The sequence below is a fragment of the Diadema antillarum genome, unplaced genomic scaffold, assembly GCF_040938485.1.
Source record: "Diadema antillarum isolate AM-2024a unplaced genomic scaffold, OU_Dant_1.0 scf00000180, whole genome shotgun sequence".
NCBI lineage: Eukaryota > Metazoa > Echinodermata > Echinoidea > Diadematoida > Diadematidae > Diadema > Diadema antillarum.
In genome coordinates, this window is record NW_027271069.1 from 3,387,721 (window position 1) to 3,459,809 (window position 72,089).

Consider the following 72,089-nt stretch of genomic DNA (forward strand, 5'->3'; position numbering starts at 1 on the left):
CAATAGATTGATTCTAGATAATTTGATAAAATTAGATAATTTTCAAACCTACTCATTGCATTTTAAGGACAAATCATCACCTAATACCTTCTAAGAATTTTATCAGATACTTCCACAGTTGAGTTAGAAAAGGAAACTGCAGAGAGGAAGAAATATGAAACAGTGAGTACATGTAGAAGAAATGTGGGGAGTGTTAATTTTGGAAAGAATTTTTTGCTGGACAATATTGACGTTTGGATTTCTGCAAACGACAACCCACGTGCCTTGTTCTCAGAGGTTTTTTTTTGTTTTTTGATGATGGCCATCTGTTGTACTTTCAGCCAACTATTTATGTTTGCACATACTGTACCTTTATAGGTTGGGGCTGGGACTCGATTTTAAGCGGTCATGCCCAAGATTTGAATTTTGTGTGTACAGACAGGTTTGAAAATGCATTACAATCTAAATTCATACCAGTTTAAACATGCTTTGTTCCTGGTGAACAAGAAGGCACAGCTTGGGCTTGCCTGCCATAGCAGCAACCGGTGCATGCAAACTGGAATCCACTTTATCAAAGTTACATTAGGAACAGGTTAGAGAAATAGCTCATTAACAAGGACCTCCTCAGAAAAATGTCCATAAATTTGAATACAAAATAGTTTTCACCAGCCCATTTACAAACCCTCCCACAGGACACGGCAGGAGAGGAGAGATTCTCCGGCCTGAGTTCCTTCTACTGCCGCGACGCCTCGGCCGCCATCATTGCGTACGACATCACGACGAGGAACTCCTTTGAGCTCCTGCAGGAGCGCTACATCCCCCTCCTGGAAGCAGCCAAGGAAGACTGCCTGCTGTGTATGACGGGGATGAAGAAAGATCTCTTGTCAGAACGTTCCAGGTACCGGTTGTCTTGTGCAGCTAGTACTCTCTTCTAATGGCATGTTTGTAGTTTGCGTGACATATAGAATATTAACAAATATATTTTAAAAACCTTATTTTTTATTTTGATTTGTTGGTATCTGCATACTCTACTGTAAAACCAGAATATTTTTGTCATGAAACTTTCACAAATTGGGTCCATCAGCCTTTTTTCATGGAATGAAACATTTGCGAATTGCCATCGGCATTCAATGCATTGTGCAGACAAAAGCCTTTCACATACATTTTGATGTCAGGAATCTTGGCCCCTCACAAAATTTGTGTAACTTTCATGCATGTAAGAATTTCCTGTTGTACAGTTAATTATTGTACACACATGAGGGCAAAGTATGAATTTCATATGATGATGGCAAACATTACAATTCTTGTGTGTGTGTTTGTGTATGGCAATGTATATGGTTACATGCATTCACAGGAAGAAGGAAAAATTGAACGGGAAGAGTCTACCACATTACAGTATAAACCGAGGCATCCTATGTTTGCCATTACCATTCATACTAACACCTTTACAAAATAGGCCATGGTCAGACTGCATGTGGATTTGCAAACAGCAAAATTTGTGCATACAGAAGCATCGACTCCCACATGGGAAGATTATGATTATTTGTTTCATAGATGTAGTCATCAACTAGTGATTGCATTTAAAAGTTCTTCCAGTAAATGAAATGAGATGGTATTTTTTTTTTTTCTGATACCTCTTTCATTCTCAATGCTTTGTAAAGCCTTAGCACTCTTCTCTCTCCATCTCTGCTTCACTCTGTTCCAGAGAGGTGACACAAGAGGAGGCCAAGGAGTTCGCCTTTCGACTCAACGCCAGCCGCTTCCAGGCCATCAAGCGACGGGATCCCCAAAAGAAGATCAAGGAGCCCTTCTTCGAGACCAGCTCCAAGAGCGGGGAGAATGTGGACAAAGTTTTCCAGTACATCTTCACAAGCCTGCTGCCCAGCGACGGGACGTTGGAGGCCAAGCGGCCGGACACGCTGCAGTTGGACCGAGACAAACAGCCGTCGATAGAGACGACAAAGAGCAGAGGGTGCTGTAACTGACCCCAGCTCCAACGGGGCAGAGTCTGTGTCCCTTGAATCATGCCTTTACTGACTGTCATGTATGTAAATAATATATAATATTACAGAATATTTTCTATATTTCGCCAATTATCTTTATGTCGCTGTCACAATGAAGACAGTGCTTTCATATTTGTTTGCATTGAATCAGATTACCACACAATTTTGATATTTATGCCCATGTACCATGATTTTATCTTCTTGTTCATGATGCATGTGCTCACATTTGAATGTAATGGGTTATTAGTCCTGCATATATGCATGCAGGATACAAAACTATTGCTGAAATGTTTTATGATTTGTGTATGAACAGATCCAGCACAATCCCGTCGCGAACAGTCGATGTGACATATGACCCTCTATAGGACTATGAAAAGAAATTCCTGTTGATATTTCCTATTTGTTGAAAATTCTTTTTTCTCTGCGATATCAAAAGCACTATGCGAATGTCACCTTCAGGAGTACATTGTATGTTGAAATGTCAATGTTTCGTAAGTGTTGATAGTGTGGTATCGCATTGGATTTTTCGTCTTAATAGTTATTGCTGCACTATGTTTTTGTTGATAAATCTTCTTGCGTTGGATAAAGAATTTATACATGTTCCTGCAGCTAGGAGTCTCGAGTATAGATTAAACATTTTTTTTTTCCCCTCACTCTTGCTAAAATTGAATTGATATGTCATCATAAGCGAATGAAGTGAATGGTATTTTATGCTGATTGTTATATTGAAGTTTGCCAACAAGTCTGACGTCCATTTGTAACATAAGTCTTTCATATTAATCATGAAAATCATTCCTGTGACATTGTACAGCTGTACCTTTTATATACATGTAGTTGTTGGTAACAGTCTAAAATGCTAGGGACGTGAGGGTAATTTAGACTCTTATTTTGGACATCTCTCTTCATGTTTTTTATCTGTGACTGTTAATGTTCTGTGTGACCAATTATATAACCAATTATGTGACCAAATATTTGTTACCCGGCACAACAAAGGATCTGAAAGTCGCTGATGGCTGAGCTAAAAAAATCGATTGTGAAGTCAGATCATCAAAATCGGTCAAAAACATTGAATTTCTGTTTTTTGCATAATGTTGTATTCTAATATTTCGTCTCTCATTTGCCCAATTTCAAAGCAAAAAGAGCAAAGGAAAGGCAAGAAATCAACATTTTTCTGGGCCGTGATTTTCCAACTTTCAACGGAACATAATTGTGTCTGAAGATTTGGATTTAGCCTGGCAGATGGACTCCACCCCTAGCAACCAGGGAGTGAAATTATTGGTCAGTGCGTGGCAGCCTGGTTACTGATTGGTCGTGCGTAGACCGCTGGCTCTAAGCGTGAATGAACATCGCAGAGGTTGCTGTAAGTAGACCTTCTATTGTCAAGAGGTGAAAACTGTCATACCTCCCCTTGATCATGATTGCATTGAAAAGAAAAGGCGGTTTTCTTGAAGAGCGGAATTCCTAGACCACACGATATGGTCTCATAAAACCATTAATATCTCTACAACTGAGTAGTTCTATGAGTAGTGTTATGTATGAAATTAAAGCGGAAGAGGAAGGGAATGTCATGTCATTTTCAGAAGATCTTCCTCCCCGACTTTTGGATCCTTTTGTTGTGACGGGTTACACATACATTCATGTGAATTATGACAATGTTGAAGATACTATTCATGCCTGGTAGTGTTTAATGTACAGTGTAAAATGTCAAAGGAAACTGTCAAGCTTGGTGTTTTCAATTGTTGGGAGTGCTAGAGGAATGGCTATTTAACTGGCATACGTAGCTTTCACTGAAGTGAACTCTGTGTGCAGGTCTTAGTGTGTGGGAGCTGTTCCCTGTATGGTGCCAGTTTCTCTGTACCAGACAGCAGTTTTAATGATACACATCATGTTCCCGAGTACTCATTGTTGGTGTGCTAATCATGAGTGTGACAATGAATTGTGTTACAATAATGCAAGCCTGAAATTTTAAACCTACCCAAGGTAATGAAGTTGTCATATCGAGGATATACTTCCGGAACTGCTCCACATTTTTGTTTGTTTGGTAGTATTTTTTTCTTCATTTCCAATTGAATAGTGAAATAAAGTCAGAATGTGAAGATTTTTAGATTTGTGTCTTTAACATTTTTTTTTTTTTAAAGCCAGCATTCTGTCTTTTCCACAGATATAAAGTTGTTGTATCCCCTTTGCACCAAATGGAGCAAAAAGAAGCAGTTGTATAGAAATGCATGATGTCAAATTATGCAAAATGTGAGACAAAAGAAATTGATCTCAGTGAGAGATACTAACCATGGTCACATGGCCAAAACTTCAAGAGGTTAAACTTTTGAGAAACACTTTGCGAAGTCCGTTTATCCATTCACACTGGTGGCCAAGCTTCCCAAGGTTTTACTCATTTCTGAATTTAAGGTTTGTATGTGGTGCGCATGGGCAAGATAAAGGTGCTTGGGAAACTTTTCTAGTTTTAGTGGGAAGTCTCAAGACAAAGTTCAGGAGAAGTTTTTGGGAAGTTCCCGTTCAGACTGGCCAAACTTTGAGAAGTTGAACTGCAAGAATTTTTGCCTGTATGATGGCAGCTGCAATTGTATAGATACATTTTAAGTTTCCTTTTTCCTTGTTTATCAACAGGCATAATATTACTTTCATCTTGTTTACATAGACACCAGTGCACTGTGCACCTATGCACAAGTCCTTTATGAACGGATGCAAGACATCTGTGATTAGGCACAACATGACTGAGATGAAGTGGGATAGAGTGAAGTATGTTTATGGATATCAATGATGAAATGATTTGTAGATTGTTTTTTCCACTTGAGCATGTAGGTGAAATTTTCCAAGAGCTGATATTATTTTTTTATGTATGTCATTGAACCACTCCTACTCTAGTACAATATGTACAAGTATGTGAACACTTTGAAAGTAGTCTGTGTTCAGATCATGTCCTTGCAATAATTTGATATTGAAAGTGAATAAAGAAGTATGATGCTTTTTAAAACAAATCATGTTTGATATGCAAGTTCAACTCAGGTAAATGGATGTATGCATAAATCTTGCTAGTAGCATTACTTACCATTACGGTAGTAGAAGACGTTTCCTCAAAATCACTGATTGATTCTATGCATGTCAAGGTTTCTGATGAATTCAGATTTTTTTAATGATTAGTGGCAAAGTTTATCATATTCTAGTTCAATAGGAGTATACACGTAATTAAGTTCTTGTGATCACATTATCTCAGTCATCCCCTGTCCATTGTGCATCATCTCAAAATGTATTACAATGCCATTGGTCAGTTTTTAACCTCACTTGGCAGGATCTCATTTTAGAGGCAGGTTGATACAAATTTGTTCAAACAATGATTTTGTGATATCTGACCTTATAATAGCAAGGTCCCACTACATTGTGTATATTTAGTTGATGACATCATCAAGAAGCGCCATATGGACATTTGCATCAATTAACAGTGTGTCACTGCCTGTAGACTAAAGCAACTTGTACATTATGTATGCTTGTGATGAGGGTGATAATTTGGGTGGTGTTATCGTGTTTCTAGCACTCCATGAATTGTCGCGACATTCTGGGCAGGGAATTGTTGCCTCATGACAAATCTACTATGAAGATCAGATGGGCTTTAAGACCTTTCCAGCATTGGTCTTTTTTGTTGTAGTTGTTGTTGTTTTTCCTCTGGGAGAGGAAATTTGTGATTGAGCATGGATTAAAAACAACAAAACCAAAGTGGCGTGCTGAATCATCATGGTCCATAAGCAACATTTCATCCATTCATCCCTAGCGAGGAGCATTATCCCGTTCCTCAATTCTCCGAGAGCTATCAATGCCCCCAAACGAGATTCTTTTCGCAAGTCGACAGGGAATGGACAGGTTGAAAGCAGTCAAGCAGTACATGTATCCCCTTTACACGGTCAATTACATGTGCCACAAAACAATGGAAACGTTGATTGGGCGCAAGGCATGATTAGAGCGTACACTGCTCGGCTCACAAACTCTTATGTTACAGTGCACTCCCATTGTATCAAACATGGTTATCACAAAATTCCGGTTACACCTTACAAACAGTCATCTTGTGTTAGATGAATTATTACGGTATTGTACTTACAGCAAGATTTTGCTGTCTCTGCATTTGCCAGTAGGCCAGTATTGTGTTTAGTACTTCTGTATGATGGGACCTAAAAAAAATATGGGAAGTGCTAACAAATTGATGGATGCAGAAATGAATGACGTACAGGGGCCTTAATGTTGTACCATGTACTGATTTGATATGAAGTACATTGTATTCTACGTCCGACAGAGGAATGCAGAAATATTAAAAGTGACTCTAGATTGAGAAGTGTGCGTTCCTACAGGATTGTTTTTATTGTTGCTCTGTATGTGCATGCACTTCCTCTGCTGATGAGCTTTCTGTGCAATATGCCCTACGTACATTGGCTCGAGTAGAGTTTACAAATATGTATGTTTCTCTCAATTTGGTAAATTTCTTGCCCTTTTTTCTGAGTCAGTACAGATACAGTATAATGAATTTTAGATGAATGTAATTTATGCTGAGAATATCTTACTAAGTGCCCACTCCATGACAGGTTAATAATTTCTCCCTTGAGACTGTACTTTAATACTATGAGAGAGACTGTTCAGACACTAATTCTGTACTGACATACTACAGCAGCAGGACCATAAAGTATAAATAAAGAAATACATAAATAAATGAATAAATGAATGAATGAATGAATGAATGAACAAATAAATAACTTAACAAACAAACAAATAAATACATAAATGAATAAATAAATGAACTAGAGAAGCACTCTTAGAGCGCAGACCTCCGCCAAGCATGCAGCTCATTTCCACCACTGATCTTGTTCTTCCATAGAGAAATCAGTGATTTCCACCTATACGTACGTGTGCTGAAAGCCGCCTGATTTCCCAATATAGAAGCCTTTGTTACGTCATAAACCCTCAGCTGCACGGCGCGCAGAAACTAGAGCACGCACTTTAGTGCGCGCATGCAAACCTCAAATACGCGCAGCCTGAACTCCCAAGTTCATTGACCCTACCTGCCAAAATATCAAAAATCCTTCATAAATTCCCCCAAAATTCTCGGATCATTACCAAAAGTTAATCGTTTGTTACTTGTGTTATTCTCAACCTTTCCTGCAAGTTTCATCCCAATCTGTTAACTACTTTTTGAGTTATTTTGCACAAGGACAAACTAACTAACTAACGAATGAACGAACGAATGAACACACAAACCAACGGTAACGAACACATAACCTCCTCCCTTGGCGGAGCTGGGTAATAAATAAATAAATAAATCAGCAAACATTTGAATCATTATTCTCATCCAACATCAAACATAGCCATGCAATGTTGCACTCAATAATGGACTTATACAAACACACATAGCTTTTGATATTTTTTTTATTCATTATTCATGATAAGTTTTAAATGTATAATTTCTCTAGTTACCATTTTCTCCATTGCAACTAATGGAACATTATCAGCAATAGATGGTGAGTGTATTGTATGTATAGAATATTGTACATCACATTGGGGGAAGGAAAAACAAATCAACATCTTTATTTACACACAAACCCTTGTGAGAGTTCAGAGAGATACGAAGGAAAAGATACTGGTAGCCACTTTCTCCTGAAGAGTAGACATTCAATGTGCAAACAAGAAAAGACAAATTGAGGTACCACTCTGCTTACCATCTTGACCAAAAATAAAAATGAAATAATGGAGTGAGATGATGACACAGATCGAAAGAGAAAGAAAGAATGGAGAGAGAAAGAATGGGGGAGAAAGCTGGGGGGGGGGGGGGAGGTTCATAGTAACAATGTGCATTTGCTTTTCATACAGCACATTATTTCATTTGAAATATTTGTCTTAAAAATAATTACAATCTGCTATGCTTTGAACCATAAATACAATTTGATTAATATACCCAGTTTGTGTGTTTGCTTGGTTTCTCTCCCAAAGTTCAAAATCGAAATCTCCAAGAGAAATTACAAAATATGGACAGATTACAGATGCTGGTTTTAAATACGAGAGCAAAGTACCGGTCAATCTTTACAAATGAAGACTTTTTTCCTTTTTCTGGGATTACTTTGACATAGACAACTGCATACAATACTCATTTGTATTCACATTAAGTGATCTCGCTGAAGGAAAATACTGTTTCTTCATTTTAAACAAGTACAAAAATTAGAACCCTCTACAGAGACTCCAACCCCAAGCACCTTCTGATCTGGAGATTCTCCCACCTGAAACCCCTAGCGAGCGGGAGACTCTAACTTGATGTGCGCAAAGCGCGAAGTTCTAGGATTCTAGATGCTCTCTCCGTGCTATAAGGCTTTATTTTTCAACATACCTTGACAGTAAGTTAGAAATAATTTCAAGCGGGAGACACAGAGCCAGGGCGGGTGAAATTAAATCTCAAGCGGGAGAACGGGAGATTTAGCAAAAATGGGCTTTCGGCGGGAGATTTCCCGTCGAAATCGGGAGAGTTGGAGTCTCTGCCTCTACCCAAACTGATAACAAAAATTTACCACATTTCAAAGGTAATCTATCCAAGATTTGGGGATACATCTTTCTTCGGTCTGTAAATTCCACATCTTTGTGCATCTATGGTACTACTCTTTAATACCTCCACATATAATCATTAGTTGAGACATGAAAGATGCATTCCACCCATCTGTTTAGGGACACTGTGTACATCAACAATATTCCTTCTTTTCACATGAAATGTTTTGCCCACTGCAGCTCTGAAGATAAAAACCATAATACAGAGTAGCAACGATCAGTAGGGAGCTTTAGATTTGCAACGCGGACGTTTAAAACGACAATTCCATTGGCCGCTCTCTTCTCTCCCTGCGTCATGTTGCAAAACAGTTTTAGATTTTGCAAGGATGCATCAACCTATAAAAAGTAAAATGGCGCCCCCGTATGATCAGTGCATCAACAAGTAGGTCTCTGCGTCGTGAAATGAGTGGACATAAATATAACCCAGCACGCACAATGAAAACTCAGATGACGTGAGATATAAATAGATTGATTTTGAAAGCAATTTTGAAGGCGATTTTGCGCATGTGCAAAGTAGGTTTTTTCCCCTGAACGTCTATGGTGCGAAAATCTGAAGCTCCCTACGATCACATTGATTGTCTTGTACGTTTCTACCCTTAAAAGTGTGTCCAATTCCATAGTGAACATCACACACGTAATGACAAGTAAAATTGACAACAGTGGTGCTGATTGCCTACAACGAGTCTTACTGTAAACATGAAACTATTTAATGGTGCCGAAATTTTAGCAACTTCTTGTTCTCACTGATCTGGTGCAAGAATAGGAACATATATCTTTTCTGAAGGTTCAGAAAAAGTGCAGAAATACTCTCTCATCCTCAAACTTATTTATGTGCAGAGTTTGCTGAACTTGGCCCAAAGCAAGATATGTCTCCCGCACCCTTGGTAGTGGAGGCATGAATCTCAATCATGCCACAGATTCTACGTTTACAGTTAACTACTAAACCATGGTACTAAAATTTTCCAACATCTGAAATCATTGTACAAAGTTCTTTGTAACCATAATTGTGTGCAGGTACATTTAATGAGTATAAGATTGTACCCTCCAAGATTTACCCATAATGACAATGCTTTGAAGACTTTACATCCTGCAGAGTGAATCTTTAAATACTCATTAATGTCACATCCCTCACTTTCCTAAAAAGAAGAAAAAAAAAATGAATAAACAGATAATCAAGAACAGAAAAATGAGAAGTAACAATAGTAATAATAGGTACAATTGCATGAATAAAACATATAGAGCAAAGCTCCTTTAATACTTACATAATCATTATGTACACATTACACATAGTACATATATGGCAACTAATTTGAGTTTTTGGCCCAAAACCATCTTTATAATTAAATAGATAATAATATTACCAGTTCAACAAAGCTCCCAGTTTATCAGTTTCTCACAGAATTCATTCATTTAGTGTCATAGTCATCTTTTTATTTTCATTGTTTGGTGCATCTTTTGATGGGTCTGCAGTTGCAAGGAATGAATTTAAAGAGCATTCTTAACTTTTTCTATGACAGGCCCCAAGGAATCGGAAATGCATGGTTGCATGTGTGTGTGAGTGATGGGGAGTGAAAACAAGAATCATGGTTGGGGAGCAGACAATATCATTCAGCTGCTGTGACACAACATAATCCCATTTGTGCCTTCAAAACAAAAATACGCTCACTTTTGAGTCCCTTGGTAGCGAGTGCTTCTGCCCCTACTCTTTAACTCATCACAAAATCAACGCTGACAACAGCAAAATAATACTGATAATGATAATGATAATAATAATAATAATAATAATAATAATAATAATAATAATAATAATAATAATAATAATAATAATAAAGATAATAATAATGATAATAATAATAATAATAATAATAATAATAATGATAATGATGATAATAATAATGATAATAATAATAATAATTATGATAATAATAATAATAATAATAATAATAATAATAATAATAATAATAATAGTTTTAAAAAATGTATCTTGACGAACCAAGTACTCCAATACAAAAACAACAACAACAATAAAAAAAGTCTCTGTGATTATCTTCTGTGTCATCAGTCCAAAACATGATAGTAAGTTATTAAGTTTAATGGGAAAGCATTTAGTTATGAAATCACCAGAGGGCTGGCTATCTGTAATGATACACACTGGTACAGATTGCTGTATCAAACAAACTTTCTTGGCTGGTTGACTGAAGCAATGTGTACAATTGGTCCTTGTTCCACCTGACTCTTTATAAAGTACAGCTTTCTGAAGGGTGGAAAGGTCCAAGACTAAACAAACCACAGCTGATTAATAATACATATTTTGGTGAAGTATAACCCCCCTCCCCCCCCCCCCCAAAAAAAAAAAAAAACATTCTTTGCAAACCACCAAATGTTTTAAGATCAGTTTCTTCAACACTATTAAAAAAAAGAACAGAATATGCAGAAAGATAGTTGTACATTCATATTCTCAACCACTGAATGCGGTAGACATTAGGATCACAAAGTAATCTTGAACACAACTTGTTTCACATTCCCTGAATTCCTTTGTGCATTCTTTGAAGTACGGCATATTTTTTTTCCCACCCTTCAACACGCTGTAAATTCAAACTTGCTTTAGAAAATTGGACAAGAAGTGACAAACATGAGACAAATAATGGAAGGTATGAATGTGAAACCATGTTTCACTTTGATACCATAACCAGAGAAGGAAGCTAACTTTTTGGAATTCCACTATAATCTTTCACCTGACTGGCCCAAAAAACAGGGGCAATTCCACATTAAGCGACTACTGCCAAAACATTCTCACAATGATTGGTGATTGGGAAAGTTGTAATGATACCTTTAATACAACCATGCATCTTTGCTGTAAAGAAAAGAAAAAAAAAACAACAACTGCATTTTTATCCTCTACAAAATAAAAGCAAGAAAAAAAAAGTTTACATAGTAAGTATGTGGCTTAAAGAAAACTACTTTTAGCTATGTTCAATACTCAGCACTGAAAAAAAGAAAAGACACTCTAAAGGTCTAGCACTTGGTTGCGCACACAGAAGAAGTTGTTGAGTGTGTGATGTACATGAGCATTGCTGGTCCAAGCCTTTGTGATGATCCTTCCTTGCTTTGCAAATGGGGCTACAAAACTTTGAGGTAAGGAGTAAGTATAGCGAGGAGGCTGGAACTGGTACTCCTCATCATTCGAGATACGCCCCAAAGTTGGTTTCTCTGTATTGGTCTGTTCAAATCCAGTGAGTACGGTGAAATGGAACTTGTTGCAATGTTAAGCAGCCTGGAGTTTTGAATGAAGAATTTTGAAAAAAACTTGTGCAGTCCATACAATGATCGGCTGAGCTGGACTCATGGATAGTCTCTGATACACCAGGAGTTTTCTTGATTTGGGATTTTATTATTTTTTATTTTTTTGACATGGACTTCTGCACACAAGAATGGAAAAAAAAAGACAGAAAAAAGAAAGAAGAATGATTGAGCTTCACTATAAAAGTCCCATCTGGAGATAAAGTCTCACGTCCCACTGGCTTGCTTGCTTCGGTAGAGCAAGGTCAGGTCGCCACCACTCTTCCAGATGAAGTGTTTGACAGTTCGGAGGTCCATGTTGGGATCTAGTACCTGCAGGACGTGTGAGATGTGGCATGCATGGTATTAGTGAAACATAGTACAAACCTAAAGGGGAGTTCTGAACTAGTTAAAAGTTAACCCGAAAACCAAAAAAGATTGAACATTTACATACACAACAGGGGAAAATTTGTAATATTTGGAGATTTTGATTGCAAAATGTGCTAAGTGCCATCTTCAAATATTTTAAAGTAGTCCGTCATCAGATAGAGCAAAATATCACATTTTCAGTGATGCCACATTTGTAACATAACACAGAATATTCTTGAAGTTATGATTAAAAATATCCCAAATTTTCTTCTCATTTTCTCTGTTGTTTTAGCAACTCTAATCACAAATAACTCAACTTAACAAGAATGGAATTAACTCCTTTTGCAATCAAGCACCTGTTTGGTACCCCAAACTCACTTGGTCTTGACAAAGCAGCTCCACCTTCTCCTCCGAGATGCTGCTCAGCTCAGAGTCCCTGTCGGCGCCGTCTCGCGACGTCCCGTAATCGTTGGTGGCGGCCCCGCCCGTCGACGAGGCCGTGTAGGCTCCCATCACCTTCTCGTAGACGTGCTCCAAGACTTTCCTCACCTGCAGCATGTCACTGGCTGATAATCTGTCTCTAAACAGAAGAAATTTCCCAACAAAATGCGACTCTTTAGATTTTTCAGAGAAAAGAAGTAAGAGAAAATATTCTAGACAAAAAGGATTCTGCAGTAGGTCACCCACTTGTTTTTCACTGCTGGTTCCCTCAAAAGATACTGTAAAAGTGGAAGTTTTCGTGCATTTTTTGCAACATGAAACCAGGGCAATAATGAAAACACATAAAATTTTGGCTTGTTATTTGTAATATCATACAAATTGAACATGCTCCATGATGCACTATACTGGATTGTAGAAAGACAACTACTAAATAAATTATCCCGAGTGCTATTTTGTTTCATTGAGGCCGCAGGCCAGGGTGAAGAGAACTGTATAAGGGAGTTCTATAGTCCAGTACTGGTGCATCAATGGAACATGCCCTAATTGTTATATTAAATGGCTCCTCGATCTACATACATTTTCCATAGCTCTCACCCTCAAAGTACTTGATCTAAAATTTGACTCACCGTACTGTTTTCTTGCATGCAGAGCGATAACCTAGTTTACGCACAGCTAGCTCAGCCGCGTATGTGCGTACTGCTGAGCAGACTTGCGTATAATCTGCTACTTGCTGCCTCCTGCGCTCTACGCGCGCATACGTTGAAAGGCTGGGCCTTGTCCTTCTACGTCCCTCGCTGCGCGTATTTCTGCGTAGACAAGGCGTATGCGCGCTGTAAGCGTTCGGTATAGTGGCACGACTGTGCACTATACTGAAGTTTTCCTGCAATCATGTGATGCAATCTAACCAATCACAATGCATATTCTACGTACCCTACCTATTCTCTACTACAAAATGTATCTTATATTTTGCTTCCATGGCATTAAAAACACAAAATAATTTTAATAATGGTGTGAAAATTTCCACTTTTACAGTATGAAAGAATGAGTGAATGTGCTCTTTTTCCATCTCAAGGACAACATCTTAGTTTAAAGGGGAATTTCTGACAATTTTCATAATTTTACATCGTGCAGTACATATACGGACAGCTCCATGTATAAATTTGTGGAATTTATTGCGGTCCTACAGCAGTGAAACCAATCCTCTAAAACCCCACAACAAATTACATGTACACTGAACAAAGATGATGACATAAAGGGCACACATATTTCAGAAATGTAGCAATGTAATTCCAATAAAGTACCACTTGCCTGACAAGTTCATGGTGCCTGTATAGAATTCCTGCATGCTTTAATCTTTTGTTTTGCTTCCATGAGCCCCGCTCATACATTCTTATGGTGAGGCTGCCATGTCATTATCCTTGTTCATTGTGATTTGTCATTTATCTTAAAAAAACATTCTTATTCATCATCCCAATCACTATAAATTCTTAAACTCTGTACCCAATATTACAAATTTATAGTTGTTCAAATTAAGTCTGAAAGTCACCCGCAGTTTTCCTTCAAACAAAAAATTACACCCCAACCCTGCATCGACATAAAAAACAAACAGTTTGAGTGATCTACATTCTATTGCACAGTTGCTAGTCTTCTCCCTGAAGTCTGGAAACTGGATACATCACATAGAATTTCCTCAACATAGAGGAGGGTTGTTTTTTTTTTCAATCGGAAAAGTAAAGTGAATGTGCTTTCATCTTTTGATATCTTGTCAAAGAGAGAAAGTTTGTATGCAACGAAGTTTGGAAATTTCAGAACCTCTATCAAATCGATAGGAATGAATAAATCTGCTAGTCCAGGATACATTCAACTGCACTCAATCGAGCTTACTTCTTCAAAGTCCTGTTGCCTGAGGGGTTTTGGGGTTGTAGGAAGAATGAAATCTTGTTGAATTTTGGTTGTGTATGCTGCAGAGAGAGAACGAGAGAGAGAGGTAAATGAAAAACCAACCAAATGAAATACAAATTAGTTACCATACCCTGACATTGTTTCCACCTGAATAGATCATGTATACAAACCTCTTTCATAGGTATCATAAATAGTCTTTAAAAGTGCAGCTATGAAAAAAAAAATCAATTGCCTAGAGTCATTTTGCACTGACGAAAGGTATTGTATTGACTGTAATATGACAAACTTTCTCATCCTAAGGATAAAGAAAAACCCAAAAAAGGAGAAAAATATGTCTTGTGACTTGCATGAAGGTAATGTATGTTATGTTATATTGAGCATGACAAACTTCAAGCTGCAGAAAAGTTATACGAGAAGGAAACACAAAGATGACAACTTTGAAGTTATTCAAAAATTCATTCGGAGTACAACTATTAGAATCATTTTCATAAATCTATAGTCTTCTTTCAGCAAAAGACAGCTGTCTGCAGAAACTTTGTTCATACATAACTAAACTGTAAACTAAATTCACAACGTATCCTTGGCAATTGCAAAACAAACAAACAAACAAACAAACAAACAAACTGCTTACTCTTAAGGATTTCTATAATGAAAAAAAAGGTGGTGACATCTTAACATCATTTCAATATCAAAATTATATCACATCTTCTGAAGAGTATGCTTTCCTGCGTCATATGACCAACATACCTCAACGGTGACAGAGACCACCCACTGCGGGACGTTCTCATTCAGCAGCATCCGCTCCGAGTCGCCGCTGGCGTCGCGGCACAGAAACCGGAAGAGCGTGCGACCCCCGACCTCGCTGAAGATGACGGGGGTGTGGGGCGGGACGCTGAAGTAGCTGTTGCCCTTGTTGATGACCGAGTGCGGCGGGTGAGCGGTGGTCGGCGACGACGAGTCCACCGTCAGGTTGATGTCGTCTGTACTGGTGTCTATCCCGTTGACCGCTGTGGAGCAAGGTTTGTAAGGAATGAAACATTTATCAGCACTGGCATGGCAATAGGCGCGATCATACCAAAAGGATTGATTTACGTTGTAGTCAACTTCACCTCTGTCAAATCCACAGGGACTGCAGAATATTCATTGATTAGTGTAAATTTTAACTTACACTATAGAATTAAGACATGTTTACATCCATCCCAGGTAGAATTTTTCTTTGACTTAGCCAATGTTTCGACTCATGCGAGGATAACTTGACTGTGTAATGAAGGGAGGTGTGAGACTTGCAGTTTAAACCATCTTTACACTTACCTAAACACTGCACACACAAATTCATAATATTACTACTTTTATATGCCATTGCTTTTAATAGTATATTGTATATCTCACACATTTTACATTTCTGTAGCAAGTTTTGCAAATTGACAGCCAATCATGAAATCAACAATTTTCTTTCTGTGACATGCTTTGTCGAGCTGAGAATTGTAATCATATAACGGCTACTCACAATAATGGCAAGCTCATAGTCTAGAACACAGTACTAGGCATGCCTTTCGATTTAGCAATGTACATGTTGCAGTGACATTGCAATCTTGACTCGTAAAGAGGCACAACAGCCACGTAGAAACACAAAATGTGTAATTCAATTTGATACAGAAATCCCTTACATGATGCAGTTTCGAAATGACAGGAAAGACATAGACCCTGCAACCACGATCTGAAAGTACTTACAAAACTGACAACTGAACAAAAGTAGAAAACTTTCAGCATAATTAATTGTGAATGAAAAAGCAGAGCTTAGTCATAGAGTTTATCATTCATGGCAAAAAGCAGTTGAGTCATATTTTGGTGCAGGCAAGCCATGTGAGAAAAAACTGGGACAGTTAAAGACTTTGTAGTTATGTAGTGTCATTGTACAAACATGTTATCAAAACTGAGTCCTCCAGCCAACAAAACAAATGCCTCTTACCATGCCCATTAATGCTGTCTGGATCGTAGGCATGCGTTCTTGGCCAGTGTTCTAGTAATGCCTGGAGAACAAGCCCTCCAAAGTTGACTGACAAAAAAGAGAGTAAGAAGAGAAAAGAAAACATAAGAATTGGCCCTACATAGCAGTAGAGAAACCAATACTTTGAAAGCCAAGATCACTCATTGATTCTTCTTCTTTTCTCCCCCCCCCTTCTTTTTGCAAATAATAATGCAGTCTAATGCATTACAGTGCAGGTATGGTCATACAAAGTTTCCTGTGAGAAATTTTCTTGGAAATACTGACGATTAGTTCATATATAATACTTTCCAACACATCACAAGCTGTCCATTCTAGACGAATTCTGAAATTGATACTCACAACCACGATAATGTCATATGTTTTATTCTGCTACAGCTGTACAACACTTCAACAGTTAGAATGAAAGGATTTTGGAGTCAATCCCACAATTCGACAATGCTTGTATCTTCCAACATTATCTACACAACTTTGTACTTGAAGATGACATAATGATAAGGACAACATCCACACAGTTGGATTGGATTGGATTTATTTATTCAATACTCCATAAAAACCATACAAACAAACAGAGAAAATACACTACATATAAGTACAAATACATTACATTCAAATTCATGTCGTCAAATTTGTATAAAATAACTGATATGACTGCAACGGATACAAAATATAAACATCAACATAAGAAATCATGAAGCATTAGGATCTTGACAGGAAGGCGGTACCTTATATGAAGCCAAGTCCTTTAACATGTACCAAATGAATATCATATAAATTACAAAGTTGCAAACAGCAGCACACAAAAACTAGATATATCGCTACGGCTACTGATATGCCTCCGCCATAATGCATGGTTCTCCTAATAGGTCTATAGTACAATGTCTTGACAATGTGTGATGACAGTTTCACACAATTGGCAAAATATTAAAATGACAGGTTTGACACAAATGTGCTGAATGTTCACTTTTTCTAGAACTAGGTTCAATTGGATGAATGATCAAAATGTCAGAGTGCAGGTATTTGGGGAACTGATGATTTTTACTTGACTTTTGACCCTTTTATAAGTCTATGCATTGAGCAATTTTCAAGGTATTGAGAAAAAGCATAATTTCAGTATCAAATGGGAAAATAGCATTATCTAAACCTGGCCTTTGACCTTTGATCTCACAGTTCCAAAGAGAATCACTGTTAGGTTGAACATGCATAAATATGTAAGTTTCATGACGATACCTTGAGTTACTTTCGAGATATGGAGGAAAAAGTGCAATTTAGCACTTTCACTTGACCTTTTACCTTTTGACCTTTGACATTTTGGCAAGAAACTTCCCCAAAAATATATATTGGGTAATACATGCCATACATCAAGTTTGAAAAAAAAAACCCTTCAGGCATATTGCATTTTAAGGAAAGTAGTGATATTTTGAGGAGTTGACCTTGACCTTTGACCCCCTGACCTTTGACCCATGACCCCAACTTCCCTAGATAATCACTGCCCATCGGTACAAGCATATATACTAAGTTCCATGAAGATACCTTGAACCATTTGCGAGATATGGAGAAAAACATGAAATTTCAATTTTTTTTTCACAAAATAACCTGTGACCTTTGACCTTTGACCCTGTGACCTTAAAATCCACACAAAGTATCATCCCCCAAGGATATACCCTCATACCAAGTTTGATGTAAAACCACCACACGGTTCTTGAGATATCGACAAAAACATAACGGGACGGACGGACGTACGGACGGACGTACAGACGTACGGACGTACGGACGTACGGACGTACGGACGGACGGACGGACGGACGGACGGACGGACGGACGACCCGAAAACATAATGCCTCCGGCCACTTCGTTGCGGAGGCATAAAAAACACAGAAAAAAACATAGACACACACACACATTAAACAAAAAGTATATATATAGTCTTATCAAAAATATTTTCTATGATACATTTATTCTAAAGATTGTCTGTCACTCAAGTACTGCTTAAGATGGGTTTTAAAAATCGTAAAAGTCTGCAACAAATGCAAAAAGAATAAAGAAATAATTAAATGTTCTTTTATTTACTCATATTGTTCCTGTGTACCTGAAAAGTTCTGGTTCATGCATCCAAACTCCCAGCTTTAATAGATATCAAAAAAGACATCCACTGCTGTGCTTAAAAGGGATAGTACAGTATTGGTGGAGATGAGAATTACGCTTTTAACTTTTTGTGAGATACCAAGAAAACACTTATGATGAAATAGTACAGAGTATACCATTTTAAGAGGAATTAAAAGTTTATTTGATGAAAATTGGGTTTTGGAATGAATGAAACATCCAAAAACAAAGTAAAACAAAGCGATTGTACAGTAATAAAAGGTGGGTCCCACACCTTATTAGAATTGCTCTGTTTTGGATATCACAGCCATTTCAAAACCAATTTTCATCAAATAAACGTTGCATTCCTCATGGAAATACATGCTGTTTCATATTTCATAAGAGGTTTGTCATTATGTCACCAAAAAATGTTAGAAACCTGAAATTAAGTCTCAGCCAAAACTATACGATCCCTTCAAATTGCTTCTTGCACCCCATACGACAGTGTATGCGAAGACCCCTCTCCCCCTACACACATACATACAAACACACAAACATTATTGAACAAATAAGAGGCTAAGGGTTACCCACTACAAATACAAGCTACCTACCCTTTGTGTCCGGTGCATCAGCCGGTCCTAGCTCACTGTCCTTTGAGGATACCCACGCTGCAAAGGCGTCTGATTCTTCGAGATGGATACACAGCATCTGACGACAAAACATTGTGGAAAGGCAACATTAGAGAATGAAGGGGGAGTCTTCATAAAGGCTATGTTTTATGGTGCATGAACAGAAAGGCCCGAATTCACGAATGTGGTACATATGAAACCTTGGTTTAAACCGTGGACAAAAACCATGGAGCGGCAAATGTCGCACAGAATATTCTGTTACGAAATTGGTCATTTCGTCAACAAAATGACAAAATTATAACAAAATTATCATTTCGCTGACGAAATGTTCATTTAGTTACAGAATGTTGTCATTTAGTTACAAAATAATCAGTTCATCGACGAAATGACTAATTTCGTAACGAAATATTCCATGCGACACTTGGCGCTCCATGGTTTTTGTCCATGGTTTAAAAAAAGGTTTCACTTGTACCACCTTCGTGAATTCGGGCCAAAGAGACTAGTGTAGAAGGGAATATACAGAATATTGTACCTGCAGGGCTTGAAATGCTAGTGAGAGATTCACAGCCTACTTCAAAGAGCATTATAAACACTGATGTTTTAGAACATCCTGTGCGCTATAAACAAACAGATAATGTTTTAAACATCAGTGTTTAAATACTATTCCTGACTGCACAGAGCACCATTTGTTATCTCATATGGGGTATACATACAGTGCTCTGAGAACTCATAACTTTCAGCTCATCACACAAATCCTGTTGAGCAAGAAGTTGAGCTCGTCCTCAAATTGCAATTTCAGAGACCTCTGATAAGATGGGAGAACATAACAATATGCTTTTCCCATGAGCAAACGTTCCACTGTCATGCCATCATTTTTTTTTTAAATCCATGAATGGTATCTGACTGACATACAGATACATGTATTGTACAGCATCTTGTGATGGTACAGTGTAGGACAAAGATGTAAATGTGACCAATGACACTAAGTTCACACCTGTCACTTTTATATTGAAAGATATGTGTACATTGTACATGTACTTGGTAGTAAATAATCAGCATCACGGTCTGAATTGGTCACAGTGGAACTTCTTTGATAGCTTTCATTCATTTGTCAAACCTCATAGCATTAAGTCAAACATTTTAAGAATGATCTTTAGACATGGCAAGGTTATTACTGTAAAACGAGGAATATTCGCATGCATTTCAATTTAGCGAATTTTGCGAGCGCCAACATTCGTGAAATTAGAATGCGCGCAAAAAGTTCTTGCCCACATAATATGCATTGGCTGCCAGTGGCAATTCGCAAAAAAAATTTCATGCTGCCCGGCCAGAAAGGCCATTGGCTCTAATTTGCGAAATTGTTATGCCGCTTACACATGTATATCGTGTTTAACAGTAGCCATTGCTATAGGAAATGAAACAAGCCTTTCCTGTTTAGTACACAACTAGTTAATAACTCGAATAATAGAGTTTGAGAAATAGTGCATTTTGAGTGATTATCATTACTTTGTATAAAACAAAACAAAATAAAACAGAAGAAATTTGATTTAGTTAGGTGTTTTGAATATGTTGGCATTTGTTTGACTCTGAATTAAAACTCTTGTTTTCAGTTGAGTCTCTAAAACTACATGTATACTGTCTCCACAGGCTGTTAGTACAGGGTACTGCACTTACCCCAATCTTTAGATCCACTGTGAACCAATTTGGTACGTAGATCATTTGAAATCTATTTTTGATTTCAACATCAAAGTCTGCATGGCCCAGATCTTCTACTTTCTTGGCCTGGCACAAGAAATAGAGAGAAAGAGGGAGAAAACATGCTTACAAGCAAAAGTGTATCATGAAGAAGAAATATAATATGTGATCCTGCACCACAAAACAAACAAAAAGTCACCAGACATGAATTTCTAATTAAGACCATATTCTGAAAGAGCAGACTTTATGCTTTAAAATGATGTATCACTCAAATCAAATAGACTCTACTAACCTATCTAAATATTGGAAAGAAAGCACAAACTCAGGAAAAGTGTGAACTGAGAAAAGAGGCTCTGAAGTACAGTGTCTATTCAAGCGCTTAATCTTTACCAAACAGCACTGGCTGTGCAATGAATGGGACAAAAAACAGGAAGTAAACCACCAGAGTATCAACAATGAAGGGATTATTGGATTAAACTGAAATTAAGCAGGCATCATTAACACATTCTGTCCATAATTGATGCAATCTTTCAAAGCAGTAGCACTATCCTTTCAAAAGTTATTAGAGTTGAAAGTGAAGAGTGTGTACAAAGTTTTTCAGAAAGGAAAAAGGGACTTTAAAGACACACGTAATCACACTATTCTACCAAAAATGTTCGAGATAAACTGCTAAAAAACACACTTTCCCGCCTGTTTTATGATACCAAATTTTAGCATAATGTAACAGAAGACCTGCTCTTTCAGAAAATATGAAAAAGTCAAGATCGGCTAGGTTGACCTATTTCACCTACACTTTCAGTCCTCACACAAAATCAGTGTGTGCGACTTTATGTTCGTTTTGTGGTGCGAGGTCACATATAAGACATTTTTTCAATGCATGCGTGACATTACTGTTCATTACCATTGCCAACAGGTGATATCTCTTTGTACATCTTGGCTTCCCATCAGGTCCAGGGGCCCGTTTCATAAAACTTGTTATCAGTGACAACTGCCACATTTCTATGACAAATTTTCTTTCAGCCAATCAGATGCAAGGATTTCAGTAGCTTGTCACTTCTATGACAACTTGTCACTAATGACAAGTTTTATGAAACGTGCCCCAGGATCCACTACAAGATAATTCTGCTCACTTTCAAATGTATCCATGGTCTTGCCCCTCCTTACTTATCTGAACTCATAACCATCCGTCACCTATCCCGGTACACCCTCCGCTCCTCACAAGGTATCACACTGAATCACCCAACTTCCAAGATGCTGGCCACACTTGGTGATAAAGCATTTTCATCTGCTGCTCCCAAGCTGTAGAATCAACAACCCAAAACTCTCCGCAACCAGCAATCTCTCGTCACCTTCAAAAAACATCTAAAAACCCACTTGTTCCGTTAATATCAATAGTCCACTGGTAAAGCGTATTTGAACATACATGTTTATGGAAATTGTGCTATATAAATGTATTATTATTATTATTATTATTATTATCATTACATTTGATTTTGAAAGATAGAATTTGAATTATGACTTGCTTTACATAGCCCATAAGAAAACCAATGAATGTTTGTAAGCAAGCAACTGATGGCTGCAGAGTAGAACACAATGAGAATCAAAGTAGACCTCCGGATGATTTTCAGATTTTTACATTTGAACAACTATAAATTAATTATACTGAGGACAGAGTTACAGAATTTGTGATTATTGGGAGGAAGAATAAGAATATTTTCAAAATTTAGAGCAAATTGCATTGAACAAGGATGATGACATGGCAGAGTCACCATAAGAATGCATGAGTTGGGGTTCATGGAAGCAGAACAAAAGAAAGAGGCCTGCATAGATTATACACAGGTGAACTCGCAAGCAAGTGGTATTGTAGTGGAATTAAACTGCTACATTTCTGAAATATGTGAACCTCCTATGTCATCATCCTTGTTCAGTGTAATATGTTTAAGGTTTCTCAAAGTATTCTTTCTCTGATCAAGAACCAAAATAAATTCAACAAATCTATACATGGAGCTGTTGATTTATGTACTACATGATGTGAAATTATGAGAATCGTCTGGAATGTCCCTTTAAGGGCCTTGCCAGGGGAACTTGAACCAAGAACTGCATGATTGATAGTCCCTGGTCCCATCCAAAGAGCTATGACAGTATCGCTGTCAATTTCTTAATTTTTTTTTTTTCAGATGATTCACAAATGAACGTACAGCACTGAGAAATGGTGACACAGCAGGTCCAAATAATCTTTCTTTATTTTGTGTTTGTTTCCCTGTTGACATATTTTTCAATGTCTCTTTTTTTTTTCTGATTTCCAACACCTTGGATATAAGTCTGTTCACATGAATGGATACAAGGGGACTACAATGGGAAACACACACCAAACTTTTAACTCTTTATGTGCCACGTTTGCACGTCCGACTCAGTCTATGGCGTGCTAACTTTGCATATTCTGCTCAACAAACAAAGCTGCCAAAACTGATCGATAAATCGCTAATCCCGCGGTACAATCAAAGTGTTTCTCGCGCTTTTGTTCCTCTCACATACGGCTTGCATTCTATGTGGTGAATGACTATCAAGCGGTGTTCCCCACTAGATTTTGCATGTACTCTTTAAGTTTCTGTCACTATTTTAGGTGCAAAAGTCATTCCTTCACAGTAATGTAGCAACTGATAATTCAAAAGAAAAATTGAAAATATAACTGTCATACATTGTATATGGAAGCAAAGTTTGGCATTCCTCTTTAACTTTGCTAACTATTATGTCCAGCTTAACAGAAATTTGTAGAAGTTATACAGATTGGAAAAACAGAATTATTTCTCTAAGCATGACTATCTTCGTGTCTCAGAATAACATGGGACACAGGGGGTTTCCACCATGGCACATAAAGAGTTAATTGGACTCACTAGCTCAGTGCAAGATTACTTGTAAGAAGTTTGTAATGCACCATACTGTTTTATAAGTTTGTTACCCATTTTTTTGGTGAATTTGCTGATGTCATTCAAGACAGAAGTTCTATTTTTGGAGCAAATGTGAAAATAACACACCTAAAACTCAAACATTCTGACTGTCTGCCAAATGGCAACTCACCATCAGCACATCCCAGAGAACGACCCGGTTGTCGGTGTCCTTCGTTAAGACGTGTCTCTTGTCGTTGAGAATGTGGTACTGTCGAATGCTGCTGCCGCCCTCTATAGTCTGCTTGAGTTTGGGCGAAAGCATCTCCCCACTGTCGTAGTCCACCGATGATCTCGACCCTCTGCCTTCAAGACTCTGCACAGACCAGAGAGAATAATTTTGGGGCTTTTTTATTTGAAATTACAGTAACATAGATAGCTTCTTCCATAGGTGGTTACTGTTTTGTGCTAACAGTAAACCCTACAAATTTCCTCTAAACTTTGCTTATGGTAGCATTTGAAACTACAGAAGGACTTTCATCATCTTTTACTTTGAATCATCTTCAGATTCAAGGGCAAGATACATGTATAAAAACATCTTTACCATTTGATTGTTTGGAACAATTTGGCATAAATGTAGTTTGTAACTGAAGTGTATGTGTAACAATGATTCTCAATGTCACAACAAAGACACTGATTGTCACACTACAGCAATTCAACATTCTACAAAAATCATGTCACAAATGCACTAATTACTACTCTGTAAAATAACAGCTCTGACGTGACTGACAATGCATGATCAGTTGTTCTTCATTATACGACTGCATGCTCACATGCCTAATGGCCTCAATTTTAAAGGAAGTTTAATTTTAGCCCAAAGACACTGAAATTTTGTCTGTTAAATGTGTGTGACAGTTCATGTACATCAACAGACATCCAATAAAGAAAGTTCGCTGATACTAGCATGCATGCCTATTTCATACTTGTTTTTGTCAGTGGACTAAAAATTGACTCATGCTGGCTTTGTGGATTCAAGCCTTTGTGTTTACCGTAAGATGCACAGGAGAGGATTCTTACCCATTGGTTGAGATGTGACCTCGTCGTTGCGACCCACAGCCCGCTCTCGTCTGGAAGCAGCTCGATTCTCAAGACCGGCGCACTCTCCTCGCAGACCAGCTGGCTGGCGTCCGGATTCCTGATGTCTGTCTGGTACACGCAGCAGTCGCGGCCGCCCGAGTAGAACGTGGTGAAGGCATCGTTGGCCTGCAGCGCCCAGACACCTTCCTCATGTATCCTGTATGTCGCTACACAGCGCTGCTGTCCCAGTGACCACAGGCGGATGGTACCGTCTGAACTACCTGAGAGACACTGTAGGAATAGAATGGTAGGAAAAACCAATACCTTTGGTGAGCTGCTGTGAACTTATGTTGTACTATTGAGAAGCACTTTACAGCACAAATAAAGAATCAAATACTTGTATGGAAAAAGGATCATTCATATTATGAAAAAAGAAGAAGAGTAAAACTGATAACTGTGTTCATGACATTTTCAGATGACATTACCAGAAACTTACAAAATCAATAATTCTTCAATACGCTTATAAAGCTGGATTAAATCCCATTCCTATGAAAGTTTCATGCATTTTGTATGGTAGCAAAGTGGGCAACAATATTGTTTAGAGTCTGTTATGAATTTACAGGATACAAGTATACAAACAAGCTGAGCACACTTGGAAAGATGTTAACAATCAACAAATCTTTGCTCCTAAACTGCCTGGAGAACAAGTTTGTTACCAGTGATCTTGTTCTATCATTGAAATATACAGACAACTGGATTCAAAATTATTGCTGCAAAAATTGATTTCATTCCGATAGGGATGTCCAGTTCATGAATTTGTTACCAATGATCTTACTCCATCACTGAAATAATATACTTGAAATTATTGCTGTAACAAATATAAAGTCTTATTTTGATGGGGCTGTCTAGGGTGCAATAACATAAGCTGTTCAGGCCACTCCAGACTTTTCTAAGCATGGGCAGAGAAGTTAAACTTCATAAGAATCCTGCTTCACGTTTGGCTGTTGCTACGAGAAGTTGCAATTCTTGCAAAAATTGCTGTTATGACATCTTCTGTGACATGTAATACATGAAACCAAGTGTGGTGTGACACATACTATTTGTAACTCTACAGGGATTTTTTTTTTTTCGAAGAGAAAAGGGGTTAAGCATACAACACCAAGATAAGCTTCCAATTCCTTGTGGGACACCAACACTACAATCGAAAGTCGGCCTTCTGTATGCATCTTTAATATGTCATGTCAGCACAGTAAATTTCCTCAATTCTATCATTATGGAAATCATATAATCATGACATTATTACGGAAATTACTGATAATAGAATAATGCACTGAATGAAATTACTACAAGGCCTCTACACTCTCTTGTAGCGGGAAAGAACAATAACAAAATTGCAGAATAAATGAACAAGAAATGTGGCTACCTGTGTGCCGTCTCTGTTAATGACGAGTGCCTTCACATTGTCAGTGTGGCCTTTGAGCTTCATAATCTTGGCACATGACTTGGGGTCCCACACTCTGAGAACCTTATGGGTACATGATCATGAGAAGGGAGAAGTAAAAGGGAGAAAGAAATTAGAAGAAGAGAACAACATTATGGTCAGCTCTGATATAAGGTTATACAAACTTCAAAGCACAAAGAACTGCATGTCCTCATTGTTTTTCTATTCTGTCATGCTTCATACAACTTTTACAAGATATTAAAGTGATGATATAGTATTGGTTGAGATGAGGACTCAGCTTTTAACTTTTTGTGAGATACTTACACGTAGAGACCACTGTATGAAATGTCAAAGAGCATACAATCCTAAGAGGAATTCAAAGTTTGTTTTATGAAAGTCAGTTTTGAAATGGCTGAGATCAGCAAAAACAAAGTAAAGCAATGCAATCCAAATAAAAGATGGGTCCCACCCTTTTTTCAGGACTGCTTTGTTTTTCATATCTCAGCAATTTCAAAACCAATTTTCATCAAATAAACTTAGTTTTCTCTTAGAATGATATGCTCTTTTATACTTCACAAGAGGTTTCTCATTATCTCAAAAAATTACCATCAAAAAGAGTTGGAAACCAGAAGCCCATCTCAACCGAAACTATACCCTCCCTTAAATTTGACACATACTGATACATATAATTTCAGAACACACATTAAATGATATATAACAAGTTATATTTTGGATCATCTGGTACAAGCACACTTGTATTCTTTCATCTAAACATCATCTACTGTGAAAGTATCAGTCCCAGATCTTTCCAGAATGATAAGCACAAAGTATTGTTTGCCTATCTAAAACATCACTTTGCTCCATTGCCATACCACAAGAAGGCAGCCTATTCTGATTTCTAAACCACAAAGGGATTATCTGGGGCATGGCATGCCATTGTGAACAGTCCAGAGTCTGTTTGCATAGACTACAGGGCGTGGAGATCCAACCTAAGGAGCAGATTCAAAGGAATGACAATAAACTGCAGGGTGATATTAACCATTCATACTTTCAAAACTTGTAGATGAACATACAGCTGTACATGGATACAGTTGTGTGTATGTACAATGTACACAAAAATAGGTGTATGATGTATGTATGCATACATAGGCCCTACAAGTATGAATACACTGTACTTTAATGTTGCATGCATGTACATGTACTTGTAGACATGTATGAACACTGTATGTATACATATATGTATTAAGATATGTCATGTACAGTGTACAAATATGTGTGCGTATGTGTGTGTCACATGTGTGCGCATATACAAATAAAGTGTATCACATAATGGTAACAATGTGAGGAAAATAGGTTCTGCGAGGAGAGACATTGTTTTGTTTTGTTTTTTGTATCAAAATGATACATCATCCCAGACTCTGCAAACTCAAAATTTATCTAAATGCCAAGAAAACAACCATATCTCATTTCACAGTTACAATGTACATCACTCATTTACCACATGCCAGCATGTCAATCCATTGAAGTACAGGGTGTACTGTAAGTCTTGGGGTATCTTTGGAGACACACAGCAACAACAGACTCTCAGTAATGATTGCTAATAAATCATATCACATCATCATACACCTTGACTGAGGCGAGTGTTACAATCTACAATGTACCATTTGAATGATGTGATGCAAACGTCATACGTACATGTACAATAGGAGGACAAAGGTCAATCACACAGTACTCATACCTTGGTACCAAATCCGAAATGTCTTCACTTCTATATCAACAAGCATTCACACACACACAAAAAACAAAAACAAACAAACAAACAGACAAACTTCACTTGCTTCATACAATGCATGCTAGCTAGGGGTCAGAAACTTGTGGAAAGTGGGTCCCCTGTGTCATATCAATAAGAATGTGTGACGAAAAGAGAGAGAGAAAAAAATAAATAAAAACACACATAAAATTAAGCAAACAAAGCTACCACTATGTACAACATGCAGGGCATTTATGCAAGCATGTCATATCAACACTACTCTCTCTCTCTCTCTTTGCCACAATAAGGCCGTGTCAGGAATAGCACCCTATAATACAGACACGCCTACCCATCAAGCCTGTGCAAGCTAGGTCAAAGGTCACTAAATAAACACAGACGATGTTTCGTTTACTGACAAACATCAAAAGAAGATTTGCTTGGCCGAGTCTGTGTAGCTGCAATGAATTGGCTGATGTTTGCAAATGGGGAGTGCTGCTGAGGTGCTGAGGTGGTGTGTGCCCTGGTGGGTACAACCCCTACACCCTCCAAAAAGACAAAAACAACAACTACGGGACATTCTATTACAGTAAAATGGTGACATACATGTATGACGTTTCCCTACACCACATCATTACACCCCCATTTTAGTAACAAAATACAGTCGATTATTCTGTGTTTGCAGATGCAATATGTACATGATTTAGGAACCAGGACAAGTCTCTGTCCATACAAAGTTCATATTCTTCTTGCATTGTATGATGAGCCATGCTTGGATGGTAGAGATCTCTAACTATTACAGCATGTAAAATTGAAAACATGGTGAGGAAAAAAAAAAATTGCTTGTGCCCTGTCAACCAAAGGGAGTCTCATCCAACAAGATATTGCATGATATGGAAGATTTTGATCCAGCTTTTAATGATAAAGTTACATGCAGTCTTTGATTTCAGTTCTAAAAGGGAAGATGTTTTACTAGTAAGAGGTTACACTCTTTCAGCCACAGATCAGTGAATTCCTGGAACAGACCCTCTGTTGTTACTGTTGAGGCATCAGTATAACACCTTCAATTCGATCAAATACAATGACCATTGCAAACAGAAGTTAATTAAATTTACTCCAGACTGCACGACCTGACCATCCCATACCTACAAGTTTTAATGTACATCACCTTGAACTTTCCAGGATCATAATAAGACTTGTTGAATGGCCCTTTGCAAGTCTTTGACTTTTATAGTGGGCATCATCAGGAAATCCAGGTGATTTGGGTTATGTCCTACTGAGGTGAAGATGCTACAACAAGTAGACAAATCTAAATATTCTTGCCACTTTTTATGGCTTTAGGTTCATCTGAACACCACATACATCCCCTACAGACAGGCAGTGGACATCTGACCAACAGACTCCACTGGACACTGAATGTCCTCATCAGAGACTTCCCACCTCACCTTTTCTGTTGAGCCGGAGATGATGACCGAACCAGACTGGTTCATGGCCAGGCTGTAGATGGAATCCTTCTGGCCATTTAATGAGGAGGCTGTGAAAAAGAAGAAGAAGAAGAAGAAGAAGAAGAAGAAGAAGAAGAAGAAGAAGAAGAAGAAGAAGAAGAAGAAGAAGAAGAAGAAGAAGAAGAAGAAGAAGAAGAAGAAGAAGAAGAAGAAGAAGAAGAAGAAGAAGAAGAAGAAGAAGAAGAAGAAGAAGAAGAAGCAAAACTCATTTTACAGTCCCTGGCATGACGATGGTGATAACGATGAGGGTAATAATGATGATGATGATGTTGGAAACTCACATCAAGGCAAATCATTCAGTCATTGTTTGTTTGTTTTGTTTCCACAAGCACAGAGTCATTTCCAGTTTCAAGTTTGTACTGACCAGTTGAAGCAAATCTAACAATTTAATCATGTTATTCTGATATCATATGCCAATATCAACCAAGAAATATCTTTACAAAAAGAGAGTTTGTAAGCACCCAAAACCATAGCAAAATGTCTCATGATAGCACAGAACTATAAAGATAAGGACAATTATATTACATATCCACAACGCATTTGCTGAAGTAAATGAGAACAGGAGGTTATAATAAACCCATCAAACACGTTGCAAGAGATGGAATGCCATGTTCACATTGTTATATTCAAGGCTGCACACTAACACATTTTTTTTTCTACTGGTTGGACCTGTTGATGTCAGACCAATAGGTACCCAATTTTGCCTTTCTTTTTTTTTTTAACTGGTCCATTCCTGAAAAGTTACTGGTCTGACAGTGACTTTTACTGGTCTGGACCGTTGCACCAGTGCCACTGGGACTTTAAATTGCCGCTAAGCAATATTCAGATCACTAAATTTGCGACAATGGTTGCATTTATCTTACTTGTGACGGTGTTGTTTGTTGCGGTGAGTGCGGTCAGGGTGTTCACGTCCCACAGAAAGATCTGTTTGTCCAGGCCGGCTGACGCCACCCACTCTTTGTCTTTGGCGTACGCTAATGCTTTGACATAGTCCTGTTTGAAACAATGACATAGAATCGCACAGAGGAATTACAACATGATGATTATGATGTGCTTGCTGCAGAGTTTGTAAAATAGAAGCAAAACTAAAGAAATACCTTGTATGAATAGTGTCCTTTGCCTTTCAGGCTGCCCCAACTGCTCCATTTTCCATCTTAGTCACTATTTTGATACTTATCTTGAAAAGTAATGGTGGAAACGTAAACTTTCGCCACTGTGATTAACCATATGTGACCCTGCACCTCAAAACAAACAAAAAGTCGCCAGACATGAATTTTTAGTTAAGACAATATTCTGAAAGAGCAAACTTTAAGCTTTAAAATGATGTATAACTCAAATCAAGTGGACTCTCCTAACCTATCTAAATATTGGAAAGAAAGCACAAACTCGGGAAAAGTGTGTACTGAGAAAAGAGGCTCTGAAGTACACTGTCTATTCAAGCGCTTAATCTTTACCAAACCGTGCTGGCTGTGCGATGAATGGGACAAAAAACAGGAAGTAAACCACCAGAGTAACAACAATGAAGGGATTATCAAATTAAACTGAAATTAAATATGCCTCATTAACACATTCTGTCCATAATTAATGCCAACTTTCAAAGCATTAGCAATATTCTTTCAAAAGTTATTAGAGTTGAAAGTGAAAAGTGTGGACAAGGTTTTTCAGAAATGAAAAAGGGATTCTAAAGACACACCTAATCACACTATATACCAAAAATGTTCGAGATAAACTGCTAAAAAAACACACTTTCCTGCCCGTTTTATGATACCAAATTTTAGCATAATGTAAAAGAAGACCTGGTCTTTCAGAAAATATGAAAAAGTCAAGTTCGGCTAGGTTGACCCATTTCACCTATTTTCAGTCCTCACGCAAAATCAGTGTGTGCGACTTTATGTTCGTTTTGAGGTGCACGGTCACATATGATTCATACGAAACAGGGAGCCAATATGTTTCATTAATTCTCAGTATAAGGAATTTAAAATATAATACATACAGTTAAAAATTTTCATACACATTATTTTTTTTTACTTTGATCACTGACAGACATTATATACAGCTTGTTCTTGCTGATAAATCTGCAACAATAATAACACAATTTCTTTCAACATTTTGGCTTCATTTATACTCAATATAGTTCGAGGACCGGCAAGAATAAAACATGTTCCACTCACCTTGTGCGTTCTTAGCGTTGACATGCAGAAACCTTTGTGAGCATTCCATACTTTTACTGTTGTGTCTGATGATGCTGAAATTACTGCAGTTGTGAGTCAGAAATGACAAATGGTTGAGACAAATGAAAACAACAACAATGACAATAACGATAAATCTTGCCTAACATGTCATGTGCTGTAAATGAGTCTGGATCGGACTTCACTTGTTTTGAACATGAACATGATGTCAACATGATAGGATTCTGGTGTAGATCTGTCTTTAGGTTAATTCCTTATTGAAATTTTAGAGACTTTTGTGTCTTTTGATATGAATAGCAAGCATCACATTTTGCACCTGAGAGATTTCTCACTCGATATGTTAACTCATCAATGAGCATTTAGGACAAAGGTACATACAGTACTGGACAGTTTAACCTATAATCACTACGCCAGTTTGATTCTACAGAAACAGATAACTACATGATACATTAAACTAAATATAAAACATCATCCAAGTTGTTTGACTAAAGAGATGTTTTTATCAATTTGGATGTAATGTGTACTTCCAGCTGTAAGTTTAAAGTGCATTGCTGCACACATTCCAACCCAACAGCTTTATAGTCACTGTATTGTGAGTAGCTATCCTATCTTAAGATTCTTGTCACTTTTCTCTGGTTAGCAGTCTTCATACAATATGGCAAAGTTTGGATACTTTTCTTGAATAGGACCTGAACTTGGGTATCAAATAATCACAGATTGAATATTCCTTACGTGTTCTTCCTCCACAGCAAAGTACAATGTCGTTGACCCAGTCTGTGTGATGCTCCATAGACTGTGCAAAGTGTTCCTGACAAAGAAAGATACAATGAAAAAAACAAAACAAAACAAATATGACAAGGGGAAACAAAATTTGGATAGGGTCAAGTTTAGGAGCTCCAGGGTAAAATTACAGCTTTCAAGATAATTATAACCACATAAATGTATGAATGCACTTTAACCTGTTGAGGACGAGTCCCGAGTATACTCGGGCAAGTGTCAATGGGAAGTGCCTGTTGTAGCGAAATCAGTCCTTCTTCAACAGGTTAATAATGGTTGCAGTATCAGTTTCCTTTCAACCTGATCAAACCGAACCATTACAAGAACTCTGGCATGTGAAAATAAGATCATATTGCATCTACATGCATGCACATGAGATCACATCCTGTTAACTCAGCTTAGGTGAGACTTGATATTGTGTTCAAGTCTAACAGTGTTGACAATGACTTGATTACATAAAGGACTGTAGCCACACATCATGTGTACTGAAACTCAGACTATTTATGCATGAAGTAAACATCTGTAGATCACTGATAACAGCTCATTAGCCCAGTAGAATCTTCCTCATTATCAAACTCTTTTTCTGCATTTACGCATCATCCACTCACTGGCAAAGTGATGATAACTACTGTACTGATTGTGACATTCAGGTGGCATATTATGTGTATATATATATCTACCATAAGATGAGTTCCCAAATCCTTGCAATCTGATTGGTCATTTGCAATGTTCACATATTTTTTTCAAACTCAATGTTCACATTCATTTACATTATTGATCTATAATTATATTGGTAAAGATTTTTCTGGTCAATTAGTAATATTGTGAATTTCTTCCAGCAAATTTTTGCACTGGATTCATGACTACGCATCATCACAGTCATAATAGAAAAATAAGTTCAAATTTAATAGCAATTTTGTAACTTTGTGTGCCCTCTCTACAAACCATATGACATTCCTATATGTGTATTTCATAAATCTGTCAAACAGGATGCACTCATATTCTTTGGAAACACGCTAATCACCTGCACAGCTTCACTTAATGGGCTCAAAGTTCCAGTAGCATTGGGATATCATGAAGTGGGAAGGCAGGCCCTGTTTGGATATCACAGAATCCCCATCATGAACTGTGTGCAGCTTTATCATTGATCTTTCTATACCTAAAGTACACACCCAGCTACAGAATATGTGACCCGCTATGTCCACAAAAGGATCCGAAAGTCGGGGGAGGACAATTTTCTGAAACTGGCATGACATTATTCCCGTACTCTTCTTCTTTAATTTCATATATAGCACAACTCATAAGAGTACTCGGTTGCGGAGATATTGATGATTTTATAAGCGCATGTCAAGTGGTTGAGGAAATCAGAGTGGGAGGCGAGACAGTTTTCACCGCTTGACAATAGAAGGCACGCTCCTAGTGACCTCCGCGATGTTCATTGAAGCTTAGCGCTAGCGGTCTATGCACGACCAATCAGCAATCAGGATGCCACACACTGACCAATAAGATCGGTCCCTCGTTGCTAGGGGTGGAGTCTAGCTGCGGCGCTAAATCAAAATCTTCGGACATGTTTCTGTTTCGTTGAAAGACGGAAAATCACGGTTTAGAAAAATGCTGATCTTTTGATCATTCAGCTTCGAAATTTCAGCAGATGATAGACAAAACATTAGACTACAAAATTATGTCAAAAACAGAAATTCACTGGTTTTGACCAATTTTGATGTTGTGACTTCAAACTCGATTTTCTCTGCTCTGCCGTCAGCGACTGTAGGATCCTTTCGTTGCAGCGGGTCACATATTGACATGAGCTGACCATTACCAATGAGCAAATGATTCAATGCATGTATTCACTGACCAATGCTATCGGTGTTTTTTTTTTTTTTTTTTTTTTGGTACAGTACTTTCCCCAGTGGGCAGCAAATAAAATTGGGTCATCCATGAACGTCCACACTACCAAGTCGTTAACCTGCTGAAGACGAGTCCAGAGAATACCCAGGTGGGTGTCTAGATGGGTAATGAGTGTTATAGCAAAATCAGTCTGTCCTTTCATTATGGATTAAGCTACAGTATACCATCCACAGGGTAACTTTGTGCATACAACAACCATTCACATGTGATATCATACACATACTGATAGTGTTGGGACCAACTCACCCTCTCACTGGCAAGATTCCATATCCTGATGATTGAGTCCCTGCCTGCAGAGTACAGTCTGTTCATGAAAGGGTCAAACTGGAGGGCGTTGACCCCTGACCTGTGCTTCCTCTCCATCTCATCTCGGATGACGTAGGACACCTGAGGCACAGGACAAGACAGACAGGGTTAATTCATTCTGACAATTTTACAGTCAACACATACAATAGATAACATCAGTGAATACAATGACAAATTAAAGCCATTGATGAGAGCAAAGATAAAGAATTTGCAGTTTTCTATGGGAAACACAGTTCTTGAAGAGATGATTACAACCTGACTAAACTACATGTAACAAAACCAAACATTGTCACATAAATCATCTCTTTTCAGTAATCTGATAGAGGTACACACTTGTACATTGTTTTTTCCGATTTTGCAGAACAAGTCAAATAAGCTGAGATATTATCAAGCTTGAAGTGTAAAACTACTGATAAGATTTGAAGGTGTCCTAAAGCTACGTATTAACCCTTGAGTTCAAATACCTGGCAATTCTGATAAAAGTTTAATATACTCAGAATATTCTAAGTCTTTTATGCAACTTTCACATCACAACACTGGAGCTGTAGTCTTCTCCATATAGTCCAGTGCTGACAGCACCAACAGTAACTTATAAACGAATTATTCTTCAAACTACACTGGTGTGTGGACAAAAATAAAAACAATGTTTCTAGTTTTACAATAAATTCACTTAATCCACATTTAACTTTCAACATTTAACTTTAAATACATCTGGGGGTAAATGCCACTTTTGAAGTGTAACAGATTCTCTCTGGATTGAGCAATGAGAAAGTTGTACACTCTATTTGTAATGAAATTATATGGAATCCAATGAAGAGCAAAGCACTTGTTTGCTTTTAAGTTTATTTAAAGGAGACCTCAAAATGATTTTAAGACTTTTGCATTTGAACAACTAAATTGATTTTTTTTTATAGTTTCATAATTTATAGTGATTGGGATGAGGAATAAAAATGTTCAAAAAACATTAAAAAACAAACATTTCAAAATTGTAACAAATTACAACTGACATGGATGACGACATGTCAGTGTCACCATTATGAGAATGCATGAGTTGGGGCTTCAAGGAAACAGAACACAAGAAGAAGGCATGCCTAGATTCTACACAGGTGAACTTGTTATGCAAGTGGTATAGGCCTAATCGGTATTTACAATGGAATACCACTGCTACATTTCTGAAATATACAGTATGAACCCTCCTATAGGCTATGTTAACAACATTGTTCAGTGTAATTTGTTTGCGGTTTTTCAGAGCATTGGTTTCTCTGCTCAAGGACCACAATAAATTCCACAAATCTACAATTGTAGTATATCAAGTAGTGGAGCTGTTGATTTACGTACGCATGTTAGTTGTTACATGATGAGAAATTAACGCATGTACGCTCGCCGTTACATATGATGTGAAATAATGAAAATCATCTGAAATGCCCCTTTGAATTTACATTCACATAAATTCAGAAATAGTTACTGTAAAAGTGGATATTTTCGTGCGACTAATTTTTCGCGCTCAGCCGGGGAAGAGGAGTTTCGCGTGTTTTTAATTCCGCGGAATCAAGACTTCAACTACTGGAACATACGGCACGCAAAAATATTTGTATGCTTTTATTTTCACTCTAGAGTAACTGCGTCAGTAAGCGGCCGTGCAGCCGTTCGCGGCAGGTACAACATACATGGTAATATACAGCTAAACACAGCATTGCACTGTTACATGCACACTACACATATACTTACACACTAGCAATCAACAAAAACCAACCGATAAAATGGGCACGATCTCTGACGAAAGTGAAATTTTCTCACCTAAATGACAACATATCGCATCCAAAATGAAATTTTCGGTACTTCTTAACAACACAGTTAAGAAACAATGGTCCAAAAAACTGGATTTTTTGTCGTTTTCTCGATGTTCATGGATTTTGAAAACATATCCTCACGTAAAATAGAATTTTCGCGAGCCGATGTGCGCCGCCATTTTTTTCGGAAAGTGGATGTTACCATCGAAAAAAAATGAGAAAAACACGAGAAAGACATCAACAGCACCGCCAGAATTGCGATCTTGTTTGCGGCCAATGCATGTGCGCACGTAGACAGAAAGATCCGTCTGTCCGGAGGACTCTTTTTATATTTTGCCATTAACGCTGTCCTCCGTAGACAGACGGAAGGTTGCAGTACCCATTGCTGTGTGGATGTTCTTAACCACTGTCTCTATGGAAAATTGGGTGAGGTACCTCACCCTTCTCGATTGCGTCTAATTCACGGCCCTAGGTCGGCAAATTTAAGCTTGTATCGTGAAATTAGCTTTTTAAGAATACATTAAACTCACCAGATTAATGAATAATCCAAAATTTTAGTAGAATTTTCAACGTAAAACACAGCCTGTCGCGTCGTCACGTTCAAACTGCAGAAACATACACTATGAATCTATTAGCCAATCACATGCGAGGTAGTTTCTATGTGTTTGTTCTACTAAAACACGTACCTCGCATGTGATTGGCTTACAGATTCAAAATGGCGACTTACAGCTTGCGAACGGCGATGTTGCGATATCGATAAAATGTCTGCGTTATAACCGAGTTTATGTGAGTATTTCGATTGCACAATTGAGAAATTTATCCCAAATATTGCTGCATAATGTGTCATGTCATGTCAAACTTGTTTGAATGTAAAAAAGCTGTCTGAAATTTGGTTTATCGTAACGTTTGATCTGTGCGCGACTGCTCCACACAGGAGCCGCAATCATTGACTTCGGTCTGTATACGGAGGGGATCCGTGAAGCCAGACGCAGTCTCCGCGGAACAGTCCCCGACGGACAGATACAGACCGATCTTTCGGTCAAGTGCGCACGCTATTTTCATGTGCTTTCACAATGGGAATTGGCGCTTACGCAATGTTCGCGAGACATGTGAAGGCGTTCAGCTAAAGATCGCGGAGCACGCGCGTATTGCATAGGGATTGTACATCGTGTCGCAAGCAGAAATACTACGTCGCATATCGCCCTTATCGGCGAAAATTGTGCCGGGTTTTGCCCTCGTAAATCATGAAAACTGCGTTGGTCAATGGTAAATTTCTTTCATGAAAACAATTGCATTAATGAATAATCTTGTCTATGATATATGAAATGGTTGAAAATAATTTGCCTGATTTGTTTACAAGTTGGAAAAACCCTTAACAATGCTTAAACTGCCGCAAACGGGATATTTTACTCTAGTTTCTGGTCGCGCGAAATGCACGAAAATTTCTACTTTAACAGTAGTCTAGTAAGCTAAGCCTTAGAGAATCTACTTCATCTAGAAACCTTATTCAGTAGGCTAAATATCACCTGAGTTGTACTTGTGAGAAATGAACAACTACAAAGTGTAGGATTGGGAAAACCAAAATGCCACTCGTCCGGTAAGATGAGCACAACCGAACAAACAAAAGACAGCCAGCCGATCAAGCATGGTAAAATACACTATTACACTAATCCAAAAATGGTTAATTTTCTCCATACTAGAAATAAAATTTAGCTCAAAAAGATTATCAATTATCTCAATCTGACTTTATCTTATGTAGGGGAAAAGAGTGTTTGTAATCTTCAACATGTAGACCTAGATGCCTAGGATTTCTGCTGTTTTGGTGTTTATAAATCTAGGCTACTGACACCTAACATTGTTGCTGTTTAATTTAAACTCAAGTCTCAACTCTCCTCTCTCATCAGTCAATCGCCACTTCATTATTCAGTAGAATTACATTTCAATCTAGGCTAGATCTACATTTGTAGACATAGTTCTAGTATTACATCGACCTAGATAGAAGCACCGGAACTAGATTTCTAACGCTAGACCTCACTACTAATAGAGTGAATATTATAATCAATATTTAGTTCTCTTTGTTATTAATTTCATTTTTCATTTCTCTTTGTTATTAAGATCATGCGTGAACGTCGAACTGAGCGGACGTGTTTTATTTGCGGAGCAAATTTTACTTTTAAATCTTTCAATATCGTGAACATCGTCACGTTTTTATCTATTATATTACCCGAGAAAGGCTCAATAATCATTTGAAGTGCTTTTTATGCGATTTTGGCTGTGATTTCGTGATATTTTAAGGAAGTTTTGAACGGATCTTCAAAGATATCGCCGTGCCGAAAGTACATGTACACACTCCACATACATAGTGTACTCAGTACAGCAGTCTCCACGCCTCATCTTCGCCGGCATAAACCAACTTTGTGATTTTTTGAAGCTGATTTTACTGATTTTACTGGATACATTGACTAAAATTTAATTTTTGTAACCTCGCATGAAGATCCCAACACCAGACGAGTGGATCGTTTATGGAAATTGTTATACAGTCAATGATACACAGCCATTATCTTTTTATCATCGTGTATCACGTTCAACGACGCCGACTGCATAACACACAGTCTTCTGTCGTCGCCGCCATCTTTGAATAGCCACAGCACATGTTCAGACGACTACGGATGTTCAGACGAATTCGGATGCTCAGACGACTACGGATTGAGCTTTTATCAACTTATGGATGGATATCCTTTTATCCTTTTACTGATTATATGACTTTTCAGAAAATTGTGCAGCATTTTTAACTTGTATCGTTGTTTTAAGTATTCGACTGTGATCCCCCTGAGACTGAGTATTACAACTGTTGTTGATTGTCTGCAATAATTTTACCTTGCCTTGTTGAACATCGTGGTATCATGCATCGTGATAGAGTCTCTCGCATCAATCTATTGCCAGCCTTATTCTGCACTCTGTACTTTGTGCTCTTGAATACCAACTCAGAACACAAGCTAGCAACAAGAGCACCACCGCTGAGTACAACTTGCACCTCAAAATCCTTTTCTGGTGCTGGTCCTGTCACAGCAACAGCCAACATTTTTCAGACACCCCATCTCCCCCGCTTTTTATATACGTTGTCTGTCTCCTGCGCAAATAACCCCTTTCCTGGTTCTGGATTAAAATGCAGATTTAAACCCTTCCTTGGATATCCAAAGGGCAGGCTCCCATTGTTACTCCTAGCCAATATTCTTGCATGGGATGTAAACTTAAACCCTGGCCCTGTGAAATACCCGTGCGGTGTATGTACCAAAGCATGCAAGTGGAAGCAAGATTGTATTGCATGCGATAACTGTGACACTTGGCTTCATATTAGGAATGTATACAAATGAGCTCCCAGATTTTCCAAATCCTAGGCAATTCTTCTTATTCTTGGATATGCGATAATTGTGGCCTCCCAAATTTCGGCTCGTCATTATTTGATACACAAATTCTTGAAGATGAAAACTCCTTTGCCTGCCTGTCTGACTTGTCGTCCAGTTCAACCAACAATACCAACATAGGCACTCCAGTTGCATCCTCCTCCCCGAAGTATCGACCAAAAAAGGACAACAAGAAACAAGAGAAACAATCGATTAAGTTTCTAAATATCAACTTCCAGAGTATCAAAAATAAAGTGGCAACACTACAAGCCCTGATTGAAAAAGAACATCCTGACGTAATATTTGGAACAGAGACATGGCTTGATGACTCTGTCTTCTCTCATGAATTTTTTTCAACTGAATACCAAGTTTACAGAAAAGACAGAGGCACACTAGGTGGCGGAGTCCTGCTGGCCATTAAATCTGAACTGATTGCATGTGAAGAACCACACCTTACAGCACAGTGTGAATCGGTTTGGGTGAGCATACACACAAAGGGACACCAAACTATGTACCTGGGTGTGTTTTACAGACCTGATACAGGTTGTAAAACAAAAGACATGGACTGTATTGATCAGCTTGATTCAATCCTGAGCAAAATTCCTCGCAACGGTCACATCTGGTTATGTGGTGACCTAAATCTTCCAGACATTAACTGGTCCAACAACACCTTTTTACCTGGAGGCAAATGTCCCTCGGTCAGCAGAAAGCTCCTGGACATGGCCCTTGATTATAACCTAACTCAAGTTGTTACGTCCCCTACTAGAGATGGAAATGTTCTTGATTTAGTATTCACAAACACTCCCTCCTTCATTCAAGACGTTACTATAATACCTGGCTTGAGTGACCACGACGCCGTCCTCACTGATATCGCGTTGTCTAGACAAAAAGTGAAATGCCCACGTCGAAAGGTATACCTGTACAAAAAGGGTAACTTTGATAAAATTAACGAAGATATTAGATTATTTGGTGAATCTCTCACAGAAGATGCCATCAAACAATCAAGTGTGAATGAATTATGGTGTTGTTTCAAAGACACAATTTCTTCTTCAATAGAGAAACATATACCCACTGGTCTATCTAGGAAATGTTCTCAGGCACCATGGATTCATCGTTCCCACATCAGAGGGATTAGACGCAAACAACGTTTGTACAACAAGGCTAAAAAGTTCCAGACTACTGCTACTAACACAGAATTCAGGAAATATCGCCGTGAATTAGATAGGAGTATTCGCAAATCCAGGTCTCAGTTCCTGTCAGACATCGGGCATAGTTTAGAACTTGGAAATGTAAAACCTTTCTGGCGTTACATCAAGAACTCTCGACAAAACTTTTCAGGTATCGCACCCTTAAAAACGGTAAACGGATTTGCAACTACAGCCTTAGAGAAAGCTTCGTTACTCAACAAGCACTTCCAGTCTATCTTCACAAAGGAAGACACCATGAATGCTCCTCCAATATCCACAAATAGTGGAGACTCTCCAGCTATGGCACCTATCACAGTCACTGTAGAAGGAGTTGAAAAGCTCTTGAATAACTTGGACCCCCAGAAATCTCCAGGCCCAGACGGAATCTCAGCTAGGGTTTTGAAAGAATGTGCATCCAGTGTAGCACCTGTCCTAACAACAATTTTCCAGAAATCCCTCTCTACCGGAGATGTCCCAGAAGACTGGCTCCAAGCTAACATTACGCCCTTGTATAAAAAGGGAAATCGTTCAGATGTCAGTAATTATCGTCCCATTTCGTTAACCTCAATAACGTGCAAGGTTCTTGAACACATTATACACACGAACATCATGTCCTTCATCGAATACCATGGCATTTTGAACGAAAACCCACACGGTTTTCGGAAGAAGCATTCCTGCGAGACACAGTTGGCTCTTCTTATTGATGACCTCACCAAAATTTTAGACAACAAAGGGCAAGTAGACTTAATAATTATGGATTTCAGCAAAGCATTTGACTTAGTTCCCCATGAACGACTCCTCTACAAGCTCCACAACATTGGAATTCGGGGTGCCCTCTTGACATGGATCAGAAATTTCCTCACAAAACGAACCCAACAAGTAATAATCGAAGGTGTCGCATCTACGTCAGTACCAGTTCTGTCCGGAGTTCCACAGGGTACCGTTCTCGGACCGCTCTTTTTTCTTCTCTATATAAATGACATCTCTAGTCTAATGACTCTTCTTCAACAATTCGATTATTAGCAGACGACTGTATTATGTACAAGGAGATCCACACTACACAAGATAGTCAGGCTATTCAAACGGATCTTGATCGTCTGAGAACGTGGGAACAACAATGGCAGATGAGATTCAACAAAACAAAATGCTTCGTTATGCACATTTCACATAAAAAGAACCTAATTAAGGCAACTTATTATATTGGAGAAACCATCTTGGAGGCTGTTACAGATCACACTTACTTAGGGATCCAATTAAACAATAAATTGAACTGGGCAAATCACATTCGAGGTGTATCTTCAAAAGGAAACCAAATCCTTGGCCTCCTGAGAAGAAATCTCTTCAGTTGCTCGTCAAAAGTTAAATCCATCGCCTACAAAACCCTCGTACGACCCAGACTAGAGTACTGCGCATCAGTTTGGGACCCATACCAGAAAGAATATATAACTCAACTGGAAGCCATTCAACGACGATCTGCCAGATTTGTCCTCAACATCCGCCAAAGAACCTCCAGTGTCACTGACATGCTTGAACGCCTTGAGTGGAAACCACTTGAACATCGTAGGGCTGCCCTTACTGCCTTAGACTGACATTACTCTATAAATCGATCTACAATTTAAATGCTCTGGATACGTCTCATCTACAATCAAGTCCACTGGAAAACAGCAGGACGACAAGGCAACAACAGTCTATTTTCTTCAGAAAGTTAAAAACATCAAAAGATTGTTATAAGTATTCTTTATTCCCGAGAACCTGTGCTGAATGGAATCTCCTTCCACCGGATATCAGAGAAGCTCCCAGTCTAAACTCATTCAAACGGAAGTTATATTCATTTGACTTGGGGAAAATTATCCAAAAAGCACATTACAAAATATAAACGCTCCGCTCACTCGACCACGCCTGCACGTTTATATCCCTGATGTGGAGTTTGTGCAGTATCTCACCAGATCCAGATCCAGACATAATAGAATGCACGCGAATGCTCGCCACAGTGCACTGTGTGCAGTGCACAAACTATAGTAGCTGGCTTCATAACAAACATGAATATGGGCATGTGGGACTACACTTAAGATGTTGCACTCGAACCGTTCGATGTTTCGTAGACGAAGAGAATACTCTCTGAACTTAACCCCTACATATCATATATTGTATCGTCCGATAATGGTTTAGTGCTCTCTGCCTCATAGTTTCTTTTCTCATTACTGAATGAATAACATTTACCTGAACTTTTCTTCGAGAGTTGCTCGGTTGTCGATGGTGGACCGCCATATTTACAAGAACCCCAACAGCGGTTACGTCATGAATATAATTAGCCTAGCTAATGAACCTGGCCTTGAGTTCGCACGTGTGGGAATATAGCTTTCCATAGTACAGTAGTGCCTTTTGCCTTCATCTGTTTGTGTTGTGTTTATTGTGAGTGAATTTTAATGACATATATTTCAGAGTGGGTCTAAATGAAAAATGCGTTTTTATCACAAAAAAGAGTAAAAGAAGAGAAGGAAGAGTAAAGAAGAAGACATAAAAGGGATAAGCAGTATTTCAACAAAAGAAAAAAAGAAAGAAAAAGAAACAAGATTAAAGACAAGGAAGAAGCCTTGTTAACGATAGGCACAAGCAAAATCTACCAGCCATCAATCTCCGGTTACATATAAAATACTTTTTAGAATTGTTTTCAAAATTCGATGTGCAACTCCTACAAAGTGAAAACCAAGTATCATTGAGAGAACCATGCCTTTATTTATGCCTTCATACACACTATAAAAAGCCTTCGAATTCTTTTATAATTATTTCTACATGTATTGTCTCCCAACTCTCATACGCATCAAGTACAACTTCGAAGTTAATGCACGTTCTGCCGATTGTTTACTTCAACCTGCTCATGAACGTATAGTTATGCTGAGAACTGCAGATAATTTGTCAAAACAACTTGTACAGTTACAGCTACATCGATGTACTATGTGGTTTTCACAGAAATGAATAAAAGTCATATAGCCAGAGGTAATTTTGCAGAGGGCAACTTTAAGATTGTTGTTCATGGGTAAACCGGGATAAATCAGTGATAGTTGATATGCTGTTTACATGAGTACTTTGTATAAAATGCAGTGTACAAAATGAAAAGAATTACATAATTACAACTGTACCGAGAGAAGGTCTCTTAATGACTCGTTGTATTCTATACGTTTCAATATTCTCACTACAAGTAGGCTTAGTATGCGATGAGATATAGTATCTATAATATATATATGAATATTTAGAAAACTCCATGATAGCATGCTGCACTGCTATATGCCTATGTGTAAACCTAACGACCAGGTACAGTTTGCTATCCTGACCTTTATCCGTAAATTTTGTGCATATGCTAACTATATTCATTTATCTATTTCCACACATTTTCACAGGATAACAAGATCAGTTGGCAGATGGTTGGTCAATGCTGTTTTATATCAAGGTCCTGTACAACCCAAGTTCAAAGATATAAAATCACATCTTATATAAATATAATATGGAATATATATAGGCCTATATATATTTGAAGGAGCAATTTATGCCCAGTTTAGATCAGTAAAACAAAATGAAAAATATATATATATATATTTTCGGGAAAAAGTTGCATTTAAACAGTTTCCATAGAATTTATATATATATATATATATATATTATATATATATATATATATATATATATATATATATATATATACATAAATCAAACCATTGTCCAACGATATAAGTTTAAAAACTCTTCCACAGGGAATTTGAATTCACATGCCTCAGAAAAAGAAAAGCGAAAGTAGGTGCTTTATACTGTTAGAGTGGGTATGACTAACAATCATGCCCATTAAACTGAATGATATGCCTACATAACTTTCCAAGAACTTTAAATAATTTCAAAGACAGGATGATTTACATCAGAGGAAATAGATATTCTCTTCAGTCACCACTGTCCTCTTCAGGGAATATACTGAATATAATTTGTTCCTTGCTTTTCCTTATGTTATATGGGTTAAGTGAACGCAGTAGTATTAGTCGAACACATCAGTGAGAGTTTGAGGAAAATCGGACAATCCGTTCAAAATCTATGAATTTTCGCAGTTTCTGCTCAGTCACTGCTGAATGAGAAGACTAACTACAGCTTTTCATGATTGCGTAGAACGATGTAAAGGAAATAAAAGAACATTCGACTCGCCTCATTCAGAAGTCGGGGAGAATAATACATGTATTACTCTTTACAGGTCAGTAGTGAGTGGAGGGAATTTGTATCTTTTTTCAAAAAGTGACATTTTGTGAAAATCGCTTTATAGTTTCTTTATATCGTTCTTCGCTTGTGACATCTCATCGCTTTTCTTCTTTTCTCTTCTCTACTCTCCTGTCTTCTCTCTACTCTTCCCTATTCGGGTCCTTTTTTTCGGGTTTTTCGTCTTTATACATCCCACCTCGTTATTTTGGTCAAATGAAATGTAAATGATATTTTAAGACTTACATTACATGTTCTAGGTGTGTGTATTCCGTTCCCTTAGTTAAAAAAAAAAAAACAATTATTGTAACAAGGTATGTATGTGCAGAGGCCGTTATCCAAGTCATGCATTTTCCTTTTTGATAACGGTCTCCCCACCCATACACTTAAAGATCTGTACAATGAAATTCGTGTATTTTTTCACAAGATAATATACTTGCAATGTTAAATTTTGTTTATATTTTTATGACTTGTGAAAAATATGTTTGACATTGTTATACTTATTTTCTGTTATGTAGGCTACAAGTGGAGAGATGAAACTTACAAAAAAAAAAAAAAAAACTCACTGAAACATCCAATACGTTGTAGTTGTCTTCTCATCCAGGAGTGATTGTGCAGAAACTTCAAAAATTCATAACTTTTGAACAGATTCACCAATCTTAATTATACTCATTTTGCTGTGCTCACTTGATCCAAACATGAAGGTGGACTTGTCCTTTAAAGTTTTTGGTGATTTTTCCAATGTTCGCACATTCGATGAGTGCTGAAAAATAATGAATGCAAAAGAGGTAGTACGTAGTGAGTAGGATTCATCCCATGAGACAGACACCCACGAGTCATACAGCCCGCGAGACCGACATTGAAAATATATAGGTCCATGAGTCATACAGCTCACGAGTTATACAGCTCATGAGTTATTATACCACCATGAGTTCGACACTAGTCAAATATTATAAAACCCATGAGTTCGACACTATAATACGCAAAGGAGGCTCACGTACGAGAACGCACTATACGCACACAATCCCATGTTCACCTCGTTTACCTATTCAGGATTATGTCGATAGCGGTAATTTAGATTTATTTGTCAAAAGTGAAACCAACGAAATGGCAGTCGTGAGGATTGTCATGCTTCAAAGACATTTTTCATATTAATGAACAATTAAAATGTCCTTGAGCAATAATGATCACACGGAAGATTAAAATTGAATAGCTCGAAAGGACTATACGTATATAGTTTAGCAATATTGTAACGTGCTTGACAATGCTCCTGAAGATAGTCTAGTCTCACGAATAGACAGAAGCACAATAATCAGTTTTATTCTAGACATCTAAACGGTATTAAAGGATATGAAGGCTAATGTAGAAAAGGTTATCACGAGGAAAAAAAAAAAACTACGTCAAGAAAAGAAGATGAATCCCTCACAGTCCCCGGCGCGTTAAAGGACAAGTTGATTGAGAAAACGTGGTGATATCAGAAAAGCACATTGGGGGAAGTTTAAGGAAAAGTGGACAATCCGCTCAAAATTTGGGAATTTGTGAAGTTTCAGTGCCACCATCGCCTGATGAGAATACTATACATTGATGCCACGTGTATAGAACGATATGAAGAAAACGTAACGAAAAATGTTCATATTTGGACTTTTCTTGCTTTAACAATAAAATAACATGCAGTTGACTTGTCTCTTTCAGAAGGCAGGAGTACTGTTCTCAACTTACATCAGCAACAATAGGAAATGTGTACTTAAAAAAAATCTATATATGTTGTGTTGTGGAATTAGGTGATCCGAGAATCCTCTCGGATCACCTTCTGTATCTGTACTGATTCTTTGTTCTTCTTCTTCTTCTTCTTCTTCTTCTTTATTTCTCCGCAAAAGTTGTGTAGAGATGAGCTCAGAAAGTGCATTGCCTATGAATGTCAAACTTATACCATATGTGTATCATGTCCCAAAGACGACATGTCAAGTAAAATCGTAGTGATCAGTCGACCGTGACGTCACTATGACGTCATTATATGAAAACACATTTTCAATCATATCTCATTAATGGAGTGGAATTTCTCAATGAAATTTACGTCACATAAATTTCAATTCAAGGGAATTCTACCCATATTTTCAAAATTCCTCGCATCGTAAAGACGTGCGCGTACGCGCGCGTTGAAATATTTGTATGCTCCAATCAAGCTCAAATTTTTTTTGCATACGTTTCAGACCATTTGGAGCATTTTTTGAAAAATTGAAAAAATCGGACGGACGCGTACGCGCGCGCACATATACGCACGCACAGCTCATATGCAATGAAAATTTCCCGTTTTTTCACTTTGATCGGATGTGTGAAATGTCAAGGAATATTTCTACCAAGTTTCAAGTCAATCCGACTCAAGATGACGTCATACGGGTCCGTCAAAGTTGAAATTCCGCGCGCGCGTCAATGGCGATATACAGTGCAACAATGCCAAAAAACTGCCAATTTTAAATCCAATTTTACTCGTCAGGATGGACGGTGACCCCCCATTTTTTTTTACATATTCTGAAAGCTGATGAGTTGTACATGTCATTTCATGGGTTGGCAATGCTGGAAAAATGATTGAAATATATCAAATTTCTTAATAAAGTTAAAAAAGTAAATTTTCAAAATGACGTCATCAAATTTCAAGTTCATTCAAGCATATCTCACTTATTCTTTAGTTGATTTTCGTCCAAATTTCAATATGTTGTAGCTTATTAAATGGTCTTTCAGATATATAATAACAACAATTTGATTGGATGACGGCATCACCTCGTAAAAAGGGATTAAAAGTAACATTGTTAAATTTGACCAGTTTACGTGTTATCTCTATGGGAGTGCAGTTTTTCTGGAAATGAAAACTGACATGACTATCTTTATCGAGCACTAGCTCACTTATGCTTCGGTGAATTTCTCCCATATTTTAGTATGTTGTAGCTGAGACTTTGGGCTATCGTAAATGTGCCCTTTGTTTTTTCATACGGAGTCGGCATCATGCCCAAAAACTTGGTTGAAATTAAAGCTTATCTTCCATGTATTTTCATATTCCTTTCTTTCTGCAACTTTCTTTGCAATAACTCAAGAAAAACAAGCTCTATCAGCCCAATATTTTGCACATGTTTAGTTTATGTCACGTACATTATTTCATAAAATAACAACTACTTGATCGGGTACCTTCTTGGGTATGTAAATTAGGGTCAAAGGTCAAAAATGTTTCATCCTGTATCTTGGTGAATACATGTCTTATCTTTCCCATATTTTGCATACTTAAAGACCATGTTACAAGAATCATTTCACAAAGTAACTACTTTTTGCTCAGACGCCATCTTGTCTGTGCAAAGTAGGGTCAAAGGTCATATGTACTTCTTTCTTTATCTTCATTATGACGTGTTATCTCTATGGGAGGGAATTTGTCTAGATGTGAAAATTGACATGATTGTCTTTATCGACGACTAGCTCAATTACCCTTCGGTGAATTTCTTCCAGATTTCAGTATGTTGTAGCCAATGTAATACTCTTTAAGTTTTGTTCAATCAAAGTTTTAATCGGATGATGTCTTCACCTCGTGAAAATAGATATAATGTAACCTTGTCAAATTTAACCAGTTTACGTGTTATCTCTACGGGAGGGAATTTTTCTGGAAATGAAAATTGACATGACGGTCTTTATCGAACACTAGCTCACTTACTCTTTCGTGAATTTCTCCCAGATTTTAATATGTTGTAGCTCAGACTTTGGGCTATCGCGACTATACCCTCCATTTTTTCATACGGCGCCGATATCACGTCAAAAAACTTGGTTGAAATTATACTTATCTTCGATGTATTGAGATATTTCTTTCTTTATGCCACTTTCTTTGCAATAAGTTAAAAAAACCAGCCCCTATCACGCCCATATTTTGCACATGTTTAGGTCATGTCACGTACTTTATTTCATAAAATAACAACTACTTGATCAGACACCATCTTGGGTATGTAAATTAGGGTCAAAGGTCATAAATGTTTCAACCTGTATCTTGGTGAATACATGTCCTATCTTTCCCGTATTTTCCACACGCAAAGACCATGTTACAAGAATCATTTCACAAAATAACCACTTTTTGCTCAGATGCCATCTTGGCTGCGCAAAGTTGGGTCAATGGTCAAATATACTTCATTCTGTATCTTCGTTATAGTGTATACCGAATTTGGTACCAAAGATGGCAGACCTGACTCTCTTTTCTAAATGGGAATCCAAACATCACACGGCCAATGTCTCTAAACACAGATGAAACCTATATGGTCATGCCTATTGCGATCAGGACTCGAATCATCGATTAAAACAAATCGGATCACCTAATTTGTCAGTCTTGACAAATTCCAAGTCTAGTTCTTTTTATATTTTCACTATATATCGTGTTACGCACGTGACATCGTAAACTGTGGTATCGTGTCTTCTCATTCGGCGGTATTTGCACAAAAACTTTAACAATATTTATTAGCTTGAAGGGATTCTCCGAGTTTTGTCAAACTTTTACTGGCGTCTTTTACTGATATTGGTGTATTCAATCAATCCACGAGTGCATAAAGGTGAACTTGTCCTTTAAGTGAAGCATCAGTCAGTCTGTCCATGTTCACAAGCTGACAAATAATTTGCGTGGTATCAAAGCGAAGAGTGGTTTAAGGGAAATTCAACTTGAAACAAAATAATGACATTGGTACTTGAATTTCTTCTTTTAACAATTAAGCAAAGCAAGAAGGAGTGAACTGCATGGTTGCTGTCAACCTATTGTGAGGTTGTAAAAACTCACATTACTATCCCATAAGGAGGGATCATTTACTTCTGCCTATACTATAGTGGATTACCACTTTGAAAAAAAAGCACACACTAAAAAACAACAACAAATGAAAACATCAACATTACCCTATGGCATATGAGATACTCCTATAAATTTGTTTCCTATACTGTACAAATGAAACTTATTGTATCAAGATCGCAAATGCTATAATCTACATTTTAACAAATATTTCTGGAAAAATGCAGAGCATAAGCAGTTGCAGTCTTACAATAATCATTTCTACAGAGTGCAGACAAATTGAGGAAAACTCATACTTCATACCTTCACCCCTGTGTTTAATAACCTCTTACTTTCATTTGATATGCATTGTCTGCCTTGAACTATGATGAGCATAACAAAGTCGGAATTTTGGGGCTTATATAGATATATTCCACTTTATATCATGTAACCGTCGGCAACCAGGGGTATACATAGGGATAGCCTTTTGGTAGTAGCGCTGCCCGGGAAGCAGTTGATGCTAGGTAGATTTCCGCTCATCCCCCCCCCCCCCCGACATGTTTGTTTAAATGTAGGTAAGCAACATTATTTACTGCGATCTTACAAATTTCATTTGAACAGAGGGAGAAAAACCGAAGAAAACTCACATCCCGTACCTTCGCCCTCTGTTTAATAATCTCGTGTTTTCATTTTTGGACAACATCCCCATTTTCATTAATGTAAAGAATATCGAACAGAGATTTGTTAGATGGCATCAACACCTCATCTTCATTTGCTGTTTTGCGACTGATGTCACTTTTACGTAAAAAGATATGAGACTTTAATATTCAATGACCATAGAACTATGTCCGAACGGGTTTGATATGGATTTCTGTATTGACATCAGTTGGGATATGAGGGGGTATTATACATGTTATATTTAGGCAATTGGACAAGAAAAATAGAACTGGAAGATTGAGGACACGGAGGTGGGCGGGCATCCTTGTCGTTGAATTACTAAAATTTTAATGCTCATAGGAAGAAACATAATGATAATGATCTCTCGGAAAGTATTAAAACCGAAGCAGCCAACCAACCACTGTATAGGGCCTACTGAACAAAAGCGACCGACTTTTAGTTTCACACAACTATACAGCTATAGTGAGTTACCAAGTACATGCTCGCGCAAGCTCGGGCGCCTTCCTCCATGCAATGACACCATGAAGGACATTATCAGCATTGAATTTATCATCAAACTTTTCCACAACGCACGGAGGGACATCATTTTGAACTATCATACATTCTCGTCGTATTTAAGACTAGGCTTATGCTTTCACATTTATTCAACACCTGGATGCCGGGATATTCCTTGTTAAATTGGATTTTCTCTTTAATCTTATATGCCGATAAAGAGGGACTGATACACGATTTACTTTCTTATTCATGAAACAAAGATCAAGAATGCCTCCTGCGGTCCTGTTGATTGCCTGTTTCTTGCTCTACGAGTCGTTGCTCACCTCCTCAACCACGGAAAGCAACACGATGGGTAAGTATTTAACTATTATAACTATATTGTTTCTTGTAATTTTGTCGTATTTTTAACGCTTCTCATTTTTTTTTTCCTCAGGCATGCCTGTGTGTGTATGGCAATAAAGAAAGAAATCATATAGCATCTTATCAATTCCAGTTTTCTAATATATTATTGTCTCGATATTTGTTGTAATAAGGTACTACTTCATCGTATACTTTAACGCTCTAATCAACCGAGAAACATTGCTTATTTGTTAAATGTACTGCATGATAATACCTTATAGTTAGCCCTGTATTGGTACAGAAATGAATTTCCTAAAAAGTAGTGTCAGTGAATGTGAGTGAATTGTGAATGGAGTATACGATATAACAAGAATGATTTCTTACAAGATAATTGTGAATGACCAAATAAAAGTCCTGTTATGAGTGCTCAACATTATTATATGAGCATGTTATTTCCATTGTACACGATACAAGATTTGATATTTACTTCAAAATTCTCCCTTTGCGCCCGTTTCTTTCGCCTGCAGATTTTACCGTCAACTGCTCGGGCAAGCCGCTAGACCTCGACATATGGTGTGATAGAGAATGCATCGCCAACAGTAGCTGGGTTATACACGCACCTCTAGGACGGCGATTTCTCATTGAAATTCAGTCTATCAATACTGCATGGATGACATTTTATATAGAGGATGTAATATCTACCAGAACATTTCAGACTGTCATTAGTGGGCAATATGTGACGTCGTCCGTTTTGTCACTGGCACATCAGACGAAAGTGCGTGTATATGGGAACTTACAAACAAACCCAGCGAATTTCATGTTGAAAGTGAAGTGTTACGGGAGTGAGTATTAATAGCTCTATACCAGTATAAAAACAGTGAATATTAGATTTTCTATTATACTTTTTAGAAACAGTGAATATTAGATTTTCTATTATACTTTTAACATCGTGTTCCCTGAACAACGTGCAAAAGGGCATTTCAATCTTACTTTTATTTTGAGAAAAAAAAAATATAGTCCTATATGTGTATTGACTAAAGGCAAATGCGTCGTAGTGAATGACGTATTATAGGAATGAAGTAGTTTTGGTTGAGATAGGGATTAAGGTTTTACCTTTTTGCAAAATAATTAGAAAACGTTTCAGGCCTATATGAAATATGAAAGTGCGTTCACTTCTTAGAGGTATTACAAGTTTATTTGATGAAAACCGGTTTTGTAATGGCTTGGATACCCAAATACAAACTGGTTCTAATAAGTGGTGTTGGGACCAGCTTTTTATTAGGACCACTTTGTTTTGCTTTGTTTGTGGATATCTCAGCCATGCCAAAACCGATATTGTGTAAGGATCATTATTCTGTATTCTCATTATTCATCGAGAAACATATTTTATACGTCAATATAACCAAAAAAAAAAATCGTCTTTTTTAGTACACTATCAATAGAAAATTGTGAGGTGCATTTGAAGGACTCATGCATATGAGTGAACTTATCACGATAAAGATGGCCCTTATGCATCTCGACAATAGTTTGTGTGATACACACCCATGAAGAAACACAAGTTTCTGACATAAAGAGCAATAGTTTATCTCTGTAATTTGAATGAAGGTGAGCTATTAGTTCCCGTACTATGCCTACGCGTCACTTGACCTATATGTATTATTTTGAAATTAGAATGATGTACTGTTCATATCATTATTACATCAATTGTTTCAGTAAAAACTCAACCTTAGATATATATTCATTCAATTTCAAGAAATACCATCGGTAAAGCTGGTTGGAGGATCATCTCCCATGGATGGCTTTGTGGTCCTGGAGTCAGACAGATATGTGTGCTATGACAATCGTGATAGCTTTAACATCAGAGCTGCTGATTTCGTCTGCAGAGAGCTCGGCTTCCCAGCGGTAAAATATTATTCAGCTCAGATTATGTCAAGAACAGGGACATCAAACAGGACTCAGTTTCTTTCATATTCTAAAGGTAGGCCTACATACAATGCACATAGATACATGCGACAATTATGTTTCCTCTGTATTTCATGAAATCGGATAACTAAACAAAGTTAATGAGTATTAAAAAGTAAATTCAAACATTTTGAAGATTGAAAATACGTAAGTTACGAATTCTTGAGATAAATCAATACGATTATATTGCCTCGAATCTTGTGCTTCCCACATAGTCCAGATCCTCTGGGTAAAGTGCCAAAGTTTCAGAGGCAAGACAAACGCGTATTCGAACTGCAGATAATGCTTGATAAGTTAATAGTTGTGTAATATAATAAAAGTTTAATAATAAGTTAAGTTGATAAACAGTTCGTAAATGATTTCGGCTATACCGATGCACAGACTGTCGGAGTGCAAGAGTAACGGATTGTCTATCAGAAGTAACTGAGTGTTCCTGGAGCAAGACTGTGAGACTCGGATGCCGAGGTGAGATTGAGCATGAAAAGTGAGAGCGATTTTATGATATATATTATGTGTTGTTTTTATCCAAAAAAAAATTAATAGAGGAGAAGAGCTCGGTGTGCTGGGTAAATGCACCCATTTCGTCTATCGATCGTGTATAACGATTCCCTTGCTATGACTCTCACCCATATCTTGCCTTCCATGTATTCGTGCGAAGATAATTGTCCGCCTCACATCTGTGTTCCGCCAGTGTTCTGAGGTTCCTTCGTCTTAAAACGTGAGGTCAGGTCTTTAATATAGACGTAGGCCTATCTATATACCATGTACATTGAAGAAGGAAATAATTATTGGTCTACAGAAAACACGTCTCGTTTACAGATTTGTGGCAGGGGTTTTATACTATTTCGACAATCGGGAACCTTTAAAGGGATTGATTGAGATTGATGTCACAAGGAAAGTATCACAAGTGTTGATCAATTAATATTCAGCTTTAAGAAATCGCTTTCAGATTTTAAGGATCTTTTTTATATCCATGCAGAACCTGGATTCCTTGGGTGCTACCAGGGCGATCGTGACCATGGTGACGCTTTTCAGACTTTATATGTTTCCGGGTTTAAAGTCCATTCTAATGAAGAGTGTGTATCCAACTGTAGAGTGAAAACCAGAAGTTATGACAAGGCTGTGAGTGATGGAAAAAATTGTAGTTGTTATGGACCAGAAGAATATAATAACAACTTCATTTCTAGCGTGAGCTCTACTCATTCTTGGACACCTGCAAGATCCAGCGAGCAAGTCCATTGTTTCTATAACCGTGAGTATCACAACCATTCGATCCATAACAGTAAGAAAATTTTCCTTTTCTCATTATTCTCTAAATATCATTATGACCGATCATGGGGATAACATTTTCAGCAGTAATAGCAGTACTGATTTTCAGACTTTCGTTTATAACTTGTTTGATTTATCATTGCTTCTGGGATAAAGAACTCTATTCATCATTAATTTAACGGACGTTATTGTCACTGTATAAAAATGTAAGTCATATGTTGTTGCTTCACAACTACTGATAAGAAAGAACTCTTGAAGAACTTAAAAAATTCTAAGATATTAATTTCTCCCGTATCTTAAGATAGAAAATATGGTTTTACATTAGTTTTGTGCAATTTTTTTTTTTAGTGATATACATGTAGTTCACAAGAATTTTCTTCCTTTCTTCTGTCATTTTTATTGTTAGGTTTTGTGATTACGCGGGTCATGTGTCAGATATTTATTTGGGCGATGATATCAGAAGATTTGGGTGTAAAATATTAATCTTTATTTTGATGATAAGCTTATCTTTTTCGATTTACATGTATATATGTATATATATATTAGTCATAATTACACACGGCAAAAAGAGAGATTAAAGGTACAGTATTGGTGGAGATGAGAATTGGGCTTTTCACTTTTTGCGAGATACCAAGGAAACACTTTTGATATAGTACAGAACATACCATTTTAAGAGGAATTCAAAGTTTATTAAATGAAAATCGGCTTTGGAATGACTGAAATATCCAAAAACAAAGCAAAACAAAGAGATCGTAATAAAGTGTGGGTCCCATGCACACTTTATCAGAATTGATTTTTTTGATATCACAGCCATTTCAAAACCAATTCTCATCAAATAAACATTGAAATTCTCATAGAATTACATGCTCTTTCATATTTCATAAGAGGTTTCTTATTATCTCACCAAAAAATGATAGAAACCTGAAATTAGGTCTCAACCAAAATTATAAGATCCCTTTAAAACACTTTTTTTAAAGTTAATATTTCTCATAAAATATTTGGCTTGATATATATATTATAGTGTTTTGTATGGTATATAAAAGGTAATTTGATTGACTATCAACTTGGTAGGTCAATAAAGAGGGAAACTTTACAAAATGACATCAGAGAAGATGCACTATTGACAAAAGTGGTAGAAATTTGAAATGCTATTTCAAATTAGGGAAGTTGGAAAGATTATTTAGTTTCTTATTCCTCCCATGAATTCTTAAACTCCGAAATAAACAGAATGAAATAAGAAAAATTCTCTCCATTTTATCACTTCTGCGGCTTACTCCTTTATGTCATTTGAAGATAGAGTTGACAGAAATTTTTCTATTTTCCTTTTTTAGTTTTCAACTTTCATAATTTCGGGAAATAAAGAGATACAAGTGAAAAAATACTTATTTTTGGCATTTCATTCAGGTCTCTTATTGCGTTGAATTGGGCTTTTGTAATCATTGCTGTCTTGAAGGGTATTTTCAAATTGATGACAAAATGTAAATTTCTGCAATTCTTATTTTTGTGCCTTGGAGGACAAAAACGAATATGTTAACTCATGCGTAAAGTATCCCTCAGTATCAACCTATTGGGTGGATAGTCAATTAAATTGCCAGTAATATGGTTTATAGTACATTAAATTTTTTTTTTGTTATTCTACTATGAGAAATATGAACGGGAAAAAAGTGCTTACTTTCTCGCTCTTGCTAAGTATTATAGTACATTGTTTCGTTATTATCAGTATAGTTTACTTAAGATGGCGACTTTTCTCTTACATCTAAAGTGTCTGTCGGGTTTTGCAAGCATCTTGGACCTGTGTCTGATGGTTATTGGGACTCTAATCACACGAGGTTTGGATCTAAGATAACTCTTACTTGTGACGAAGGCTTCATGTTGAATGGCAGCGCGACACTGCAGTGTGTGGGACTACCTGGATGGTCGACTTACTTCCCAGATTGGAACGCGTCAGTCCCTTCTTGCAGGGCAGTCGAAAGTGCAACCAATGGTCTGTTGTACAAATCAATTTATCTTGCAGCAAGCCATGATATAATTAGACGCAAACCGTTTATAAATTTACAAGTGGAAGGAGAAATTTGAAAGTTTTTCATCTTGATATATGAGAAGATTATAATCAAATTGAGTCTGTCTCATGACTTGATCACGCCATGTGTCAACAGATATCCCTAATCCCGCCCTTCTCAAAAAAAAAAAAAGAAGAAGAAAAGAAAAGATGAAAATAATTTCACTCAAAACTTTTCGAGGGTATAATATGATAAAACTAGAAATGTCGCTACGGCGACTGGTATGCCTCCGCCATAATGCATGGTTCTCCTAATAGGTCTATAGTACAATGTCTTGACAATGTGTGATGACAGTTTCACACTATTGGCAAAATATTAAAATGACAGGTTGCCACAAATGTGCTGAATGTTCACTTTCCTAGAACTAGGTTCAATGCAGGTATTCGGGGAACTGATGATTTTTACTTGACTTTTGACCCTTTGATAAGTTTATGCATTGAGTAATTTTCAAGGTATTGAGAAAAAGTATAATTTCAGTATCAAATGGTAAAATATTATTATATAAACCTGGCCTTTGACCTTTGACCTCACAGTTCCAAAGAGAATCACTGTTAGGTAGAACATGCATAAATAGGCCTACATAAGTTTCATGATGATACCTTGAGGTACTTTCGAGATATGGAGGAAAAAGTGCAATTTAGCACTTTCACTTGGCCTTTGACCTTTTGACCTTTGACCTTTTGGCAAGAAACTTCCCACAGAATATATATTGGGTAATACATGCATACATCAAGTTAAAAAAAAATCCTTCAGGCATTGCATAAAAATGTATAAGGAAAGTAGTGATATTTTGAGGAGTTGACCTCGACCTTTGACCCCCTGACCTTTGACCCATGTCCCCCAACTTCCCTAGATAATCACTGCCCATCGGTACATGCATATATACTAAGTTCCATGAAGGTACCTTGAACCATTTGCGAGATATGGAGAAAAACATGAAAGTTCAACTTTTTTTTCACAAAATAATCTGTGACCTTTGACCTTTGACCCTAAAATCCAAACAAAGTATCATCCCCCCAGGATATACCCTCATACCAAGTTTGATGTAAAACCACCTCACGGTTCTTGAGATATCGACAAAAACAAAACGGGACTGAGCGTACGTACGTACGGACGGACGGACGACCCGAAAACATAATGCCTCCGGCCACTTCGTTGGCGGAGGCATAAAAAAAAAATACATCGCAACAATGATGACTTTCGCCTGTTTTAAGACATGGTGTCACTTTACTCAACAATTTTTCAACTGACTGACTATTCCTCAATTCTTCACTCAGTTTTTAATTCATTACGTTTTTAGTTTGATTCACATTAAACAACATATTGATTAAAATATCTCCTACTGCCAAAATTTTAAGGAGATAGTTAAATGGGCTGGTAAATCATGGTCATGATTTAGCCATTTCAAATCAAGTGTGCCCTTAATTGTGCTGGTATGCTACGTAGCAAGTGATGATTCATGTATAATGCGATGATTCCTTGTCAAAGAAGAATCGAAAATTTAACTGTTTCTTAATGTCCTTCTGAAAGATGTCTTCTTTGTTACATTTCCTTCCGTTTAATTTCATTATGTCCATTTTTGTTTTGCAACAAGTACAGGTAGATTCCTGTCATAAGCTGTTATATTGCAGGAATAGGTTACTCACAACTATCCTCAGAATGATAAAACTTGAAACCTCTGTTTGGGTTTTTTTTTACGATGAAGGGTGAAACAATGCTAGAGATTCATCGAGTGAATTGATTCAGGCTCCGAATGCCGAAACAATTCCAACTCTTCTCGGTCCAAAGAGAGTACGCACTTCTTTTTTTTTTTATTCTGTGGTGTATTACAGGAAGCTTTCATGTACAGTGCTCGGAGACATCATTCTTTGACCATGCAAACTTTCGTGACGTTTACAAAAGGGATATATGACCTTCAACCACGAAGTTCCACAATAAGGTTGAATATGAAATGTGCAGCTTTGATCCTATCCTTCTGTCAAGCTCCCCGAGGAACTCATTATTTAATTTCGAGTAAGAAGAGCCGGCCGGTTCCACATTTTGCATTAACTTTACATATTTTGATACTTCACTACACACGTGCGTCTCTTTGTTTTTGGACCAGTTCCATTGGTTCACGTTTGTGATTGTTTTGTAAACAGGTATTGAGAGGAATGACTCCTTAATCAACACAAAACCACCACAAATCATAGACGACAGTACAAGCATGTCAGGTGAGTATTGCAAGGTGCACACTTAAACAGTATGCATATGAAATAAAGTTTTCATATCGTATGTGTACATGCGAGGTTTCTTATGGACAAAAATAGAAACGTATGCAATTCTTGCCTCTAGCAACTATAGTTTGTAAATGATTGGAAAAGGGTCATTTATTCAGTATACAATGTCATTTACTCATTTCATCATCCTGAAACACAAAGTCAAGTATATAATTATGTCTTATCACCTCGCGTATATTCTGGCAATATAACAACTATAGAAAAGATATTATATCCGAAGTTGTTTTCTATGTGTCAACGGGTATGTGCATGTAGAAGCCTTGAAAAAGAAGAGGTTAAAACTGGCTAAGCCAATCTAATTGACATTTCTGTTGTATGTGTATCGTCCAATCAACTTTATACCTGCTGTCTTCTTATGAATAGGCAAACGGACGACAACAGTACGTGCATTAAGAGAGACAGGGATTACGACTTCTTCCGGTAAGCTTCGTGTCTAACTATGAAACAAACGAGGCTAGTCTATTTCCCCTTTTCCCTTTCTATTTCTCTTTTTTAAAATCCAATTGTTAACAACAATACTTGTCGCAGATGGCGATATGAATTCATAGTCTTTATTACGACCAGATTTTCTCCCAATCATTACATACTTATAATCATAGGTCAACCAAGTACCCTTATCTAATCACATCCTCGTGTTCAACGATGAAGATAGATGAATTCATCTAAGCTCTGGGATAAACGGTATTATATTATACCTACTTTACTTATATCTCTTCGAGTTCTAGTGCGACAACTTGTGCAACATTGGTTGTAAGATGTGATTGTATGAATATACGAAAAAATACTGGATCATCGATTCTTCTTTATTTTTTTTTATATTCGTATACAATTATGCTGCCTAGCTGTCGCAGTTAGATATAAAAAAGAAAGTTTCTCAAAGTAACATTGACTGAATAAACTCATTTCAATAGCTGGTTCGCAGCCCGTGAGGGCATACGTCTGTTTTAATCAAAGAATAAGAAAAATCAATAAATAAGAATTGTAATTATGTATAGTAATGGCTATGATTTCAATTCTCAAGATTTCATAGAATTAACTCATTTCCTTCCTTTAATCATCATCTTGGAATAGATATAACTGTCGAACTCTACATCCTGGGAACCCTTCTATTTGTCGTTGTCATATTGCTTGTCCTTGCTCTGGCTTGGCACAAACATCACAAGGAAAGGTGAGATAATAATTGCATAATCCAGTATCTTGTGTTTATGTGTGTTCTGTATGTGTGTGTGTGTGTGGGGGGGGGTGTTTAATTGGGATGTCTTCATCGTTGGACTTGATAAAGTTATACACTTGAAACGTATAAATACTTTATAATCTATAATATAATTTCTTAATATGTGTTTCAATGTAATGTCATATACATTGATAATTATGTTAAATGCCTTCGAGTGAATATATCTTACGACTATACATGTAGATCGTATCCACGAAATCAATATCAATTCGATGATTTTCATCTTCTATGAAATCTTGAGAATTGAAATCATAGCCATTACTATGCATAATTGCAATTCTTATTTATTTTCTTTGTTATTCTTTGATTAACAGACGTATGCCCTTACGAGCTGCGAACCAGCTATTGCAAATGTCTCCTGTGAACACTTCCAACCAAGGACGGAGCTCGGCCGATCATGTTGAATTGAACACTACGGAAACTGACGCTGGAGCAGAGGATCAGCCATTCCCAAATCATCCTAGCCACACATTCACAGACGCCACTGCTCATGAGGAGGACTCATACATCATCTACCAGAATGCTGCGGAGGTAGCCAAGGGGGCTGCCTATCCCTCAAGAGTAGATCGAATCTCCCCTCGTGCATCTTCCTTACAGAATAACATCAATACCATTGTCAGCACCTCATTGCCCTCAGTGAATATCCCGTACATTCAAGACCGTAATTGTAACAGCATGCAGGAAACGTCAATAGATCAAACGGAAAGCGGCTGTGAGGACTGTCCCTACGAAGTTGTAGACCTTCATAGAAACAGTGGGGTTAAAGAAATTGCCCCTAGATCACCTGGTGAAGTGCGCTTGTTTGATGACACATGTTACAATTCACTGATATTCGACAATAGATGCGACAGTGCTTGCGCTCAAACATACTCTCCAGGGCAGGATTCCAGAATTGCGTCGGTGCCTAATGGGAAGGGGGAGCTGGAAAACGAATGTGCAGAATCATGCAAATCTGGCGAATTTGCCAAGTCCAGAAATATCTCAAGAGACAGTGACCACGATCACATCAATCAGGCCTTTCACAACGACAGAGCTCAAGTTCACAGTCTAGCGCACGGGGTCCCATCTATCTGTCCGACTTCGCAGCCTGATCTACACTCTAGAATAGAAAGTATCCCTTGTTCGAATATGGGTTCCCCAACAACTGCGCCTTTTGGAGATGTCTGTAGCTATCAGGTAGATCCGTTGATGCATGAGAACATAGAAATCAGTAACAGGCCATGTCACCCTGACGTTTTTGACTCGAGTGAATACAGTTTACTGAATCCTGGAAAAGATTCAGTCGATAGTCTTCTTCCTGCTGTGAGGGAATTTAATAACGTCGGTGAACACCAAGAGTCCGATAAGCGAGGAACTATAGGGTATTCACAGGTGAATGAAAGAATAGGAACAGCTTTGGCTCCTAGACCACTAATGTGCGAAGGGTTGTATGCAGAGGTAAAGAAAACTCGTGAATCTTGCATTGCTGACACGACATGAACACATCAATGTCACAGACATGTAAATGATTATCTTATTCCTAACTTACCTGGGGGGCATAATGCCCCCCCCCCCTCGACAAATTCCGCGACCATTCCGGCGTGCAATTTTTTTTTGACCGTGCCGCTCGCTGACTTTTTACTTTGAACATACCGTTCTGAAGCCACGCCCCTTCAAAAAATTTTCGTCAACCCCAAAATTGCTCAAAAACGTGATTTTGTGTACAAAGTCAATACAAATTGTGTTTTTTCAATCAATTCATATAAAGATTCATATTTTTTATTTTAATGGCTGAAATCAATTTATTTTAGTATAATTACGCTTCAAAAAATGTGAATGACAAATTCTGCTGAAAAAAAAACTAAAGTTCGAAAAAACAAAGAAATACATTAAAAATGATAGAACAATAAAAAACATAAGAAATTACTTTTGATACTGAATTTTTTTTTTACGCACAAATGTTTGGAATGTCACTAGGAATATCTACACCAAAAATCAGCGTTCCATAAGCTTTTATAAGCCAATTACAGACGAAAATGAGGTTTTTGCATATATTTGCGTAATTAATTGATTTAAAATAGAAAATGCAAATTTTGTGAAAATTTAACTGAACAGTCTTGTAGATTACATCCGGCTTTATATTCATGCAAAATTTTGCGGCGATCGCGCGATCAACGGCCGAGATCGGAAGGGGGCCCCTAATGCCCCCCCCCCCAGGAATTCAAGCTCGCTAAATAGCCCAGGTAAGTTAGGGTTAATGTGTGTCATATGTGTCTTATTATATATATCGATCTTATACAGACGCAGCCCTATTAAATGTGTTCCATCGTATACACAAGTTTGGTCTATATTGCAAGCATCCATCTTGGACCCTTCCAGATTTTAGGTTAACTAGCGTTTGTGAATTTCATACACTGGAATGATGTATCTTATGTTCCAATTGACATCCCAATCTCTGCTCGTCCCGTTGGTTGGAATATCTTGGGAGACGGTATTGCCGTGAATATATAAGGTAACGTACGTATCACTCATCAAACATACAATCAATCTAAGCACATGGTCAGTACCTCTCATATACTGCACTCTACCTCTGCTTTCTTTCAGGGATAAGTACACTCACACGTGCAATTAGCCTATATTGAGTGAGACGTGTACCATCAAACTTACGAAATATTATAACATGCGCTGCTGATTGAAGCAAGAATATGTATGATTTCGTTTGTCATCCATGGTGAATGGAATAGCGACCAAAAATGAAATTTGTGATGCTAATGGTTATTATGATGGGAATATTCCACTTCAATACATTTGGGCTCATGTATTAAATCTAGATCACATGTACATAGGCCTAGCATGTAGCCTACCCAAAGAAAGATGCGATAATTAGAGAACAGAACGACTCAAAATGATTTAGGCGCCAAATATCAATATGATCATTGCAATTGGTATCTCAAATTAAAACGGCTCTGTGTTGAAGACAAATCGCAATATTCTCGTAATGGAGGAAAACAGCAACCCTGACCAAGTCATCATGGAATCAAACACAAGGTTTATTATAAAAATGAAATAAGAATCATGAATAAACTTTCAATCGCACTCCTCTGTATAAATACATCATCCTCGGAGGCACCATGCATCAACATGACAATAATCAATTCTGTTTTCTACTGTGTATTGACAGAAACTCCTTATAGGGAGAGCAGGATGTTTTTGAAAAGAGTTCATGGGGACAATCAAGGACACAATCAGACAATACACATCATACACACTTGTAAAAGGTTTTTCATGTATTTTTCTATGAATTCAAGGTTTAATCTATAATCTTATTGATTTTCAAAATTTATGCAAACAGCATAACGATTTACATGTAATGCAGAAAAGGCGAAAAATACCAAAATTCATCAAGGAATTACACGCACAAAAGAAGAGGCCAAAAGGGCAGAATGAAACATAAACATGCACCCAATCAGAATCGAAAGACGCTGTGAACATACATGAGCAAGGTACTGTCATTAAAATGGACAACCTGAGTATTCGGGAGTCCCCACCATGCAATTCTTTTGGATGTTCTTTCTCCTACGGGCGAGATGTCGCCATGTCGACACTCTTTTTTGGGATGTCAACTTGGCGAGACAATTTATGTCATCAAGTCGATTTACTAATTAAAGTTGATAAGTCGACATAGTGAGTTTCATATCTTTACATCTTGACACGATAAGAACATTAAATCGACTTGACAAGATGAAGTATCTCGCCATGTCGTCAAGTGGTATGGCACTTAAGAAGCTTCTGTCGTTAATGTAATACTGTAGGTGTAGCTGAAGAAAAACAAAAAGTCAGAAAAAAATTGCAGCTCCCGACACTCGGCTCCGAATGAACAAATCCGATGATCAAGGCAAAGGCTCATCAGGCCAATCCTGGGGAAATAAATGTACGTACGGGGCGATAAGGAGACAATAAAAAAAAGATGAAAGGACAGAAAATAAAAGTTTTTTAGTCCTAACTTACTTATATAATGGAAAAAAGTGCGTACTTTTGGAAAGAGTGGACTATGCAAGAAAGGAGATCTTGAAGACATAAGGGTCTTTTCACGCGCTTGATTGCTCTATGGAATGAATGGAACAAAGCACAGGATACAAAATTTAATCTCAATAAAAACCTACATAAAGGGATTTCACGAACTGAAACTGAAAGTTCACGCACTATTGAGATACACTCTATTTTGATAATTTAGTACTAACTTTCAATACAATGGCATCATTTTTTTTTTCTCAAAGTTAATTGACCTGAAAGCGAAGAGCATTCAAAAGGCCCGAGTCATACAAAAAAAAAAAGTTTCACAAAATACAAAAAGCAACTCTCCCATCGTTTTATGTACAGAAATTGATCTGTCAGATAATTTCAATTTCAATTTCAATTTTATTTCCATTTCCATTGAATAAACAGGGAAAATTATATACAATGCATTTACAGAACATATTTGTAACAATTTTAAAGAAAACGTACAAGTGGTCACGAGTAACAACAGAATTTCCTTTCTAAGGTATATACATATGCATAATACAAAGATTGAAATGGAAATGGAGGGTCCCACTAAAAAGCAAAGCTTGTAGGGTATGGGGCCCTCGAAAAGTACGTACACAAAATCAAAGAAACCAATGTCAACTGACATGAAATTAACTTAGGAAGGAAAAAGAAAGAAAAAAAAAAGAAAAAGAAGAAAAAAAAGGGGAAATGAGACTATGGTACAACACACGCCATCGTGGACACAAGCATACTGTACTTCATGATGGAAATGCAATAATAAAACAATAAAACGCTCCCTGGTTTGATATTGCGATTGATTGGGTGCATATACCGGTATGAATGCATAGGAACGGATATAAAAAAGAGAAAGAGAATAGACTCACTGTTGTCTGGTAAAATAAAAGAAATATCTGAGGTAAACTTATGTTAGACAGATTATTTTCCTTAAAAAAATTATTTCTGTGTGATATCTTAATACTTGTAAAAAAAAATGACTTGATTGAGACAATAAAACCGAACCTAATTTGGTTGTATATCATAAGATTTAAATAGAAAGAATTTTAATTTGTTCTTAAAAGAATTCAAAGTTTGTGCTGTTATTATGTCGTTGGAAAGTGAGTTTCAGTACTTTGGCCCCTCGTAGATGAAGGTTTGCTGGGCCAGCAAAGTCCTAAAAAATGGCAAATGAAATTCGTTGGATTGCCTTGTAGGATAACTATGAACAGATTGATTTTTTGGAAACATTGATTCAAATATATATGGAAGATTATTTTTATTGTAATTATACATACATTGTCCTAAATTAAACAAATACAAATCTTTAATTTTGAAAATTTTATTTTCAAAAAATAACGGATCAGTATGAGACAAATATGCAGTGTGACATATAATACGCAGTGACTTCTTTTGTAGCAGAAGTAATGTTTATCCAAAAGAGTTTGATATGTATTTCCCCATACAAGAATACCGTAATTTAAATAAGGCAATATGAGGGATGAATATAATGTAAGCAGGGACGAAAAAGGAAGACAAAATATAATCTTGTTGATTATACCAATATAGTATAATAGCGTCGTCAGACTTTTTGGTGGTTTTGTGATTCACGGTCAATTGTATAGAGATAGAACTCAATTTAAACTTATATATCCATTTTTATGAGCTTGAGGTATTTAAGATTGAATCACATTGTGAGAATATCTTCAAAAATATACTTAAGGTAAAATGTGCATAGTCAACGAAAAGATAAAGAGTTTCTCTATTGGTTTGATGATGACATTACATAAAAAGTACAAAAATAAAATTTTCTGATGCCTAGTGTACAGTCATGTAGAAAATGGTAAAAGAAAATTGACTGTTATCAAATTATATACAACTATTTCCACAGTATTTTTGTTTGTTTGACTGTGTTTCACACTTTGCAACTCAATGTACGTATGCATTGTGTAAAGAGGAATATCTAAAGTATTTTGTTTCGACATTATGTGATACGAATGCATTTTATGATTACTCAAGGGATACTTTTAAGGTTTCAGCACATGAATCTAATGCTGAAAGCTACAGAGCTATTGTGTGTGTTTTGTGTTGTGTATGTGTGTGTGTGTGTGTGTGTGTGTTACGTTGCCAGAATGAATTCGGATATCATTTGAAGATGAAAAATATCATCACGGAAAGGAAATTTTGACATCAATGTCTTTAAGAAATTTCTGACTTTCATTCATTTATTTTTTTTTCAAGGGATGGGGGAGTTGGGAATGTGGGTATATTATATATCACAAAAAAGCTTCGCTTCTTGGCATCTCTTCTTAAAATTCATATCTGGCAAAAACATACAATTGATTTGTGCATATTAAATGGCTACCGTAATGACGCACCAGACACACACACACACACACACACACACACACATATATATATATATATATATATAAAACATATAGCCATATCGAAAGTTTTATCTTTTGTTTTCTTTTTTTTTGAAATAAACTAGATTTTAATAACATTAAAACGTCTTCCTGTCTGACCTTGAGAATGTATGTTGAAAAATCTTAAACGCAAAAATTGATCTATCAATTTTGTTAATGTGAGACAAGTGAGATAGAATGTGCTGAAAAAGCAAATATAAGCTATTCAAATTGAGATTTAGTTCAGTCGGTTGCGCGTCTGCCTCCAGATCCAAAGGACCCTACATAGCCTATCCGATAGGCGTCGGGCTGTATCGATACTAGACTGATCGCTATAAAAAATGGAGACTGACATGCGAGGGCTTCAGCCAAGCCCTCGCATGTCCGTCACCATAGCGATCAGTCTAGTATCGATACAGCCCGACGCCTATCGAATAGGCTAAAAGGACCAGGGTTCCATTCCCGAATCTCACTTAGCAATAGTGTGAAATCACACCGTCCCCTGGATAGCTCGGATAGACAATAAAGAGCCCGGTGCATACCCAGGTGAAATGGCGTCGATTCACATCTAACTTGACCCCATTTTGGAGACCACTTAACGCACCTGATGAATATAGGTTATGTCGACGTCGACTTTAAGCTTTAAAATGTTGTATAACTCAAACCAAATGGACTCTCCTAACCTATCTAAATATTGGAAAGAAAGCACAAACTCAGGAAAAGTGTGAACTGAGAAAAGAGGCTCTGAAGTACAGTGTCTATTCAAGCGCTTAATCTTTACCAAACCGTGCTGGCTGTGCGATGAATGGGCCAAAAGCCAGGAAGTAAACCACCAGAGTAACAACAATGAAGGGATTATCAAATTAAACTGAAATTATGCATGCCTCATTAACACATTCTGCCCATAATTAATGCCAACTTTCAAAGCAGTAGAACTATCCTTTCAAAAGTTATGAGAGTTGAAATAAGTGAAGAGTGTGGACAAGGTTTTTCATAAATGAAAAAGGGATTCTAAAGACTCACCTAATCACACTATTCTTCCAAAAATGTTCGAGATAACTGCTACAAAAATACACTTTTCTGACCGTTTTATGATACCAAATTTTAGCATAATGTAAAAGAAGACCCGCTCTTTCAGAAAATATGAAAAAGTCAAGTTCGGCTAGGTTGACCCATTTCACTTATTTTCAGTCCTCACGCAAAATCAGTGTGTGCGACTTTATGTTCGTTTTGAGGTGCACGGTCATATATATATATATATATATATATATATATATATATGTATATATATATATTTTGTAAATACAAATACATTCACATGTACATGATTGTGTGTATATAATTTGTATTGACGTATGATACCCTCAACTGTTACGACAGAAAGTGAAGTTGTATTGGTTTCTGTGTGTTGTTTCTTTTAAAGTCAAATCTGTCATTAAAAAAAAGTGAGTCTCTTTATAGAGCAGTCACCACCTCGACTACAATCATTTGCATTGTTTTACATGTTTTAGACCAAAAATGACGGCATTTCACCCGAGAGGGGCGTCTTCATCGAATATGCCCATAAGCCCCCCCCCCCCCCCCCCCAAAAAAAAGAGAAAAAAAAACAACAACTGAAGTTTTCATAAACTTTGGCGCAATCACTCTTTTACAGATGTTGACATAGATTCCTGATTTAGTTGCGCGTATATTGCGTACAGTTTACGCATTTTTTGTTCTTGTTTTGACATCGTTTTCAAATTACCTTTTCAATTTCCGTTCTTTCTTGTGTGCGTATGTGTCTGAAACAACATTGATACATTACAAACTTCAATTGGATACACGAAGAATGTTGGGACATATTCACATCAACACAGTCATGGTGCCAAGAAAAGCTAACATTCGTTTTCAAGTAAATTTCAGAACGATTGTGCATTTAAAAGTATATATATAATTGTGCTCCCTCTTCTGGTTTTCATATGACTGTATTTAAAGCGTTAAACATTAAGATTTTATATTAACATTTGCTTATTCTTCTCAGCATTTTTTTTTCTCTGAACCCTATTGAAAATTCTTGGAGTCTGAATCTGATTATCTGGAGTTTTATTCGAGTTGGTCTGAAGCTGATAGCTACTTTAATTTGTATACTGTCACATGGCAATAATCCTGCATAACACTTGAAAAAGTAAATGTTTTTCCTTGTCGGCTCCCCCCCCCCCCCCCCCCAAATTGTCCACGTCTTCGGTTGCAATCAACCCATGATACAGATCCACTGACCTCTGTGTAAAGTTTACATATCTCAGTGAATGAGAATGCGCCCTCTCTCGCCCAATATCATCAGAAAACTTTAATAAAGCAAAGACGACACTCTGTACGTTGAGGACGACTTCTGTTCCAGCAAACATTCTGGAGCAATAATATCGTCTACCGGTACATTAACGAGAATGTAATATAATATTATTAAATTTGTAAACCCAATTAAATTCTCTCACCTAATTCATTCTTGTGTGATAACCAATACTTGATCCTCTTTTAATCATTACATTAATAACATCCCCTCTCATGTATGGCTTGGAGTCCTTCACCTACTTTGACGATGACGTGAGACTAGTCTCTTCTTCCCAGATGAGGTCCTGCCATGAGCAGACTGTCGGCTATGTAATGGTATAGCTCCGACACTCTGACGCCTTTAAAAAAATAGTCCATGATGAGGGTTGTCTCAGACCCCGTTTACAGTGCGAGGCTCGGCCGCGGCTCGGCCCAGTCCCACTTCAGTGTAAACGCGCAAAAGGCCAAATGCGAGGCCAAAATTGGCCTCGCATTTGGCCTCGCTCTGGAGGTGGTCTCGGCCGCGGCCGAGCCGCGGCCGATCCCGGCCTTTTCTCAGTGTAAACGTAAACCTCGCCAAAAGCGCAGCCAATTTTAGTCTGGCTTTAAAACCCTCTGCCTGTACTATTTCGCTGTTCAGGATATTAACCCCCTCAACGTCTAAAACTAGTATAGAAATTGAGGCTGGGCTCGGCTTGGCCGCGGCTCGGCCCAGCCCCGCACTGTAAACGGGGTCTTAGAGTCTGCAATATTGACAGAGCCAAGACAGTCGGGGGAAGCAAGGTATGCCAATGAGGGCGCTGTGGATTCGAATCCCGTCTGGGACAAAAGATAGAGAGATGTATAGGCAACCTTCACGACCAAGGGTCTATTGGTGTTGGCATAATGACAGAGGAAGTCTCCGCTTCGCTTCTAAAGCTCCGCTTCCGAGAGCAGTTTGATGCGATCTCTCAGTTTAGATAATTTCAAAGAAAGATAATTTCCATCAGGCGAAATTAAAATAATTACTTTCAGTCATCGATGACTGCATCTCGAAGTAGCAAAGAATGATTGCTCTTCACTTCATAATGCTTTGTCAGTTTGCCAATTGTATTTAATGAATTTTTGCATTGTTTACATATTCCATGAGTGCTAATAGAAATAGTCACTTGGCACTAATATGAAACATCAGCTGTTTTAGTGGCATCATCCACGACAATCCATGGAAATCTACTTCATCAGTGGATTTTCTCTCACTATTTTGGCTTTTTGTGATAATTGAGATGCCTTGCATCAACACTGAGGCAGTTTTCACTTTGGATTCCAGATGAAAATGTGATCATTTCGCAAAGACAACACCCTACCTTCTGGAGGCAGTGAGGAATTGTGAATATCTAGTCCCATCTACATCAATCCATGTAGTGCTGACTGGTGCGCTAGTTCCCCCACCGTCTGGTCGACTCATCCAAACTTATATCCAATTCTGGACCTCTGAATTTCATTTTTCTTGTTGCTGCTTTTCCACACACTTTAACAATGCCAAGAAAGAGGAAGGGATCATCACCGGGAAAATTCCTGCCGGATTCCAAGCAACAGCAACCAAGAAATGCAGAAGTTGACAAAGCGGTAAAAGAGCAGCAAGGTATGGGTGAGTCATCCAAATCATCCCAAGGTGGATTTTTATCAACCTTCAGGATTTTGACGTGCATGAGGGAGCAACCAGCAATGATATGTCGCAGGCCATAGCAGGGGCCGTGCAGGCTGCTGTTAAAGGGATCGTACAGTTTTGGTTGAGACCTAATTTCAGGTTTCTAACATTTTTTGGTGAGATAATGAGAAACCTCTTATGAAATATGAAAGAGCATGTAATTCTACGAGGAATTCAACGTGTATTTGATGAAAATTGGTTTTGAAATGGCTGAGATATCAAAAAAAGAGCGATTCTAAAAAAGTGTGGGACCCACACTTTATTACGATCGCTTTGTTTTACTTTGTTTTTGACTGTTTCAGTCATTCCAAACCCGATTTTCATCAAATAAACTTTGAATTCCTCTTAAAATGGTATGCTCTGTACTATATCATAAGTGTTTTCTTGGTATCTCGCAAAAAGTTAAAAGCCCAATTCTCATCTCCACCAATACTGTACCATCCCTTTAAAGCTGCCATACCATCCATCGTGGCAGCTGTTAAGAAAGCCTGCATTCAAGCAATGAGAGGAGAGTTGAATCCGACTCTCCTCATAAATCAATATAAACAGGACGACCTCGACCAGCACATGCGGAGGGAGAACCTGCGGATAACCGGCATTCCTGAGGGGGGAGAGGCGGAAGGAAGCCGAAGATGTGCTGCTCAACAAAGTATGCACACTAGCCAAGGAGGTGGGGGTTGAAATCCCCCTGAATCCATCTCCTCATGCTATCGCATTGGAAAAAGAGATTCCGGAGGAAAGGCCCGTCAGTCTTTTGTGCGTTTACCACGAGGAGGGTTCGCGATAAGTTCTTCGATGCTCGCTTCAAACTCAAAGGTAAAGCACAATATAAGGGCGTGTTTGTTAACGAAGATTTAACACCTCTCCGTTATGCTCTCCTGATGAGAGCAAAGAACACACCAACTGTGAAGGGGGTGACAACGAGACAAGGAAACATCGTTTGCAAGATGGGAGACAATGACTTTGTGACGCTCAGATCACCTGATGACTTGTTTGACATTGAGTGTGATGATGTCAAGTATGACGACTTCAAGCTTCGAATCTTGTAACTGTTTGCTAGTGAAATGCCGTTTAGTTTTCACTATGCACCATACTATCTATGGATGACAATCATATACCCAATATTGTTTCATATAATATAGACCCTAATCTTTTTGACAGCAGTTCTCAG

The 72,089-nt window shown here is 37.5% G+C and overlaps 2 protein-coding genes across 2 annotated transcripts in view; one reads left to right on the forward strand and one right to left on the reverse strand.

Annotated features, from left to right (window-relative positions):
• LOC139723087 (ras-related protein Rab-20-like) overlaps positions 1 to 2,001 on the forward strand; it is a 6,219-nt gene extending 4,218 nt beyond the window's left edge. Inside the window, exons 4-5 of the mRNA XM_071634357.1 lie at positions 672 to 877; positions 1,685 to 2,001. Of these exons, the coding sequence (XP_071490458.1) occupies positions 672 to 877; positions 1,685 to 1,964 (486 nt within the window). The 3' untranslated portion in view covers positions 1,965 to 2,001. The remainder of the gene's footprint in view (positions 1 to 671; positions 878 to 1,684) is intronic.
• A 10,048-nt stretch (positions 2,002 to 12,049) lies between these two features.
• On the reverse strand, positions 12,050 to 43,463 carry LOC139723088 (WD repeat-containing protein 48-like). The gene is made up of 16 exons (XM_071634358.1): positions 43,409 to 43,463; positions 34,748 to 34,888; positions 32,549 to 32,624; positions 31,799 to 31,881; positions 30,491 to 30,620; positions 29,568 to 29,656; positions 26,358 to 26,459; positions 24,935 to 25,225; positions 24,051 to 24,233; positions 20,952 to 21,059; positions 19,260 to 19,356; positions 16,531 to 16,617; positions 15,309 to 15,568; positions 14,544 to 14,620; positions 12,597 to 12,798; positions 12,050 to 12,182 (listed from the first exon to the last, which is right to left on the reverse strand). The coding sequence occupies exons 1-16, from the start codon at positions 43,454 to 43,456 to the stop codon at positions 12,078 to 12,080; spliced, it is 2,079 nt and encodes a 692-aa protein (XP_071490459.1). The 5' UTR covers positions 43,457 to 43,463; the 3' UTR covers positions 12,050 to 12,077.
• Between the last annotated feature and the right edge of the window lie 28,626 nt (positions 43,464 to 72,089).

Coding starts and splice junctions, on each gene's coding strand:
- LOC139723088 (XM_071634358.1), bottom strand. CDS start 43,456: ATGGCGGTCCACCATCGACAACCGAGCAACTCTCGAAGAAAAGTTCAG. Junction 26,460..29,567: donor TCTCCGGCTCAACAGAAAAG/GTGAGGTGGGAA, acceptor TGTACCCATAAG/GTTCTCAGAGTGTGGGACCC. Junction 21,060..24,050: donor TTCTCTGGGATGTGCTGATG/GTGAGTTGCCAT, acceptor TTCTTGTGCCAG/GCCAAGAAAGTAGAAGATCT.